Source organism: Erithacus rubecula (assembly GCF_903797595.1).
Source record: "Erithacus rubecula genome assembly, chromosome: 23".
NCBI classification, from domain to species: domain Eukaryota; kingdom Metazoa; phylum Chordata; class Aves; order Passeriformes; family Muscicapidae; genus Erithacus; species Erithacus rubecula.
This window is the reverse complement of record NC_136675.1, coordinates 4,883,503-4,951,296: the sequence shown is the minus strand read 5'-3', so window position 1 is coordinate 4,951,296 and position 67,794 is coordinate 4,883,503. Positions and strand designations below refer to the sequence as shown.

General features: G+C 59.0%; 5 protein-coding genes across 10 annotated transcripts; 3 read left to right on the top strand and 2 right to left on the bottom strand.

The window, feature by feature from the left end:
* The first annotated feature begins 17,919 nt into the window (after positions 1–17,919).
* LOC306811863 (gap junction beta-5 protein-like) lies at positions 17,920–20,608 on the top strand. 5 transcript variants are annotated; one of them, XM_079325912.1, is made up of 3 exons: positions 17,920–18,229; positions 19,008–19,072; positions 19,214–20,161. In XM_079325912.1, exon 3 carries the CDS (start codon positions 19,238–19,240, stop codon positions 20,060–20,062), a length of 825 nt encoding a protein of 274 aa, XP_079182038.1. In that variant the 5' UTR covers positions 17,920–18,229; positions 19,008–19,072; positions 19,214–19,237; the 3' UTR covers positions 20,063–20,161. The 5 variants fall into 5 exon arrangements, with proteins under 5 accessions (XP_079182038.1, XP_079182037.1, XP_079182039.1 ...); XM_079325913.1 differs by lacking the exon at positions 17,920–18,229 and adding an exon at positions 18,656–18,819; XM_079325914.1 differs by lacking the exon at positions 17,920–18,229 and adding an exon at positions 18,859–18,875.
* A 2,846-nt stretch (positions 20,609–23,454) lies between these two features.
* GJB3 (gap junction protein beta 3) lies at positions 23,455–28,128 on the top strand. Its single transcript, XM_079325616.1, has 4 exons — positions 23,455–24,044; positions 25,133–25,268; positions 26,008–26,792; positions 27,062–28,128. The coding sequence occupies exons 3-4, from the start codon at positions 26,038–26,040 to the stop codon at positions 27,075–27,077; spliced, it is 771 nt and encodes a 256-aa protein (XP_079181742.1). The 5' UTR covers positions 23,455–24,044; positions 25,133–25,268; positions 26,008–26,037; the 3' UTR covers positions 27,078–28,128.
* A 355-nt stretch (positions 28,129–28,483) lies between these two features.
* On the top strand, positions 28,484–32,146 carry GJA4 (gap junction protein alpha 4). Its single transcript, XM_079325565.1, has 2 exons — positions 28,484–29,215; positions 30,024–32,146. The coding sequence occupies exon 2, from the start codon at positions 30,044–30,046 to the stop codon at positions 31,073–31,075; it is 1,032 nt and encodes a 343-aa protein (XP_079181691.1). The 5' UTR covers positions 28,484–29,215; positions 30,024–30,043; the 3' UTR covers positions 31,076–32,146.
* Positions 32,147–37,392: 5,246 nt separating this feature from the next.
* Positions 37,393–38,495, bottom strand: SMIM12 (small integral membrane protein 12). Of its 2 annotated transcripts, none has more exons than XM_079325729.1 (3): positions 38,449–38,495; positions 37,840–38,279; positions 37,393–37,715 (listed from the first exon to the last, which is right to left on the bottom strand). In XM_079325729.1, the coding sequence occupies exon 2, from the start codon at positions 38,275–38,277 to the stop codon at positions 37,999–38,001; it is 279 nt and encodes a 92-aa protein (XP_079181855.1). In that variant the 5' UTR covers positions 38,278–38,279; positions 38,449–38,495; the 3' UTR covers positions 37,393–37,715; positions 37,840–37,998. The 2 variants fall into 2 exon arrangements, with proteins under 2 accessions (XP_079181855.1, XP_079181856.1); XM_079325730.1 differs by lacking the exon at positions 38,449–38,495 and adding an exon at positions 38,430–38,438.
* Positions 38,496–39,373: 878 nt separating this feature from the next.
* DLGAP3 (DLG associated protein 3) lies at positions 39,374–66,149 on the bottom strand. Its single transcript, XM_079325457.1, has 12 exons — positions 65,878–66,149; positions 50,701–50,783; positions 47,054–48,134; positions 45,939–46,141; positions 45,370–45,436; positions 45,032–45,266; positions 44,200–44,540; positions 44,005–44,090; positions 42,908–43,332; positions 42,589–42,680; positions 42,250–42,393; positions 39,374–41,877 (listed from the first exon to the last, which is right to left on the bottom strand). The coding sequence occupies exons 3-12, from the start codon at positions 48,077–48,079 to the stop codon at positions 41,659–41,661; spliced, it is 2,838 nt and encodes a 945-aa protein (XP_079181583.1). The 5' UTR covers positions 48,080–48,134; positions 50,701–50,783; positions 65,878–66,149; the 3' UTR covers positions 39,374–41,658.
* Positions 66,150–67,794: the final 1,645 nt, after the last annotated feature.

Genomic DNA, 67,794 nt, shown 5'->3' with positions numbered 1-67,794 from the left:
GAGAAGAGGCAGATTTTGCTTGGCTGGGGCTGAAGTCACAGCACCATGAGCCCAGTGCAGCCTGCTCAGAGCTCAGCTGTCCCATCCTCTGTCCCCTTCCCCTCCCACCCCAGGCAGCTGAGTGTGTGACACCCAGATTTGTCCCTATTCTTCTTCTGAGTGACCTTGGGTGGGGCCTTAAATCTTTTCCCAGCCCCAGGGTGTGGGGTCTGTATGGGACAAGTGTGGGGTGAGGTCCCAGCATCACCCAACCCTTGCTCTCATGCTGAAATTTAGATTTTTATTTTATAGTATTTAGCCTTTATACATAGCAAATATGTATATTTATACCCACACCCATTACATGTCCCCTTGGTGAGTTCAGGGCTCTTTTGAGAGGTCACTGCTGGACCCCAGGACAGGACAGGGCTCTGCTCTCCTGCCTAAAGCCTGGCTCATCCTGCACTGCACAGGCACCTCAGGGACAGCCCAAGGTCACCAGGATGTCACAGCAAACCTTGGAATTGAGATTTTATCTTGTGGAGCTGCTCAGTGCTTTGCTCTCAAAGCCATCCTTCATCCCTCCTAAGGGAAGGGACTGCCTGGCCCAGAGCTTTTCATACACAAGGTATCAATCTCTGAGAGGGAAGCACTTTTATATTGCAGATCTGATGGAGGAATAAATTCCCACAGAAGTAGAAAGCAGAAGCTAATAGGCTTTTTCACAATGAAAGAATAGATCTGCTGACAAAGGCATTTCCAGGGCATCAAAATAAACTGTATTTTCTGCGAAGACCATGGAGCTGCCTCCATCCCCTGCAGCCCAGCCCAGAGTGGCCATTCCTGGGATGCTCAGGGCTGGTTCCTGAGCCCTATCACGGTCACCTCACGTGTCACCCACACAGAGAAGTCCTTACATGGTGTGTTTTGGGTCAATGATGTCCCTCCTGTTCACCCACTGCTTGCCTGGGCACTGCTCTCCTCCTGAGCCAGCAGAAGGGCATTGACCCACCCTGCCAGACCCCTGCTCCTGGTGCCTTTTTCATCTCCCTTTTTGAAAAAAAATGTGCATTAATTTGTCTTTCCTATCAATTGATTTTCCAGTTAAAACCACTCTGTGCCTGCCCTTGCTTCCCACCCCACAGGAAAACCAACCCACTCAAGGAAATGGCTTAGGAGACCAAAATTTACTGAAGTCTTACGTGCTCCAATCCCCAAAGGGGCAGGGAGAGGAAATGATTTGTTCAATTAATTATAAATGTTTTAATTTAAATGGCTAATGTAGAAGATAGTCATATATAAACCAGCAAACTACTGAAGTGGTTTATGGGTCCTTAAAGAGCACTAAACGCTTGTTCTGATTCTGCTAAGATCACTCAAATGACTTTTTTCTGCCGAATTCAGGGTAGGGTGCAGTGGGAGGCGGAGAGGGGGAAGATTTCCTCTTATATTTCACATTCCCCCCAGGCAAGTTGTGATAAACGTTTAGCAATTCCTTTCTTTGGAGCCCGGGACTCGCCTTTGAAAAAACACAATGGTTGCCCCATGCTGCTGAGAGGCAGAACAGAAAAAAACAAAGAGGAAGAAGAAATCTTCTGGGTCAAGGTCACCTCTTGCTGTAGGATCGCTCCTACCCCTACCAGCCACATCCTTGTCATCCTCCTTGATATCCCAGCCAGCCCCAAAGCTCTGTGATTCCACGGTGAGGGATATTTCAGGTACACCTGCCTTTCTTCCCTGCCTGTTCCTTGTCTGCTGCACAGCACCTCTGTACACAGCATTAATGAGCTGATTTACACAGGGACAGCTCCAACCCGCCCTTCTTCTTGTCAAAAACGCAGAAATGCAGAGTTATGAGGATTATTGTACAGAGGAATGTTGCCTGCAAGGGAAGAGATGGTGAGTGGAAGTTTTTTGAGTGACTGAGGGAGAGGGAGCACATGGGTCTGTGAGTGGCTAGAGCAGAACAGACCAGACAATCATGGAATTGTGGAAAAGACCCACAAGGATCATCCAGTCCAGCTCCTGGCCCTGCACAGACACCCCAACAATCCCACCCTGTGCTCCAAAGCATTGTCCAAACACCCCTGGGGCTCTGACCACCATGCTGGGATAAATCTGCCTTGCTGCCACCAGGATTCTCCTGCTGATTTTTCTCACCCCTTCCTCTTGCAGCTTCTTGCATTTCAAATCCACTGTTGCCATCACCTTCCCTTGGCTCTGTTTTCCCTGTTTTCTGCTCTGTGGCTCCAGCAGCAGTGCCACTGCTCCTTTTCCCCCACTGTTCTTATTTGGTGGCTGAAATGGAGCAGACAGCCTGGGAGAGGGTAAATTGGACATCTAATAAATGCATTTTCTCAGCTCTTTTTTCCTCTCTTTTAGCCAGACTGGCCTGCCCTAAAAACTATTTTCCTGGAGTTCTTGTTGTTGACCCCTAGAGCTCCAGAGATGTTACCTAAACTAAATAGCTTTGCTTTTCATGCTCCAGCAAAATCTCTCTCACTTGCAGCACAACCCATCTCCTCACAGGCCACAAAGAAACATTTACAGCAGCAAAAGGCTTCTACACTCATAATTACAAGTCCTTGTGATGCACCAGTGGGTTGAGAGAGAGTCTGTGCAAAGAAATTTAGATTTGGGGATTATAGAGGGGTGTTTTTTTGTTTTTATTAATTTTTCTCAGCCTTTTCCCAAGTGGGAAAAAAAAAAAACAGAGGTGGTTTTGAAGTAGATTTCTCATTGGCAGGGGATTGTTATAGTGGTGTCAAAGCCCATCTGGCTCCATCAGGGTTGTCAGGAGGGATTGAGGGCTCCAGCTCCCCAGCACCATGCAGGGGAGGTTTTCTGGGAAGCTGAAACCTCATCTCTGGTTGAAAGCAGGAGCTGAGCAGCTGCCAGGGGAGAGCAGAGCCTGTGCAAGTGACTGGGTGTAGATGCTGGTGAGAGTCAGGGAAAACAGCAATTTGAGTTTTCCCAAGATACTCAAAAAAAAAAAAAAAAACAGGAAAGAAAAAATTAATAACAAAGCTTAGCACCTAGTATTATAAACAAGAAGAGTGAGTGAAAAATTTAATGTTTTAGTAAAAATATGTTTACAGAAAGTGTTACCTTCCTTAAACCAATAAACTTATTGTAACCTTGGTTCTGCAAACCACAGTAGTCTGCAAACTACTCCTATAATAAATCAGTTCTTCTGCTTTCTAAATGAAACCTGTATTACTATATTTTTTCAACACTCCCCAACTTTACAACCACAGCTGGGGACCTGGAGCCACCACTCCATGCTCCTCCAGGGCAGGCAGGAGCAGCAGAGAACGGGGCTGAGCTGTAACCTGCCTTGTTAGAAAGCAGAAAGTCTCTCACAAATGGATTTCCAATTTCCCGTCCACCTGCTTTAGCCGAGACAGATTTCTTGTTTTTATAATTACTTTTTGGGTAGTTACAGGATCTGGTATCCAGGCAACTTGATGTCTCTTAAATCCTCTTGTAAATCTGCTTTTTTTTTCTGTTGATTTCTAGATGTTGGGGAAACATCCACCAACCCTTTAAGGCAGACACAACTTTCCCCATGGCTGTTTCTCTTCCCCAAAATCAGCTGGGCAGGCACAATGCCCTGTCAGATTTTGAGGGTTCAGGTCCATGATGCAGCAGCTCCCACAGGCTCTGTGTGGCAGCTCTTGAATAAAATAGTGGTCAAAAAAAGCTGTAATGCATCTCAACAGCATCCCCAGGCAGCAATGTCTTCCCATGGCTTAGGTCTGTCCCTGCTCCGTGGGTCGTTCAGGGACATGCTCAGGACCTCTTCATTTTGGGGGTGTTTGTGCCCATCTGGGTCAGGGCAGGTTGGAGATGCTTTAATTAAGCACAGCCACAGTTAATCACTCTGGGCTGTCCATCAGGGGCTGGGGCAGGAGCGGGGCTGGTGGTCACATCTCCCAGCAGTGCAGGACTGCACAGGGACTGAGCTCTGGCTTTGCCCTCCTCCCACTCATCCCTCCCACACTTCCATGGACAGCTGAAGGAGGAGGGGAGCAGGGAAGGCACAGGCTGCTGCTCCAGCCCCCACCAGGCTCCTCATTACCATGCAGAGAGCACGGGGAAGTCAAGTCACCCTGCAAAGGTCACGCATCAACACGCGCTCCGAGGCTCTGACCTCTGGTGGGGGAAGTGTAATTTAATTAACTTCTGCTTTGCTGTTCACCTGCTGGAGTCATCTGCATGTGGGTCACATCCTGGGGGCTGCTGGTGCCTCTGTCCTGGCTCCAGCCCTGGCAGCACTGTCCCTCTGTCCCTCTCCTCCTTGGGCTGGGTGTCCTTCAGAACAGAGACAGCAGCGGTGCTTGGAGCTGTCGCTTGTGGTCGTGGTGGCAACAATTAGGCCATCAGTCAATAAACTAATACTCTCATTTACAGTCATTAGGGACTGCAGATCCAAGCATCTGCTTCTGCTAATGAGTTTAAAAGTTGGCTAAATATGGCAGACCTGCTCTCGTGGAGAAGGAAGCAACAGGAGTTCGATGCGGAATTGGGCTCTGGTGAACACGACATCAATTTTAATTAGCAGGCGTCCACAGCTTCCCAACCAAACCCAAATAAGTGGCAAAGGGAGGGTGCTGAGGCTGCTCAGGGCTTGTTTTGGGGTCCCAGGTGGCTCTGCCAGGGGGAGTGAGCCCCAAGGGTGCCCTCCAGGCACCAGCCCAGCTCGTGCTCAGCACTCCTTGGGCTGCGAGCGCAGCACTGCTCTGCTGTCACACAGATCTTTTAATCTAGTGAGGAATCATTCATTTCCACCTCCAGGCCTAACACAGGCTGCCAGGGGGATGCTGAAGTCTGAAAAGCCCTATCATAGATCTGTTGTAGCTCGGAGAGAAGGGAAAAAGCTTTTCCTCTAAATGACTGTAAACGTTTTTCGCTCGGAGATGCTGGCTCACAGGGGGCTGGCGATTTATGAGCTGGTGTTTGACCTCAGTGATAGAGACCTCCATCAGCTGTCACCTCCCAAGGCCACCATGGAATGGTCTGGGGGGGAAACAGCAACCTCCTCCCTCAAGGATGGTGGGATTGCTCCGTGTCCTGCCTGTGGAGCATTAAACCTGGGTTTGTTCTCTGGGATCTCACCAGGTAGGGGACAAAACACCCCACAGAGCCCAACTCATCACCTTCTCTGAGCAGCACTGCTATTTTCCTGATTGATCCACTCCTGCAGAACACCAGACATCATGTTTTTCAGGAATCTCATGTTCCCCAGTGCAGGTTAAAAGCAGCAGGTAAAAGGAACCATTTGAAAAGTCCTTTTCCCTATTCTTGCTCACTGTTCAGTGAGGCAGATTGAGGCATTACCAGCAGTCAGGGATGTTTTAAGGCATGGCCTGCTCAAGATAAAAGCAAGGTCCACACACAGAATTTCGCTTTCAGTGATGATTTTCTCTCCCTGGCTGCCCCATTGTGTTCCCACATCACTGCCTCATATTGCACCCACTCCCAGATGTGGGACTGGGACAAGGTTATGGACAGCCCAGTGCTGAGAACAGTTTAATTTTAGCTCCTCAGAGGGAGTTCTGATGAGTTTAAAGAGGAAAAAATTGGTCTGATTTTTAAGGTGGGGTTTTATTCAGTCTACAGGTGGGGATTTTTACGAGAATCTACAGGTCCAGAAATGTTCTTTCTGAGTGAGGGTAACTGGCACAGAGCAGTGCCTTTCCATGGCAGTGCTGTGCTGGATAAGCACAGCTGGTGGCTGTAGCAGCTGGAGGGATTTGTATGAATTGCTTGGAAAGGCCAGGTTTGGTGGCTTTCCAAGCAGGAACCCTCAAAGAACATCCTTGAAAGGGTGAATAACTGAGAACTTGTTCTTGGATGCTGCTGGGAACCAGGGGAAAAGCAGCCTTGAAGCCTTGGGTTTCTCAGCCTTTACAAAGATAATAAATTATAACAATGATTATGCACCTGCAGGGTGTGAGAGCCGTGTGAGTGTCTGGTGAGATTATGCAGAAAGCATGTTTTCAAAGAGGTGTTGCCTTCTTGGACCAATGAGTCTTTTCTATTTTGTTTTTCACTTACTACTCTATATAAGTCTAGTGTTTCTTTAAATAAAGCTCTCTTTTGCTTCTCCACTGCACGAGGAACTATGTTGCATTATCCTTTCCACCACTCACCTATAGCCTGAAATACAACAAGAACTGACTTAGGGAGGCTGGAAAAGGGGAAAACCTTTTACTCTGGGATAAGAGCTCAGCAGATACAGAGCATGGCAGAGTTCTGTGAGGAGGGGAGTGACCAAGAGGCTGCTCAGGCACTGCTGGGGACCCCAGTAAGAAGGTGGATATGCAGGAAGAAATGTCTGCTCCATCTGGGGCTGGAATTTTGGGGGGCTGTTGAGCCAGGGAATGCAGCAGCAGCAGCAGCAGTGGGAGCTGGGAAGCAGCAGCCCAGGCCCTGCAGCTTGCTGGAGGAAGATGGAATGCTGCTCCTGTAGCCAACGCTCTTGATGCTCTTTTTAATACATATATTAAAAGGGTGCTAATAAGCAAATCCGTCAGTTATGCAAATGAGTGGCAATTGCATCTTGAAGAGCATCCCACAGTTTAATTACATCATAATTGCAATGTAACACTTTAATTACCATATGCATCACGAAATCATGAGCACTGTTTCTAATCTCTTCACTAATATTTCAAATCAAACAGATTGCACAGGGCCCAGCATCGTGCTGCCATCCCTGCACAGGGAAACTGATGCCTTAGAGTGGCAACCAAAAACAGAGGCTAGGCAAGATTAAGAGAATAAAAGCAGGTATTTATTGAAGGCCTTCAATAGATACACCTTGGGTAGTCAGAACTCTCAGAGGGGCTACATCCAAAATGGAAGATGAGTTTTTCATACAATTATAAGTTTGATCCATTTAAATATGGGGGGTTAATCCTCCAATTATATTTAAGTAATGAAGTAATTTACTCCAAGTTTTTCCCCTCTAATTCACTGTTTATATCTCTTGGGGCCTGAGGCAGTAAGGTGTCCTTGAGTTTCAGGCCTAAATAAAAGCTAAATCCCAAGGCATCCAAACAACAGATTCATGGCATCCCCTGCAGGATGGAGGCTGGGAAGGGGCTCTGAGTGCCTGCCTGGCTGTGCTGGGAGCAGATGGCTGCAGGAGTGTTCTTGGCCAGCATCTCCAACCATGTCCCACTGTCAGGGCAGCAGAGAGAGAGTGGGGGCCACGCTGGGACTGCTCCAGGATTTTCCCTGGTTTAACCCTGGACCCTGAATCTCCACCCCTGCCCAGTTTGGGGTGATCACACCAGCCAGGTGAGGGAGCTGCTTGGATGAAGGGATGAAGATTTGCAAATGGCTCTTTTGGAAGAAGAGATTTGATGAAAAAGCTGCCTTCGATCCTCCCTTCCCCACCCAGCATAGAAAAATGAATTTCACATTCTCCCTCTCACCCCAGAGAGGGAAATAATAAAGCTTCCTGGGGCAGAGCTTTAGCTGGAGGCCTGGGAATTAGATTTAGACCAGTTGATTTCATAAATCTTCCCAGTTTGCATTCTTTACTTTTCCTTTCATCCAGCTTCTTTCCTTCCGCCATAAAGCCACATCTAATAAGTGACTTAAGAAAAGCAACAGATTGGCTTTAAAATGGACTAAAATCCTCATCTGGGGACTAAGAGAGGAATGTTTTTAAGCAGGTATGGTTGTGATGAAGTGCTGGATCAGGAGAGGAGGGTGCTGGGCAGGGCAATCCCTCCTGCCCATGGCAGAGCCCCAGCTCTGCTGGGAAGGGGCTGGGGGCTCCCTGCTGGCCCCATGCCCAGCTCTCCTGGCACACAGAGCAGGACCAGGGTCTCCCCCTGCCCTTCCCAGCACTGCTGCTCTTGCTGCAGGTTGCACGTTTGCTTTGCCATAAGCTGCAGTGATTTTAAATCATCCTGTGCTAATCCATATAAATTCTTTTAATCGCGGATTTAATCTTCTAAGCGTGCGGTAATTAAATTACACAAGTCAGAGGCACATCAAGGAAAGGTGTGAGTTTACAGACCCGTGGGCAGGGCTTCAGGACAGCCCATGGCCAGGACAAGCATTCATTTCATTACTCCACTGTTCCCTTGTCATTGGTTTTTCCCTTTCTGTCTCTTTTTCCCAAGTCATTTCGGCTGGAAAAGCATGGAGTCCAATCTGTGCCTGATCCTCACCTGAATGACCTTCCTTGGACATTTCCAGGGATGGGCACTCCAAACCTCCTGGAGCAGCTCCATGAAGAAATTCCTTTCCATGAAGAAACTCCTCCTGATGTCCAGCCTGACCTTCCCCTGGCACAGCTTGGGGCCATTTCCTCAAGGACAAACAGGAGAGCAGAAGAGGCAGTCCCCAAAGGGATGGCCAGGATAGGGCCTGGAGCAATCCAAGTGCTGGAATTTTCCTGGAGAGCAGGAGGAAAAGCTGGAGGAAAGCGCTCCCGAGCTCCCTGAGCAGAACTCTTTGATGGGCTGGTGTTAATGGAGGGAAACACCGTGACACCAGAAGCACATTAACAAATTAAACTTTGGTGCTGGGAAGGGGAAAGTCTCGGTGAACTGCGAGGTAGGGAGATGACTGACTTCGGGAACGTGACAATTACTGTACTTAACGTTTTTTTTTAACATTAAGAGCCAAATAGGAGCATATATTTAATTCATTAAACCAGTCTGAAGTGGCTCCCTCCATCCCAGAGCAGTTAATCGGTGCTCAGTGTCTCCTAATGAAGGGGTCCCTGTAAGGTCAGCCCGACACTCGTCAGCTAATCGGAGACTTATTTGTTTTGCAAATTGCTCTCCCATTTTGGAGCACAGCGCAGCAATTTCCGTGGCGGAGAAGCAGGGGAGAGTTCACGAGGCTGGGTTTTGAAGCCCTCAATCTGTCGTTGGGAGGAGGATAAAAATAGCCTTGGGAAGAGGAGAAGGATGCTCCTTCTGGGTTTGTTCCAGGCAGTGAAAACGTCGGGACTGGGGGTGGCTGGAGGGATGTGTGGGCAGTGGGACCACCCTGCACATGCCAGGGGACTGGGGACATTGTGTGACACTGCAAACTCCGCTGTCCTGCCCTTTCCATCCTCCTCTGAGGTCCGTGGGAGACCTTGTGTGGTCCATGGGCATCCTGCTGCCCTGCCCATGTCCTCTGCCCTGACACCTGCATCCTTAGATGCCCAGAAACAGGATGGGGTGTGCACAGAAAGATGTTCCCAGGGATGGCAGTGTCCGTGGTGGCTGTGGCAGAGGTGGCTCTGTGGAGCTGTTCTGGGCAGGGACACAGAGCACAGTGTGGGGATTTCTGGATAGAGGATGAGCGGTGGGGATGCCCACAAAGCCTGAGGAAAGCACAAAGCTTCAATGAACTGTTTAAACCCTTCTCCTTCTCTCCCCAAGGCAGCTGAAGGTCTGGCTGTTGTCCTGGAGCACAACGGGTCCACCTTGACTGAGTGTTCATGTTTATCCCTGAAGGAGGAATCATCTCCCACCCTTTCCATGGATGCAGACCCTCCTCCCTCCTCCATTCAGATTTGTTTTACAGACATGCCCGAGGGAACCAGCTGGCTGACAGTGTCCCTTTACATCCCAATCCAGCTCCATTCTTGTGACACCCGGGCCACAGCTCCTCATCCTCTCCTCTCCCTCCAGGGCTGGAGAGAGTGATGAGTGACCTGGGCTTTGCTTTTGGAAAACAGGGAAGAAAGCCTGCACTTTGTATTTCAGAGTGATGTGTGAATTGGGGCTGTCAGCCTTTCCTCCCCAATCCATCAGCCGGGAGCTGCTGCCTCCCCCTGTCCCACAGTGGGTGATTGAGAGCCCGGCAGCCTCCATTCCCAATTTCCCTCCTGTATGGGGAAATCAGGAGCCAGAGCAGCAGGCAGGAGCTCCCTGTGCTCGTGCTGGGGCTGCTGCCCTGGATCTGTGGTGACTGACCTTAAGCCTTGAACTCGTGGCAGGGATTTTCCCCTGGATTCAGAGCAGGATGACTGGGAGCACTGGGAGCAGACCCTGGCTGTCCTGGCTGCTCTGCTTGTTCTGCTTGGCAGTTGCTCGAACTTACAGCAGTGCAGGGGGAGAAAGAACCTTTATTTTCCAATATCACAAATTTTAAAAAAATACACACCACCTTTACTTTAATTTCCCCTTTAAAGTAATGACATCTATAGTGTAAAGAAAGCATTCCACTGAGGCACAATTTTTTTCCCAAATGTCATGGAAATGGAGGAATTGCAGCAACTGTATTTGTGTGCAAAAGAGGAGAGAAAGTAGATTAATTTTAAAAGGTTACATTGATTGCAGTCAGGCATGGAACTGCAGTGAGGAGGTGTGGGAATGAGCTGCTTTCCACTCCATGGGGCTGTTCCACCTCAGCATCTCCCCAGGATGCTGGGACACCCCCAGTGCCACAAGCCAAAAATCCTTAACTCCGAGAGGACTGAGTATGTGTGACCCTGGAGCTTGGGAGAGAGCAGCCCTGGCTCCTGAAACATGGGGCTTGAGTCCTCATTGAGCTTGGGGTTGGTGGTGAGAAGCTCCCTGGGAACAATGCAAAGAGTGAATTTTTACTGGACTTTTATTTCTCTGCGGGATCCCTGATATCTGGGAAGAGCTCCTGGTCCTTCCAGGTATTGAAGCTGATTTTCTGCAGCTCTGTTGAGAAGAGAAGGTGCTCAGAAACCTCTGCTTCCAGACAGGCTGGAGGAGAGCTGTGAGCCTGCCATGGTGGTGGAGCAGGTGGAGTTCAGTGGGGTCTCTCCAGCCCAGCCTGGGGTTGTTTGGGGGGTCAGTCCTGGCTTGGCTCTGCTCCTGAGGGCAGGGGGAGCTGCCTTTTGGAGACATGCCCTGTGCTCCTCTTCCAACATCTCCAGAAACCTTGGGTTTGGTTAATTCCTGGAGCAGTTTGTTAGAACCAGAGAGTGGCAAAGGCAGCCTGGAAGTGTCAGCAATGCCCATCTGCTGCACGAGGGAAATGTTCCTGTCACAGAGCTGTGAGCATCCCCAGGGCTCAGGGCTCTCCTGCTCAGAGGCTCCCAGACCCTGGGATAACTCTGCTGATGTGGCTTCACTATAGCAGAGATGGGCCCAGTTACCTTCTTCAGGCCCTGCTGCACTCGTGTTACACCATCCAGCCTGGCTGTCAGCTCTGCTGTGGGAATGGGATGGACACAGGCTCTTGGGGAAGTTTTGTCATCACCACCAAGGCACCATGGCTGGTGCTGATGGCAACTTCCATCCTCTTGCAGGGCAGTGGGACATAACCTCGAGGAAAAGAAGATCCCATGAGTTATGAGGGGTCATTGCCATCATGACTCATGGGGTTTTGTTTTCCTCACGAGGTCTAGAGCCGAGGACAAAGTCACCCAAGCAGAAAACAAGAACCTGAGTCCCTCTCGTGAAAGCACGAGGGGATTTTTAAACCCCAATGACCAAATTTCCCTCTGCTGCTCTTCCCTAAGGATCCAGGTCTGTGTGGCACCAACACAGCTGCAGGAGCCGCCCCTCCTCTGCCGCCTTCGCCTGAGCTCCGGCATTTCCCACATCAAGCGTGAACCAGGGCTGACCTTCCCCGGCGGGCGGGCGGCGCCGGAGCTTCACCTGCATCTCCACATCAATACCATCCCCACCAGCCGCTCTCTCAGCCTCAAACCCATCCTGGCAGGGTCGTGCCCCGCAGCGTGGGGAGCTCCATCCCGGTTCCAGCTCCAGCTTCAACGGCAGGAGGAGGGAACGCTTCGCCTTGATGAGGAGGGATAAGAATAGCCAGCGGCAGGTGGGTGTGGATGAAAGGCGGCTGGCTCTCATTCTTCCTGCGCCCGGGGCGATCTGCCCCTTCCATAATTGCGTGGCACGCCGCTGACGAGTCGCGATCCACCAAAGCCCCAGCGCTGCGGGGCACGGCTCCAGGCTGGCCGGCGATGAGCGGGGAGGCGGCCAGAGCGCTTTTGATGTCGTTCCTCTTCTTCTTCTTCTTCCTCCTCTGACGTCGCTTTTGATGCCGCTCCTCTTCTTCTTCCTCCGACGTGCTGAGGAATTAGCAGGCTCTGAGGAAGGATTGGGGATTTGCCTTGCCCTGCAGAGAACCACTGCTGCTCTGCCACGCCAAAAGGGCAGGGACAGTGCTGACCCGTCCCCCAGGAGGTGCTGGCCAAGGCCATGACAGGAATGTTGCATTTGGCTTTACAAACAAGTTGTGGATCGGCTAGTAGATAAAGTTAGCACCAAGAGATAAAAAAGGAGGCTGCGTCCTCCAAAATTTTGAGAGATTCCAGGGGAATGCCCCATGACCTCTCCCTTTATTCCAATAAAGCAAAAAGGACTCCTCTGTCTCCTTTTTGGACATTAACCTCAGGTGTTTGTGGATTCATTTTCCTTACAGCCAGACCCAAACCCAGCATCCCTGAGCCCTCCATAGCACCCAGCCATTGCAGTGGTGGACACGCCTGTCACCCTTCCTGACAGTGGTCCCTGGGTTTTGGTGGCTTCTGCTCTTAGAGACAGCCTGGTGTGGAGAGCAGAGCCCTTGGAGGTGTTGTGACACCTCAGCACTGTGATTCCCAAGCCCAACAGCTGTGGTGGGGCATTGTGGCATCCCACTTCCTGCTGTTTTTTCAGGTGTTTCCTCTGGATTTGCTTTCATTAATTTATCACACGCACACAGGGCATAAGTGGGCTCGAAACTCCATCTCCAGCAGCTCAAATCAAATAATTACCCAGTGTATCCCACCTGGAGAAGTGTTCTCGGCTGGTCAGCAAATTGTGAAGAAGTTCACTGCATCCTTTAGAGCAAGAAATTATCCTGGAGTGTGAGTTATGGCTCCAGCAGCCACACAGGTATGAAAAATAAAATGAAAAGAGTGTGTGATACGGAGATTTAAATGTTGCTGTGGAAAACACTAAACAGGGGACACCTTGATCTAATTGGGGGTTCCCTTTGGAAGAAGGGGGCCCAGCAGAAGTGTCTGAAGGAGATAAAAGGGACACAAGAAGCTGAGAACATCCCCTCAGCTCTCCTAGGACAGGCACCTCACAGCCGAAGTCCTTTTCCCTGCATTGGCGTGATGCTGCTCAACATCATCCCTACAGCTGGCTGGTACTTTCTGGGGGCTATTTTGTCCTATTTTTAGGAAATGCCAATATGAACTGGGGACTTATTTTGGGTCTGGGAGGGAAAAGGTCAGCCTGAGCAAATTTCTCAACCTGAACTGAAAGCAGAGAGGGGTGACAAACCCACTCGAGCTTCAGATGGAGCTAATTAAAGTGCTGACATTTTAAGACATGATGATGTGAAATCTCTTGCTTCAAGCCAAGTCTGGGCCCTTTTCAGAGTTCAGTTCTGCTGCCCAGAGTTTCCAAGAGAGGTGCAAGCCAACTGAGAGGGCTGATGGGTTGTTTTGAATGTGGTATTGTCCTTACAGTCCAAGCAAGATTTTGCCTTTGGAAGAATCCTGTAATGTCAGATTGCCTGGACAGAGATCCCAAAAAAAGTGGAGCTCAGGTGCCTGTGAGAGGATTTGAGTCTTGGGTCTGTTGTGTTTCACCCTGCAGGGAGAACAGGGGATGAGAGCCCAGCCCCACAACATGGGGATAAGCTGGGGTAGGTGCACACCCCAAAACCTGTAACACCACCTTGCATGAACAATGACATAAAATCAAACAATGTGCAGTTTTCCTGGGGATGGAGGCTTTTGGGGTGTCCCTGGGAGGGCAGGGGAGGGTGGGCTGTGGCAGAGCCGTGTGCCATGTGCTGCCAGCAGGGCTGACACACGAGGCCAGGGCTGGCTGGGAGGGAGGGAGGGAGGGAGGGAGCTGCAATCAGCAGCTCTATTGTGGCTCCAGGGCTGCCGACACAATGCAGCATTAAGAGACAAAGTCAGCTCGGCTCAGTGGGGTGCAGGAGGTGATTTGGGGGAAGGAGAGACTGACTCTGACAGGTAGAATGAGCCTGGAGTGATGGAGGGAAAGCCAGACTGATGCCAGCACCTGCAAATAGTTTCTGGCTCCCAGCCGAGCTGCAGGTCTGGGAGTGTGAGTGAGCTGTGCTGCTCCACTGAGAATATCCCGGGGTCCTGCCCAGGAGGGACCTGTCTGCACCAGCCCTGGGGACAGGGATGCACCCAGGCACGACACACAGAGGGGTGGGTGGATGGACAGACAGACAAACGGGTTGATCTCCAGGGAGAGATTGATCAGGGCAGGGCAAGCATGAGCCCAGGCTGCAGCAGGAAAACCTTTCCATGTGAAGGGAGCTGGAAGGATGCTGGGGTCAGGAGGGGGTGGATCGAGCAGCAGCATCATTTGGGGTTCAGGACTCACTTTAAAACCCCACTCCTCATCACCATCCCTTCTGCAGGTGCCCAGGTGCACCTACCCCTGCCAGGTAAGGGCACAACGAGTCCCAAAGGGCTGTGCTGGTGCTGGAGAGGACAGTCAGGCTCTGGGGAGCCACAAGTGCAACTTCTCATTGGGAAAAAAAAAGTTTGGGGACAATCTATTTTATTAGCTCAGAGAAGAGGTGGAATACCCTGAGCTCTGACACACCACCATGGTCTCAGTGTGGTTGAGATGCTGGAGGTGAAGTGGGAATGTGAGGATGGAGGTGAAATGGGGACTGTGAGGATGGAATTGAACTGGTGGATGTGAGGATGGAGGTGAAGTGGGGACTGTGAGGATGGAGGTGAGCTGGTGGGTTCAGGATGGACTTGAACTGGGGAATGTGAGGATGGAGGTGAGCTAGTATATGTGAGGATGGAGATGAACTGGTGGGTTCAGGATGAAGGTGGGCAGGTGGATGTGAGGATGGAGGTGAGCTGGTGGCTTCTCCCCGGCTGAGACATTTTCTGCTCCGTCATCCTGAGTTTTTTTGCCAGACTGTTCCGGGGAAGGCGGCTGTGCCGCGCCGCGCGTTCTCCCAATGCCATCTAGTGTCAGCTCCGGCGGCCCCGGAGTTATTTTAAGGCATCAGCGCTGATTTATTGCAGAAGGATCTTTGAGGGCCAACAGGCTGCCCGGGCTGGTTATTAACAGCAGCACGGATAACTAACGGGTGGGTGCGCAGGCTAGGCTGGATTATTTTTATTATCACTCCTGTTTCTCACTAAAAACCCACCCTGGCAGGATGGAGTGCGAGGATGCAGTGCCGTGTCCGAGGTGATTAAAGTCTTTCAGCTTTCAGCCACTTGTCTTGTAGCCCTGCCATCACCTGAGGCTTAATCACTCAGAAAAGTGCTGTCATGTCCTATTGTCGCCGTATTGGGAGCGCGACCTCTTTCCCGTTTAGCTGCCATCTGAAAAGAATGTAACTTGCCAGGAGACAGGCATGACTCAGGAGACTGGTAATGGGATATAAAGACTTTGACCTGCGGGCCGCCCATTTGGAGGCTGCCAAGGTCAGTGGCAAGGGCGATGATGTCTTTTGAACGGTGATTATTTGGCCAAACAACCCAAAACAGGCGGTAATGGATCTGTCAGTGACGGTCGGCGGGGCTGACTGGGTTGGATTCTGGGTTGGATTCTGCTCCTGCTGTGAGAGCATCAAGTCGCCCAAACCCTCCCTGCCTGGGATTTGGGGCTGTGTGACTGCCCACGGTCCCCTCCAGCTTAGGAATTTGTCCTCCACATCTTTCCCTTGCCACCGTTGCAGTGCCGTGGTCCTCACATGCTGAGAACACTCTCATTTCTGCCTTTTTAGGGGCAAAGACCCGCAGCAGCATCTCCCGTGTCCCATTCATCGGCCTCCCAGTGCAGAGGAAGATTCCACAGGACAGATGTGCCCTGTCCCCTGCTCTGCTCACCACCATCATCTGCCATGATTTAGGTCCCTGCTAACCTCATCCTCATCCTCAGCCACTGCTGACTGTGTCAATTTATCTCCTCGGCTGCAAACCACCGCATCGAGGCAGTTTGAGTCGCTGATTAATTAAGGTCTCCCTAGAAATGAGGTTACTCCCTGCGGCCTCACGTATAAATGTAAGATTAATGGGTGCTGGCCGTGTTAGACGGCCACGACCAGGCTGGGCCGGGAAGGGTTTGCCTGCTCTCATCCAGACAGTCCTTGAACACAGATTTTCCGTGGAAGAACTTCCAAACAGTCCCATGGGATGGGGAGGAAAGGGGGTCCCTGGGCTGAGCCAGGCACGGAGCAGCCGGGTTGGAAGCAGCAGCCAGCGATGCTCACACGACTCTCCCCGTGGCTGAGCCAACATCCAGCCTGCTCTGGGTGTTTAATTCTCACTAATCTGTTTGGGTTTTTTTTAATTATCTGCAAACAAGGTGCCTTCTTCATGGAATAACAATGGTGGGCGGCCGGGCTGTGCCCACACCCCTTCCGTGCCGCTCAGCACCGCTCCGGAACTTTGCCCAGGACTTGTTTGTGTGTCCTTATCCATCATCAATCACTGGATTCCGCCCTGCTAACCAGCATCTGCATGCAGCATCTCCGAGTCCTGCTGAGCTGGTGTGTAAAAGCCTTCGCAATCACCCTGTGCTACGGAGCTGGAGGAGGGTTTAAATACAAGGCTCTTTAATGAGATGAAAAGAGCCCTCTCTTTCCCCACTGGTTTTCTGCTTGCTCTTTCATGCTGCCGGAGCCCTCGGGTCGTGTCAGGGCCTGGCTCTCCGTGGGCTGACAGGTTTCCTAACTCCCCTCCCTGCACTGTCAGCACAGTATCACGAACAGCAAATACCAGTTGCAGCAGCTGGAGGAGGGGGAAGCTCAGGTCGGAGCAGTCCCTGGCCTCGTGTGTTTGGGGTTTTTTCCTCCAAAACATCCTCGGCGGCACCGGTGACCTGGAGAATACCCTGTGCCTCGGTGTGTGCAGCAGGAAAATGGGTCTAATCCCGTTTACCTGTCTCCTGCAGAGCTGGCTGCAGTGTTTGATTCATGTCAGCGGCTTGGCTGGTGACTGCGGGATGAATGACGCTATATAAATGCAAAGTGTTATTAATATTTCATGTTGTAGTGAAAATGTACTAATGGGGCTTGTTCCTGGAAGATAAAGTGCTGCCATTAATACACCTTTGTGTCCCCTGTGCTGGGGACTCACCTGTGGAGGGATGGAAGGGGCTCTGCCTGGAGCAGAAACTGCCTGTCACACCTGGCAGCTCCCCAGAAAAAGGGATTTTAACCCAGAAAGGCACAAAGAGCCACTTCTGACACTCGCAAAATTAGGGGTACCTGGGGCAGAATGTCCCCCCTTCACCACTGGGTGATGATGGATGGGTCCTGCTCTGGGTTCTCCCTGCCAGCCTGTGGGGGACACAGCCCCTGGGAACCCCCTTTCTGGTACAGCCACTACACAGGCATGTTAAAAAAAAAAAAAAAAATGGGCTTGTTTGATTTCAAACTGCAGAACTCTTCCCTGGAGCCATCCGCAAACACTGGTAATTTACTTTACAGCTGTTTAGATTTGTTTCTTTTCTTTTTTTTTAAACCCCAGCAGAATTGCAAATGAAACATGTGTTTGCTCCTCAAATGACTCCAGCTGTACCTGAACTCCTGCACCCCATACCTCCCTGGACCTCTTCCCCTCTGACCCCCATCCCCACAGCTGTGAGATGGGGGGTCAGACCTCTAAGAGTGGGTTCTCTGAGCTGGGGGGTTCATCCAGATTCTGGTATCATCCAGATCTTTGAGCTGGGAGGGCTCCAGATTCTGGTATCAAGGAGAGGTGATGGGGAAGAGACCTGTGCCAGCTTGCAGATGAGGGGAGCACAGGTAAGCACAGGTAATTGCTTGCCAGTGAAATTATCAACTGCCACAAACTTGTCAGAGGGTAGCGAGGGATAAAGGCTCTGCTAAATTATTGCCATGGTGTAAAGTTTCAATAAAAAGGGATTATAAAGGGCGGTGTTTGGCTGAGAGGCTCCCGGCGCTGTGGGCAGGGACTCCCACGGCTTGGCCACTTTGGAGCAAGGGGAGGTGGGTCCAGGGAAGGCATGGAGGGACCCTGGGTTGTACTGAACACCCCTTGCAGAAGCTGAGGACAGACAGCCCTGAGCTCCCACCCTCCCCAGGGCGGCTCAGCCCTTCCCCGCACGGCAGCGCTGCGGGGCCGCCCTCCGCCTCGGGAAATCTGGCATTCCACGGGACACGTGGGGATCCGCCTGGAGCCTCATCCCTTCCCGCGGGAATCTCCTCCTCGCTCCCAGGAGCTCGGGGGTGACTCATGTGCTGCCTCTCCTGCCGGGCGATGCGCTCCTGCCCTGGGCAGGTGCCGACCCGCAGCAGCGCCGCGGAGCGACACCCGCAGGTGAGCGGGCTGGGGACCCCCTCTGCCGCGACCCCCGGCCCCGAGGAGGTGGGGAGGGCGCTGGGGAAGTGCAGCCTGACACCAGGGAGATGGGCACAGCCTGCGCTGCTGCCGGGAAGGAGGAATCTGGGGTTTGCGTGTTCCTGCAAGGAGCCACGGTGAGACGGGAGCGACGAGAACCGGGAGCGCCCAGCCCTGCGGGTGGGTGCATTGGCCGAGCTGTGCAGAGCAGGGGGGGTGTTCACCCCTGAGAGCCCCTCGGAGAGGGGGAATCTTCTTATTCCACTGGTAGGCAAAATATTTCAGGAGAACCAGTGCCCAACGCAGTCCTGCTTTGCTGCAGCTGCACGGCGCATGGGGCGCGTTTATTTGGCACGATGCAAGTCGGGGTTAAATCGCAGGGGCCTGGGGCTGGTGACTTTTGGTTGTTTTGGCTCCTCGGCCGTGCAGGGGCTGTGCACGGCCGCTGCCGCTGCCTTTGCCCTGCCGTGGGCTCCCCGGTGCGTGGGGACATGGAGCAGTGGCACAGGGCTGCCAGGGGGAGCACGGAGGCGACGGCAGATTCCAGCGATGGGAGAGGACGCGTCCGAGTGAGTCACGCCCCGGCTGCCCCGATTTGTTCTCTGCCTTGGCCAGGCCTGGCAATGTAAGGAAAATGAATAACAAATACCTGGGCAACGAGGCGGGAGCTGGGGCGGGATGGGGGCTGAGCCGCGCACCGGAGGTGGCGGTGGCTGGAGGACGCTGTGGCTGTGGCAGAAACCTCGAGTGTTGGCAGATCCCCGTGTTCCCAGAGTGGAGGAACAGAGTGGGTGCTTGGAGGAGACATGCCAGTCAGAGCAGGTCTGTGCTGTCAGTGCTGTCCCTGCATGCCAGCACAGGGCAGAGACAGTCCCAGGAGCGTGGCTCAGCTTTAGGGCACACAGGAGCTCCAGTGGGGACCTCCTGCTTCTTCTTCAGTTTCAGTGTCTTCTCCCTTCCCAGGCTGGCTAACAGCATCGGGGAGCCATGAACTGGGGGGTGTTCGAGGGGCTGCTCAGCGGTGTCAACAAGTACTCCACAGCCTTCGGCCGTGTCTGGCTCTCCCTCGTCTTCATCTTCCGCCTGCTGGTTTACCTGGTGGCGGCCGAGCGTGTCTGGAGCGATGACCACAAGGACTTCGACTGCAACACGCGGCAGCCGGGCTGCACCAACGTCTGCTTCGACCACTTCTTCCCCATCTCCCACATCCGCCTCTGGGCCCTGCAGCTCATCCTGGTGACGTGTCCGTCCCTCCTGGTCATCATGCACGTGGCCTACAGGGAGGCCAAGGAGCAGAGGCTGCGTGAGATCCAAGGGGACAACTATCGCTGCATCTACCCCAACCCCGGCAAGAAGCGGGGCGGGCTGTGGTGGACGTACCTGCTCAGCCTCATCTTCAAGGCCTGTGTGGATGTGGTTTTCCTCTACATCTTCTACCGCTTCTACAGGAACTACACCCTGCCCCGGCTGGTGAAGTGCGAGCTGCCGCCCTGCCCCAACGTGGTGGACTGCTTCATCTCCCGGCCCACCGAGAAGAACATCTTCACCCTCTTCATGGTGGCCACCACGTGTGTCTGCGTGGTGCTGAACCTCATTGAGGCCACCTACCTGATTGGGAAGCGGTGCCACGAGTGCCTGGAGCCCAGAGAAGGGGACAGCCGGCGGCACAGCCATTCCTCTGTCTCCCACACTGACCCCGTGGGCACGGGCATGCAGGTGTTCCATGGGGCAGACTACAAACCCCCCACAGCCACCATCCCACTCCCAGCCTCCTGCCCCAGCACGCTGTCCGAGGATGAGGCTCATTCCTAGAGCTGCCAGGAGGAAGCAGGAGTTGCTCACCTGGCCTGCAACTTTTCAGCTGCTCTTTCTCCTCTGTGCCCCAGTGCAGCTGCACTGAGTTGGACTGTGCCTGAGAAAGGCACTTCCCATCATCCTGCTGGATTTGGGGTAAAGCAGGGGCTGTAGAGCACATGGCAGTGACAGGGAGCAGCAGCTCCATGGCAGCTGTGAACTGACAGTGGTGCCCAGATCTGAGCCTGTACCAGCCAGGACAGACACCCTGACCCCCCCAGGAAACCCCTCTCCTTATCTCATCATGCATCAGCCACTCAGTGGGTGTCAGGGCCACCTCAGACTGATGCAATTGTCATTAATAACACTCATTAGTGGAGTGGGGACAAGAACAGGTCCCTGGTGCCACAGCCACCACAGAGAAGGATCCGGCCAGGCAGGCAGCACCAGCTGTGGGCTGCTGGATCATCCTGCTTGGCCAGGGCAAAACACCTGAGCAAAACAGCCAAACATGGGAGAGGAAAAACACCTCGACCATTGATTAAACAATAACATTAAATGTCAGAATCTGATCTCGTTTATTGTTGCAATACATCGCGTTCGGCTGTGACACGGGCAGTGCTGCCATTTCTGAGGCCATCAGAGGGAGCTGAGCTTTAGCTGGTATGAATAATTAACAATAATTTCATGGCAAATGCACTCACAAGTAACATTAACATTGAACATGCAGCTCGATCTGTTACTGGTTTTGCTTTACTCAGAGGGTGTGATAATTCTTTTTTCCATGAGCAGTGACAGTGCCAGCACTCCCTGGCTCTGTCCCAAAGGAAGTGGCACAGGGACACCATCGCTGTGTCCTTTATGTGACTGAAGCCATTCTCAGTGACAGATCACTGCAGTGATCCAGCTGAGACCCTCCATGGGTGAAACTGAGCTCATTCCCACAGCCCATCCTGGGGAAAGGACCAGCTGGATGTGCTGGGCTGGAGTTGAGGGGCTGCTGTGGGCAGGGGAACACCAGGGACAGGCAGGGCTGAAGGGAAGCCAAGAGCAGCTGGGGCTGCAGCACTGCTGGGTGGGAGGGCAGGGACTGAAGCAGCCACTGATGGGGGTGAGGATGGTGGAGAAGCTCTGGGGGGATCCCAGCCACCAGCACAGCTCCTTGTGCTGACACCAGCGAGCCTGGAGACCTTTGGGTTCAGAGACAGTGCAATACAGAAGGAATTATTTCCACTTCTGCTCAGGGGAAGCTGTGCTGGCACTGCCTTCCTCCCATGCACTCCTGTTGCTGGATTATCCACCTGAAAGTTTTCTTTATGAAGCCCATAACGTCAGAGGACACAAGTTGTTCTTTGTGTGCGAGCCACTGCTCTGATTTAAAGAGCATGGGCTGGGCTGTTTGTTTTCCAGCAAGGCTGGCCACTCCTGCTCCAGGCTGGAGAGTGAAACCCCGAGGTGTTCCCCTCTCCAAGTGATAATGGGGACAGAGATGAGCCCCAGAAAAACCACCCTGTCCCACTTCCACACATCAAAGCACAGCTGGAGCTGCTGCCCATTACGAGACACATGAAGATCCTGTTGCTGTGTTGTCGTGCTTAGAGCAAATATTGCAGAGTTCTGGGTGTCTTGCACCATCCAGGCTTGGGATAAGCAGTGGTCAGCCAGAAAAAAGTGAGCATTTGGCTGCTTCTTTTGATATTGGTGCTGCAAAAACAGGGGTCTGGATACTGGGATATCCTGAAATGCAGAGGCACAACCAGGGTCAGCAAACCAGGGGGTGTGTCCCAATAAAAACTGAATATTTCCCAGATTTTGCATTCTCACACAGGAAATTCCCTGTATTTGCTTGTGGGGTCCCAGAAGACCTCCTAAATTTTGGAGTGAGAGGATTTTAAAGAAACTCACCACTAACTCCAGTCCAGGCAGGGATGTGGAGGGGATTGCATGCACAGGTCAGGGGTAACTTGGCCTTCCCAGCTTGGGCTTGTTTCTGCCCTGGCCAAAACCCACCTGTTTGCTGGGAATTAAGGAGAAACTCTGATTTATGTCTGGCCCTGGCTGCTGGCTCCCAGGATCCCATGACTCCTCTGCTCCATTCTTGCGGGGGAGTCTCGTCCCTGGGGATGTGGCCCTGGAGGGGACAGCTGTTGGCAGGAAGAATCCTGCCATGCCCCATTTAAGACCCTCCTAAAGAGGGTTTTAGGTTTGAGCTTTTCCTGCTGGTTTGGCATCTGCCTGCTCCACTGTTGGAGTTTTTTCCCTTTATGGAGGAGCCAAGGTTGGGCCTCCCTAAGTGACTGGGGGTTTTGGTGGCACTGAGGCCTTTCAGCTGTCACCCTGCTGTGCATGGTGGCAGGGTGACATGTCCTGGGCATCTTCCTGAAGCTGCCAGGTGCTGAGATCAGCAGAACCACGCTGGCACCTCATCCCTGCGCCCACACTGGCAGAGGGATGGTAGCAGGGGGTGCAGGGATGTGCCCCTTGATGGATTTATGGATTTAGCCAAACACCCAGCTCAGCATTTCAAAACTCTGCAAAGCACCGGGTGTTTCCGCTCCCCACCCTACTGCCCGAGGGAAATCTTCTGTTCGTGCCAAATGCACCTGAACTTTCTCACCGTGGCCACATGGCCACTCCTGAAATTCCAAAACTGCAGGCCAGAGGCTGCCCAGGGGTGATCTGGCCCCTCTTCACCTGGCCCTTACAGGGTTTGGCCGTGGGGCAGGGAGCAGCTGCCTCTGCAAGGATTCAGAGCTGCCAATGCTCCTGGCAACTTCCCCCTCTCTTCAGGGTTTTTCACCTCCCAGGCCACAGCCCCCAGATTCCTGCTGAACTCCTGCCACACCAGCTCTCTGCAACAACATAGCTCAAATTCCTGATCCAGGCAGCTCCGGGGTGAAGGAAGGCTCCAGAGCCCCTGCTTGGCTCTCACCCGGGATTGGGGTGCCCCTGTCTGTCCCCTCCTCCAGGTTCACCCCATCCTGCACCCCCAGGCTCCCACCAGGGTTTGCTTTGGGGCTCCTGGGCTCCCATTCCTGTGTGTCCCCAGCCTGGCAGACCCTCACTGGCTTTATTTGATCTCCTGAAGACAAAAAGCCTCGGGGCAAGTGGCTCCTATCTGCCAGGAAAGCAGGCAGCAAATCTCCCCGGGCACCAAGCAGAGCACCCCGGGGCTCCTCAGACGTGTCCCCATGGGAGGGGTGGCCCTGGCGAGGTGCCGAGGCTCCAGCAGGGCTGATCAGCCCCAGGGTGTGCCGGAGGATTCCAGGGAAACCTCGGGGCACTCTAGAAACCAGGCGAGAGGAGGGAAGCGCATTCCTGCTCGGCTACGTCGGCACAGGCATCCATGGGGCTGATCCATCCGGTGGGATGGGGCTGGCTCAGCCTCCTGGGGAGAGGGACACCCACCTAGGGACACCTGGCAGGTCCCATGGGGTAGCCAAGAGCAGGGTCCGGCTGCACGGGGACCCTGCTCTTTGGGAAAGGTCCCATCTGGCCGCACCAGCCCTGCCAGGGCGGTGCCTGCAAGTTCCTGTAGGTTGGAGATACCGATGAGCTGTTGCAAAACTATTACTAAGGCAAAATCATTTAAAAAGTGGGTTACAATTGCGTCATCTGGGACTCTCAGCTGGGCCCACGGCTGGGGGACGGTGCGAGGTCTCTGCTGGGTCTGCAGTGCCCAGACCATCCCTGCGGGAATGGGACATCACCTGGAAGGAGCTGCTGGCGTTTCCCGTGAAGGAATCCGTCTGTGCTGATCTCCCTGCGGCGTTTGACCTGCCTTTTGTTGTTCAAGCCGAGCGTGTGTGTGCATGTGAGCAGCAAGAGCCTCTCCAGGAGCTGTTTGCCAGACTCACCCAGTTACTGGGAGCCAAACCAACCACCCTTCCCCTCCCCTCGCACGCTCAGACAAATCCCGGGTGTGCAGGAGGGCTGCGGCTCGGAAGGAGCTTCCCCGCTCGGATCCAGACACCTTCCTCTGGCTTCCCCACCTGGACAGGTAATCCCGGGGCACTGGGAACTCTGGGGCTGCCAGGGCTGAGGGGGGACAGCCACGCTGTGTAACGGGGTGCAGGGGGGACTTGGGGGTCAGAGATGGGGATCCCAACATCACACGGCGCCACATCGGGACCCAACACACCCCACAGGCGGTGTTGGGGTGCCCATCCCATGGGTGATACAGGGAGATGGCACAGCATGGCACCCCGACGAGCAGCAATGGCCACCCCAGGCCTCGCCCCTCTGTCCCACTCCCAAAAGAGGCAGAGCCCCTCTGAGAGAAGCAGTTGTGCTGAGTTTGCAGCCCAGGGGGGAGCAGGGCGCTGCCGGGTCCCCCGCCCTGCGCCCACGCGGGGCAGGAGGCGGCCGTGACGCAGCAGGCTGGCATCCCGGGGCTGGCCGGGCTCTGCGGGAGCAAAGCGGCGCTGCCCGCACGGCTGAGCACGGCTCAGCCCGGCTCTGCCTGGGGGGCTCACGCAGCGCTGCACACTGCCCCTGCCGCGGGGATTGGCACGGAGCTGGGCACGGAGAGCACACCCCCTTCCTGCCCCGCTGCGGGTCCGTGACCGGAGCCAGCGCTGGGCTGAACCGGGCACACGGGTGCTGGGCAGGTGGGTTATGGGCAGGTGGGCGCTGGGTTGGTCTCACTGGCACCAGAAGTGGGGTCATGGGTGAATTGGGAGGCTGGTGAGGGGGGTACAGGCTCTGGGGGCTGTTCCATCAGCACCAGCTTTTGGAGGCAAAACTGTAGCTCCCCTCTGCCAGTTTTAAATCCAAGGGTTGGGTGGGAACACAATGATTGCTCCCCACCCTGACTCCCGGCCAAGGGTTTGCCAGGGAAGGGAGGAAGATCTGGTTTCAGACAGGGCAGTGAATGAAGGAACGGGCACGGGCAGAGGCACAGCCCTGGCACTTGGCACACGCTGCCAGGGACCCCAGCCTGGGGTTCCCAGCTCAGCCACACTTCCTGGTGTGACCCTGGGCCAGAAGTGTGGGAGCACAGCCACAGGTTTGGGGCTTGCTGTGGGTTGGTCCTGGCCAAGGACAGGCTCCCAGACTGCTCCATGGGATTCTGTTGTGTCCCCACAGCCCTGGGACACCGCGGTGCACTGGATGAGAGGACCCTGATCACCAGTTTGCCATCGCACCCTGGCTATGCCCCGTGCTGGACACTTCCCACCTCACAGCCCCCCGTGAGCGGGGAAGGATCCTGTGCCTCCTCCAGGTATGTCTCAGAAGGCTCTGCCTGGGCAGCTGCTAATTCCTTAGAAGTGGGAGTGACCCAGCATTCTGTGAATCCCTTTGCCAGGGCAGACATATTCACAGCCCAGAGGGTTGCAAAAATCACCTGGGTTTGTAAATCCAGGTGTAGTAAAGCTCTGGGTCAGGCTTAGCGTGTCACCCATCCCACACAGAGCAGCCCCAGGCTGAGCTGCAGAGCCGGTTTGGCCGTCGGGACCTCCAGCATTGCTGCTGGAGCAGGAGCAGAGTGCTGGCCAGGGTGACATGCTGGTGACACACACACGGACTGTGACTCTCACTTTCTGCAGCCCCGCTGTCACCTGTGTTTGGGCTGCCTCAGGTATTGCCTGTGAGACAGAAAACTGGCATGTCCCAGCACCCCAGCCCTGCAGGAGCAGCCATTTCCCCTCTGGCTGTTGATCCTGCTCCAGCAGATTGTGCTGCCAGGTCGCAGCAGCACGCAGGGACTTGGCCGGGTGGCTCATCCCTTACAGTAAAGGCTCTATCAAAAGGAAGTGCAGAGAGATTGAGTCACCTCTGTCACCAGGAGTGTGTGGGGACCGGATTTACTGTCTGCAAGGGTGAAGAGCCCCCATCCTGGATGAGTGTAATGTGGTGGGGAAGAGGGTTCAGCGCTCAATGAGATTTAGTGCAGCCAGAGATGTGCAGCCCCAGTGGTGTCTCCCATTGCTCCTCGCCCAGCGCTCCTCCTGCCTCCCCAGGTTGGGTGACTCCGGTCTCCCTCTGCTGCCATGGATTGGAAAACGCTGCAGACGCTGCTCAGTGGGGTCAACAAGTACTCCACAGCCTTCAGCCGCATCTGGCTCTCCGTGGTCTTTGTCTTCCGTGTGCTGGTCTACGTGGTGGCAGCTGAGCGGGTCTGGGGTGACGAGCAGAAGGACTTTGATTGCAACACGCGGCAGCCGGGCTGCACCAACGTGTGCTATGACCACTTCTTCCCCATCTCCCACATCCGCCTCTGGGCCCTGCAGCTCATCTTTGTCACTTGTCCTTCCCTCCTGGTCACCATGCACGTGGCTTACCGGGAGGACCGCGAGAGGAAGAACCGGGAGAAGAATGGAGAGAATTGCCCCAAGCTCTACAGCAACACGGGCAAGAAGCACGGCGGGCTGTGGTGGACCTACCTGTTCAGCCTCATCTTCAAGCTTATCATAGAGATCCTGTTCCTCTACCTCCTCCACAAGATGTGGGACAGCTTTGATTTGCCACGGCTGGTCAAGTGCTCCAACGTGGATCCCTGTCCCAACACCGTGGACTGCTACATAGCTCGGCCAACCGAGAAAAGAGTCTTCACCTATTTCATGGTTGGAGCCTCCTCCATCTGCATCATCCTCACCGTCTGTGAGATCTTCTACCTCATCTTCAAGCGAGTTGTCCAGAGGACAAGGAAGTGGAGGAAATCCAAGCGCTCTGTCAGCTACAGCAAGGCCTCCACCTGCCACTGCCACGTCAAGTCAGAGGAGAAGGACAGCAAGTCCCAGCCTAGGTGTGTGGCTGCCCTGACTGCTATCTGAGGGGTGCTGGGAAGGGTGGTGGGGGTAGAAATGTCCTGGTATGTGCCAGGGATGGTTGGCACCACCAGACTCTTCAGCCAGGACCTCAGGGGCTGTAAGGGGAGGGGGACACATCCATGGGAATTCTCCTGCTTGGGACCATGGGCTCAGCCCTGGGTGTCCCAGTGGTGTGGACGTGCTTGGTGGCAGGTGGGTGCTGGCTGCCCATGGCCATGCCTGAGGGTGTCTGTTCTTCCCACAGAGGAGAAGAGCCGTGAGCTCACCCGTCCCAGCTGGTTCACATTCCCCCCAACTTGGCTTTTCCAGCCTGCCAAATCCCCAAATCATCAAGAATCAACCTGTGTGAAAAATGACTAAACCCAACAAAATAATGTCCCTGGAGAGAGACCCATGGGTGCCTGAGCAGACACAGGTAAGGAAGGGTAGCCCTGGAGCTCTGCAGGCAGCGGTGCCATGAGCATGGACTTCACAGCAGCACACAGATCTGAGTCCAGCAGCTTCTATTGGGTCCTGCAGCTCTGTGAGTGCACCTAGCTGGTGCCCAGCCAGGGCTGGTGTCACCCAATGTGTGCCAGTCCTCTCAGCTCCCTGTGCCTCACACACACACACAGTGCCAAGCACTGCTTCCTTTTGTACCAAGAAACCAAAGGAATCCTGGGCTCTATGGCCAGAGCTCTCTTCATGCACCCAAAGTAATGACAGAGGACTAGGGCTCCAGGCTATTGGCAACTGTTCTGCTGGCCCAATTTGCCATTCCTGGAGCAGGGGAGCTTCTCCCCCTTGGCTCACACAAGCACCAAGCAATGTCCTGCCCAAATGCCTTTGCTGGCTTTGCTGCTTCCCTTGGTGCCTCTGTGCCCCTCCTCAGATCAGATGCACATCACACATGGAACAAGCTACTGATCCAAAAGATCAATAAATGTCACATTTGGAGACACCAAAATCTGCTCTGCATGGTGGAAATCGGGGGACTGGTGAGGGCAGAAGATTTGCAAAGGTTCCTCAGAGCCTGTAGCCAGGTCATTCTCCTCTGCCTGAGCTCACAGCCTCTGGTCAAGCCCACAGCCGAGCTCACGTCTGCCCGTTCCGCCTCTCCCAGCTTCTCACGCGTCGTTAAACTTTAATTCAGTACAACCGAACGCTGGCCCCCAAGGAAATCAAGGAGGGATGAGCATCAATTATTTACTAAACCTTGATAAATATTACAATAAATAGAAATTATTTCCGTTTAATCTCTCCTTAAGTAGCACTAGTGGAGGGTCTGCTGTTCCCAGCTCCACTCAGTCTGCCGGCGTTTCACAGCCAAGACAGCAAAGGCAAAGCTCGGTCTGGAACCTGCGGGGAGTTCCCGACAGGGAACTGTGGGGCTGATCCCGGGAACCGGCAGGATGAGGGATGGGGACCAGGCTCCGGTGCGGTTCATCCCGGGAACCGGCGGGATGCGGTACGGGGACCAGGCTCCGGTGCGGTTAATCCCGGGAGCAGTGGGATGCGGGATGGGGACCAGGCTCCGGTGCGGTTAATCCCGGGAGCAGTGGGATGCGGGATGGGGACCAGGCTCCGGTGCGGTTAATCCCGGGAGCAGTGGGATGCGGGATGGGGACCAGGCTCCGGTGCGGTTAATCCCGGGAGCAGTGGGATGCGGGATGGGGACCAGGCGCCGGTGCGGTTCATCCCGGGAGCAGTGGAATGCGGGATGGGCACCAGGCGCCGGTGCGGTTCATCCCGGGAACCGGCGGGATGCGGGATGGGGACCAGGCTCCGGTGCGGTTCATCCCGGGAACCGGCGGGATGCGGGACCGCAGCCGAGCTCCGGTGGGGCTCCAGCACCACCCAGCGCTCGCCGCGCCGCACGGACCCTCGGGGGCAAACCACGAGCGCAGCAGCCGCGGTCCGGCCGGCGCGGGCAAGGATAGAACATCCCCGGGACACCGGGCGGGTGATGGAGCGTCCCCGGGACACTCCGCCGTGCAGAGGACGGAGGATCCCGGGGACACCCTGCCTGGCAGGGAACTAAACACCCCCAGCACACCGGACAGGGGACGGAGCATCCCGCGGTCTCCGGCTCGGCAAGTTTTCCCGGTGGCGGAGCAGCAGCCGGAGACGAGAGTACGGGAGCACCCGAGCTTCCCACCGCTCCCCCCCCAGCTTCGGCCCCCACGGTCCGGCCGCCCCCGCCCCGCCCGCCGGGGCCGCCCCCTGCTCCGGGGGCCGCGGGAGGGGGCGGCCCCGCACACCTGCGGCTCGGCCCGGCCCGGTACTAAGCCCCGGCCCCCAGTTTCCTGCCCGTGCTCCTCCTCCGGCTTCCCCAGGCCCCGAACAACTGAAGGCACCCGGTCCGAGCCCTCTCAGTCAGCGCGGCCCGAGCCCGCGGGACGTGCCCGGAGCGGCGGAGGTGAGTGCGGGCACCGGGACCGCTCGGGGACACCGCGCTGGGGACGGGGCACCCCCCCACCCCACTGCTGCCAGGGGCTCCTTTAACGGCACAGCCGCCACTTCTGTGCTTAATTAGCAGCGGTTAATGAGGAGTTGGGGCTGCGGCTGCCCTGTCTCTCCCTCACAGCCGGGCTGAGCGTCCGCGGGGTGCGGGCTTGGCTCCCCAGGATCCCGGGAATAGCAGCGGGGTGGTGAGCGGTGCCGGGATCCCCTGGCGAGGGGAGGGGGCTGGGGCTGGGGCTGGGAGTCCATCGCCCCGCAGCAAGAGATGGTGGGAGACTGTCAGCTCAGTTTGGGGTGAGCCCTGAATAGGCGTCGGGGTGGCAGTTGTACCCCAAGGGCTTGTGCTTCCCCTCTAGACCCTCCTGCTCTCTGCTTTTTGGGGAAGCCGGGGCAGCAGCAGGAAATTTGTGAGCCGGAGTCTCCTCTCCAGGTGCCCTGAGCTCCCTGGGCAGCCCCAAAAGAGCCTCTAGCTTCGGGCTGTCCCCAGAGCCAGGACAGCCACGGGCTGTGGGTGCTGCTGGGAGGGGAGAATCCCTGTCTCTCTCCGTTTCTGCACTGTGTAGGAGGAGCCCTCTGGGGCTCCTAAACGCTCCTGGAACCCTCCCTCCCTCAGAAGCGGGATGTTCCTCTGAGGGTTTGCTGGGGCACTCCGCAGAGCAGCTATATCCTGAAAAAGCACGGGGTTTAGGTGGTCACATCTGCCCTGTGCTCCCGAGCACGGAAACAGGGAACTGATGTGGCTGCTCTCTTCTCTCTGCTGGCAGAGGCAAAGGGCTCCTAGAAGATGGGTGACTGGGAATTTCTGCAGAAACTGCTGGACCAAGTCCAGGAGCATTCGACTGTGATCGGGAAGATCTGGCTCACCGTGCTCTTCATCTTCCGCATCCTCATCCTGGGTCTGGCCGGGGAGTCCGTGTGGGGGGACGAGCAGTCGGATTTCGTGTGTAACACCAAGCAGCCAGGCTGCACCAACGTCTGCTATGACAAAGCCTTCCCCATCTCCCACATCCGCTACTGGGTGCTCCAGTTCCTCTTTGTCAGCACCCCGACCCTGCTTTACCTGGGCCACGTTGTCTATCTCTCCCGCAAGGAGGAGAAGCTGAAGAAGCAGGAGAGCGAGCTTCGGGCTGTCCACAGCAAGGACCCAAAGATCGAGCAGGCCCTGGCAGCCCTGGAGAAGAAGATGTCCAAGATCTACATGTCAGAGAGCGGGCGGCTCAAGATCCGAGGGGCGCTGATGTGGACGTACATCACCAGTGTCATCTGCAAGAGCATCTTTGAGGCTGGTTTCCTCGTGGGTCAGTGGTACCTGTATGGTTTCTCCATGGTGCCCCGCTACGTGTGCAAGAGGGACCCCTGCCCCCATCAGGTGGACTGCTTCATCTCCCGCCCCACCGAGAAGAGCATTTTCATCATTTTCATGCTGGTGATGGGCCTGATCTCCTTAATCCTGAACCTCCTGGAGCTCTTCCACCTCTGCTGTAAGAACCTCCTTAGCAACATCAAGAAGGTGTCGGGGCCAGCTGGACCGAGCCAGGACGCCTTTGTGGATGACATGGTCTCCAGTCCCTACACACCCAAGCACTATCCCTTCCTGCCCATGGCCGAGAGCCACGTGCCCTCCTACCAGACCTACAACAAGCTCTCCAGCGAGCAGAACTGGGCCAACTACCGCAACGAGGAGAACCTGGCACTGGGCAGTGGCAGCAGGCCCCTGTCGGACCCCTACAGCCCCCGAGCTGCTGAAGCCTCTGCCCCGGAGGAGAAGCCGGGCAGCCGGCCCGGGAGCTCAGCATCCAAAAAGCAATATGTGTAGTGCTGGGCTGGCCCCGGCTGGCATTCCTCAGTCCCTTGTGCCTGCAGAGGTGCTGGCTGTGGGCAGGCAGTGCCTCCTGCCTGGTGCTGTGCCACACACATTCCCCTCTCCAGAGACCTGCCCACCCCGGGATGGGATACTGTGGAGCACAGCCACTGCTCTCACTGGTTTTCCCCACAGACCCTGCAAGGAAGGAAACTGCACAGAGTTCCCCGGGACGCCGTGTCCTGTGTGCCTTGCCATGGGAAAGGGAGAAAGCCCTGGAGCCACGCCGTGGAACAGGCTGTCCCCGAGGCTGTGGCTGCAGCCTGCTGGTCATTGGGAGCAGCAGTTCAGCCAGACCCCAGAGCCAGAGTGCAGCTGTGGGAAGCTGCTCATCTCCAGCCTCCACACGGGGCAGGCTGAGCTGGGAACTGCTGGGAAAAGCTGGGCTGGGGCAGTGCTGCCTGATGCTGGCCACCAGCCCCACACTGCCCAGGGTTTGCTGCAGAAGCTGCCCCCTCCCCATGGGACACAGAGGGGTTAAGCCAGCTCTGTTGTGACCAGCAGATCCCAATGGCTGCAGGGTCACTGGGGGTGACCCAGGAGTGTGAGTTCCTCCCCTCCCAGCCCTGGGCTCTTTCCCATGGGATGTGTGCCTTTAAGTTATTTTTAACCTGCTGGCCTGAGCGTGGAGTTTCTGCCTTAAAGGTGCAGTTTGCAGGGACTTTGGGGAGATGTGTCCAACCTGGCCATGTGCCTTGGAGCCCCGTGGGGTTTAGGGGGGAATCAGCCCAGCACCTGATAGTTTGGGGGGTTTTATTACTTTGCACTAGTCATCTCCTGCTGTGGGCTGAGGGGCTGGAGGGGATAGAAGAACCAACTGTTGTCACAGGAGCTGTCACCCTGGCTTCCCCAGCCCACTGATGCTGTGAGAGGAGATTGTCCTGCTGTGACCAAGGGGCTGCAGGTCCTGTGTGACCCAGGTGTGAGAGTGGGGTGTGGGCACTGCCCTCAGCACTGTTTCCCTTCCCCTGGCAGACTCCATGATGCATCTTTTTGAATAAAGTTGGATGAATGAGAAAAGGTGAAGGTGTTGTGATTCCTGCAGCCTCCAGCTGCCTCCAGGAGGGCAGGTGAGGGTTTGGGGCTGAGGGAAATGCTGTCCTGGGGGGGTGATGGGTCTGGGGTGAAAGGGAAAGCGAACACACCTTTGTGCTGTGGGTGCCACTCACTCACTGCAAGCACAACCCTCCCTGCTGTGACCTCCTGTCCCCTTGAGCCCAGCCTTAACTCAGGGTTTTGACAGAACTGTCATGTCCCAGGCTCATGGTCTCCCAAAGCAGAGCTCAGCCCTTCTCCCTCCACTGCAGATAAACCCAGCAGAGGCCATGGAGCTGCTCGTGGCTGCATAATAGGTGGAAATGAGCCACAGATAAAGGCACACAATGTGACTGGGGCTGTTGTTTAGTTCCCCAGCCAAGCCAGGCCAGAGCAGAGCCTGCTCTCTGTCGAGGGCCTCTCCAGTGAGGGTGGGACAGGCTAAAAATACCCTGGAGAAAAAGAAATATGGGTGATATGGGGCAGTATCACTGCTATCGGCCACTGGAGGAAATGAGGAGGGAGGCACCCAGCTGAGCTGCCCTTGGGCTGGTGGCCAAGCCCACCCTTGGCTTCCTCCCTGCTGGGGATGAGGGGGGTGAAACCCCCTGGGGTGGGGGTCTGGGCACACCACCAGCTCCCAGCTCTTCCCTCTGGAGGATGTTGGGGTAGATGTGCTGTGGAAGGACCCTGCTCTGCTCCCACTGTTGCTCAATTGGGGTCTCCACATCCCAGTGCTCCCCAGGTATCAGCAGAGCCCTGCAGCTCTGGGGGGAGCAGCCCAGTGTGCTGGGCCAGGAGGAAATTCCCAAGTGCAAGGGAATGGAGCAGCCCCAGCATGTTTACCCACCACAGTGTCCCCGGGTCACCTCCCCTCTCCTGCACTCCTATTTTTGTTGGCACCAGGGGAGCATCACACTTTTCCGAGCGACCCTGCAAGGTGGAAAACAAGACAGCTGAGACCCCCCCTGGGCTGGATACAGTGCCCAGGCTCTGCACAAACACAGCTCCCTGTCCCACTATTGTTCCCATGTTGTGACAAAGTGCCTCGGGGCAGCTGCAGTGACCCCACGCCGCCGGGACCTGCTGCCAACAACAACAGCCAGGGGCTCACCTGAGGGCCAGGCTGGGGAGGGGGCAGCAGCAGGGCTGGGGTTGGCAGCAGCCCCCCAGAAGGTGGGAGGGCAGCCCTTAGGCAAATAAAAGTTTGGAGCTGATAAGAGCCCAGGTTGGCCCAGCAGAGCCCTTTGGCACAGCCTGGGGACAGATAGTGGCCAGACAGGCCTTTCTCACACCTCCATTCTCCCTCCTGAGTAAACAGGTCCCTCCAGGATAGGCCTTTCTCACACCTCCACACTCCTTCCTGAATAAACAGGTCCCTCCAGTCCCCTGTGGGAACAGCACTCACTCCCTCTACACCCAGCCCTGGATGATGATGCTGAGCCCCATCCTGGCACAATCAGGGGCTCTGACACCCTCAGACTTAGGAAACACTTTGAGGCAGCTCTGCCAGTTCTAGAGGGACCACACACTCCCCAGAACCCCAGCTCCTGCTGGGAGTGCTGGTCTAACACCAGTCACAGTCCTCAGGAACCCTGGGTCTCCTCTGCAGGGAGGTTTCTGCCCTCCTCCCAGTTAGGACCAGTCTGTGCTGGGCACCCTGCTCAGCTCTGCCATGGCCTGGGACAGAGGGCTGTCCTGCCTGAAAGGCTCTGCCTGCAGTGCTGGCCAAGCATCAAGGAGTTTATTTTTAAGCTTTCCCAGCATACAGCAAACCACAAGTGACTAAATCTGACCTAGTCAGGAAGAGCCGAGGTGGGAGCAGAATCACAGCTCAGGGGGAAGAAGGGCAGAGAGCTGGGCAGGAGGGAGCCAGGCAGAGCCACAGCATGGCCACACCTGTCCAGAGCACCCTGTGAATGCCCAGGTGTGCCCTCCAGGAGCAGACAGGAGCATCCTCCTGGGCCAGGCACAGAGCCCTGACCCCAGCACTCTGTGCCCACAGCACCCACCACTGGGGCAACCCCAAACCAGGAGCAATCCTGCCCTTTCCAGCCACTGCCAATGGTGCACAGTGAAGGAAAAGCAAACCCCACAGAGCTGCCTTCCTCCCCAGGGTTATATTTAGCCCTCCACTAGGGTCCCTCCATGCAGGGCATGGCAGACAATGTGGCCCTGTGAGAACTGCAGGAGGGAGGAAGCACACTCAATAGCTGCATCCTGACATTGTCACCCACCCCCGGCCATTTCCTCGTATGGAGGCACCAAGACTGCAGTGCCCAGCACCCTGTGCCCACCTTGGCACAGCTCCTAACCCTGCCAGCAGCTCAGGGCAGCATCCTGATGCAACACTGGGCAAGCAGGGGATGCTGTCTCCAGAGCCAGGAGCTTTTTATGGCATGGGAAGATCCATGTGGCCTAAAAACAAGGACCCACAGTGGTCCTGGAGTGCTGGGGATAGGGAATTGACCCTGAGCTGTGCCTCATGTTCCACTGTAGCTGTCTCCAGCTATGGCTCCAGGGATGTGACTTGGTAAAGCAGAGCTGCTTCTCTCCCACGGCACTTCAGGGCTTTTGCTGGCCACAGAAGGAGCTCCCAAGCACAGCATGGAGGGAGCCATGGCAGGAAGCGAGACGTGCAGGCTGGGAAAGACTTGGCTGCTCTCAGGAAAAGGGCAAAACCAGAGCCTGGGAAAAGCCTCTGCTGGGAGGGAGCAGAATTCTCCAGGGGCTGTGGGGGACACGCTGAGGGGATGTTCTGTTTGCTCTCCAGTGCAGCAGGGTGAGCACCCATCATGTCCCTGGGGCTGTGGGAAGGGCTGGGTGTCCCGGGGTCACCCCACTGTGGGCAGGTCTGGCTGTCCTGAGGTCACTGCACTGCACCAGGACAGGACACCAGAGTGTGAGTCCCTGCAGGCCCCTGCTCCCTCTGCCAGCTCCCACCCTGCTCCTCTCCTCCCAAAGCATCATCACTCCAGGCCTTGCAGGAAGGGAGCACAGGGTCACTCATCCCCAGCCCTGCTCAGCTGGAGCAGCCCTGCTCTGACCTAACCGGACATCCACAGCCATCCAGGTGTGCCGGATGGCCGGGGGGGGGTCTCACTGTCCCCCCACACAGCAGCTGTCCCAGTCCCCTGAGCCACCCTGAGAGCTGGGGCACAGCTCCCTCCCGGCATCCTGCCTGCAGAAACCAGCACCTGCTCCTCTCACAAGCTGCTCATGATGGATCCCGGGAGTAAAGCAGGACCTGGGCAGGGCAGAGGGTCCATCAGGAAGCTGCAGCTGCCCTCAGGCCATGCAGGAGCACTGGAGTTAGCCTGACCCCTCATGAGCCTGGGGCATGGCCACCACCATGGGCTAGGACTGGGAGTACTTGTGGCAGCTGAATTCAACCCCTGATCCATGGCACCGTGCAGTCACAGCCAGCCCCACATGCAGGGACATCCCTGAAGCTGGACAAGCCTTGGAGGATGCTCTCACACCCAACACTGGCCTCCTGGCCAGGCCTGGGACTCCTTGCTCAGGCAGGGCTTCCACAGCAGCACCCAGCTGTGCTGTGCTGGGAACAGCTGGATCACAAACACCCTGGAGCAGACCGAGCATTTGCACATGAGTGGTTGAGTGCAGCTTCGAGGAGGGCAGGGTTTTACCATAATGGTAAATAATGGCTCTTCGAGAGCCGCCGTGGCTGCTCGCCCCAGCCCTGAGAGCTGCCCGCTCCTATTCTTGTCCCGCCGGCACTTCCCAAGCGGCGCATTGTTGGGATTCAATGGGAGGAAGGGTGGGTTTACAGCACTGAAGCCTTAGGAGAAAGGCGACGGGTCTGGGAAGCAGCTTCACCCCTGTCCCAGCGCCTGCGGGAATGCACAGAGCTGCAGCAATGCCGGCGGACGGACGGGAGTCCCCAGACACACGGAAAAGAGCTGCAAGTGCCACAGGCAGGGGATGGCAGCCGCCAGCCAGGTGCCATCAATGCCCAGTGTCACCATCAGGGCTCAGTCCCTCCCCAGTGCAGCCTCCCCGACCGACACTGCATGGGCCCGGGGCAGGAAATGGGGCAGCAGGGCCCCCCCAAAGTTCGATTGTGCCCGGCAGCCCTGGGAACGAGGGGATCAATGGGCTGTAAACAGCCGGGGGAGCCGCTCCGGCGCGGGGTGAACAAAGGCATTTCAGAGACAGCTTCCGAGCTGGTCCCAGCTGGGAGAAGGAACGGGAGCATTCCCACCCCAGCACACAATAGGGAGCAGCCCTCACCCCACAGCCCGGCTGGGAAAGCAGGAGATGAAGGGGAAGGGGCTATTTCAGGGGACAGTGCCAGCCTGCCAGGGGTAAAACGTGGCCGGTGTCCCCTCCAGGCTCAGGCATTGCTGGCACAGCAGGGACAAGCCCCAGTCAGAGCTGTGAGCCCCAGTGCAGGAGGTGGCAGTGGGACAGGGCTGGGACAGGCTCTAAACCACACCAGGCTCCTCCTGCACCTTCTCCCAGGGCTCAGCTGCCCTCGCAGCACAAGTCAGAGTGCTCCCGGCAGTGCTGGGCCATGAGCCCAGCTGAGAGCAGCAGTCCAGCCCAGGACAGCAGCTCCAGAGGCAAACAGAGCCAGGAGCACGGCAGTAAAGCTGTCAGCAGGGCAGGAATGGCCCTGGCCCAGGCAGGACAGCCCGGTGTGAATGCTGACTGGCTGCTGAGCTCGGCACTCGCACCAGGCACAGCAGATTTATGGTCCCCAGGAGGGGAAGGCCAGGCCGGGGCAGAGCCAGGGCCTCGCTCAGGCACCACGGGAAAAAACAAGGCGGGAGGCAGAGATAACCCTGGCCTGGCCCTGCTCAGGCAGCTCTGGCTGGGGCTTGTCCCTGCTGTGCCAGCAGTGCCTGAGCCTGGAGGGAACACCGGCCACTGGCCCCCAGTGCCTGCTGCCAGCCTCTCCCTGCTCAGCACCCCAGTGGGACCCCCGTCCCCTGGGACCCACCCTCTGCTGTCACAGCCCTTCTCCTCCACAAAAGAGGTCAAAGGGAAGCAGGTGACGCAGCTGGGAGGGAGGCACAGCCACAGCACAGGCTGGGAATTTGGTGCCTCCTCCTCCTTGCTGCTCATCACCCAGCTGCCAGGCCTGGTGGCCAGTGCCCGGCCAGGGACAGCAGTGGCATTTGTAGCAGCTGCTTCTTGCACACGCAGGGAGCACAGACATGCTATGAGAGAAGGCTGGGGCTGTGCTGGTGCAGAAGACACAGAGGCCCAAGGACTGACAGAAGTTTATTGTGCAGAGGGCAGAAATCTCCCCATTCCCAACACACTGCCACGCTCAGAGCACCATAGAGCAGGACTAAGACTTTCACCTTCCCCTGTCACCGCTCCTGGGAGGGATAATGCAGGGAGAGGGGTCTCAGAGAGCTCCATGGCTGCTGGAGTAACACTGTGGCATGGGGCTGTTTGGGGTTCATCAAGAGCCACAGGGGATCTGGAAGCAGGGCAGCAGCTCTTCCTGTCACTGGCGGTCAGCCTGACCCCATCCCATGGCACTCAGCTCCAAACTTCTATCTCCACATCATGGAAGAAATCAAACCTGAGGAGACACAGATGGAACCAGGCTGAGGGTGTTCTGTGTTCCGGGAGCCAGGCCTGGCGGGATCTGAGGAGTTCCAGACTCTCTCCACCTCCACGCACGGCTCCCTGCCCGCTCTGGGTACCTGGAGCAAATCCACGGGGCAAACCTGACCCTGCGGAGGGCCCGGGAGGGCGAGTGAGGAGCAGCAGGTGCAGGGGGACGCTGGTGGAAGCAGTGCAGAGTCAGGGGGTCCCCAGCAGCCGCTCCGGGGCACCGCCTTTGTCCCAATCACCCTTTATTATCAACTCTTCTCGGGGCGGTTCCTGTTGAGCACGGCCCGAGGGGCGAACTCCAGCTTGTCCTTCAGGCTCACCACCTTGGTCACGTCCTCGCCCACGATCTCCTGCAGCTTGCGGTCCTCCCGCTGCTCCGAGATGCTCTTCTCCTCCTGGGCCGTGGCCGGGGGGTCTCCGCGCAGGAACCGCTCCAGCTGGGAGCCCACCAGCCCCACCACGAAGGCCACCGGGAAGGTGACGTACGGGGCCTTGGAGCGCACGGCCGCCCACAGCACGGACCACATGCCTGCCGAGGGCGGGACACGGCGGTCACCGGCCGGGCCCGCCCGCACCGGGGCCTCAGCGCCAGCCGCAGGTAACGGGGACTCGCGTGGGCCGCGCCGGGACCCCCGCCCGGGTCCGCAGGGACCCCCGCCCTGCCCCGGCCCGGCCCGGCCCGGCCCGGCCCCGCTCACCCGGCCCGGCCCCGCCCGTTCCGGTCACGGCGTGAGGGCCCGGCGGGAACGCGCCGCCCCCTGGCGGACAGAGCGGGAACTGCGGCGCTGGAGGAGCGACACGGGGGGACACGGGGGGACACGGGGGGAGATACAGGGGACACGGGGGGACACGGGGGGACACGGGGGGAGATACAGGGGACACGGGGAGAGACACGGGGGGAGATACAGGGGACACGGGGGGACACGGGAAGAGATACAGGAGACACGGGGGGACATGGGGGGACACGGGGAGACACGGGGGGGACACGGGGGGACACGGGGAGACACGGGGGGACAGGGGGGGGACACGGGGGGGACACGGGGAGAGACACGGGGGGAGATACAGGGGACACGGGGGGACACGGGGGGACACGGGGAGAGACACGGGGGGGACACGGGCGTGACACGGGGAGACATGGGGGGATACTGGGGAGGGAAACTGAGGGGGACACGGGGGGACACGAGGGAGACACGGGGGGACACGGAGGAGACACGGGGGGGACACTGGGGGGACACGGGGGGACACGAGGGAGAATCATGGGGGACACTAGGGGGACACGGGAGGGACACTAAGGGAGACACCAAGGGGGGACACTGGGGGACAATGAGGGGGACACTAAGGTAGACACCAAGGGGAACTCTGGGGGAACATGGTGGGGACACCAAGGGGAATCATGGGGCACACGGGGGGCACACCAAGGGGCAGTCATGGGGGACACTGGGGGGACACGAACGGGAGTCATGGGTAGGACACGGGGGAGACAGGAGGGGGAATCATGGGGGACACTGGAGAGGAAAAAGATTGGGGGACACGTAGGGCACGAGAAGGAGTGATGGTGGACATGGGGGGGGACACCGAGGGAGAGTCATGGGGGGACATGGGGAGAAATACACAGGGTAGGACACGGGGGAGACATGGACTGGAGTCCTGCAGGGGACAAGGGGGTGTCACGGGGGGAGCCACGGGGAGACACCCACAGGGCGAGACCCCTGGGGAGAGTCACAGGGTGTCACCCACCGGGAGACACACAGGGACAGTCACAGGAGGAGCCCCAGGGGAGAATCCAGGGACGAGTCAGAGCCAGCAGCAGTCACAGGGGATATCTTGACAGGGAGAGCCACGGGGAGACGTCATGCGGGAGTCACGAGGAGTGTCACAGAGAGACACCCACGGGGATGTCACAGCGAGTGTCACGGTGGGAGACTCACGTGGGGAGTCACAGGGGGAGTCACGGGGAGAGATAGATCCACAGGGAGACGTCCACAGAAGGACGTCCATGGGGAGACAGGCAGAGACTCCACTGGAAGAGACCCATGGGGAGACCCGTGCGAGATCTCCATGGGGAGATCCACGAGGAGACCTGCAAAAACCCCTCTCCCACCCCACGGTCACCAATTTCCCAACCCACAGACACGCATTTCCCACCCCCCGGACACAAAAGGATGGGAGACAGGTGAAAGGCGAGCCCGGTGCCGGCCATGTCCCCGCAGGGAGGTGGCCGCTGGCCCGGAGTAACCAAAGTCATCTTTATTAATTGCGGCGGTTCGTTACAATAAAAAGGGAGCCACGTGTCACGGTCACTGCACGGCGCTGGCCGGGGCGGGGGCCAGGGGCCCTTCCCAGGCACATCCCAAAATTGGGGGTGCAGGGGGAGTGGGGAAGGGCTTCGGGTGGCTGAGTGGGTGGGTGCTGCCGTCACGGAGGTGTTTAGCACCGACGGACCCCCAGGAGCGAGGCGTTCCCCCCGCTGCCTCTGATCCCACCGCCCTGCCTGAGGGCCTGGGCGAGGTTTGGCCCCAGATTTCGGGAGCTCCCTGGCACCCACTGGCCCTGCCCTGGGGGGTGGCTGGTGATGCTGCGTGGGGCTGCTGGCGTGGCAGAGTGAGGGACTGGGGTGGGGTCTTCGCCCCTGTGCCACCAAAAGGGACACCGAGGGGGACAGGATGCTTGGATAACGGGGTTGAGGACAGGGATGAGGCAGATGCAGCCTCTTGCCCCTCCACACTGCTCTGCACCTGGAGGGGACTCTCCACCCTGATCCTGGCTCTGTGCACAGTGATGGGGGAGCTGGGAACAGCCACATCCCAGGGTGTCCTTTGGCCCTGAGAGACATCAGGTACGTGACAGCCCTATCCTGGGGTGTCCCATCCCGCAGGGCTCCGGGAGCTCAGGGGGAAGGGGTGACCCCCTGAGGGGGTCTCTAGCTCCACACTCAAGGGACAGCTGCCGGCCACGTCCACACTCCCATCCCACCCACTGGTGCCAAGCCCAGGTGTGGTCCTTGTCACTGCAGGTTGGGAACAGGCTCACTGGGGAAGCATCTCCCACCTGCAGCAAGGCACGGGGGGGACTATTGCCTGTCCCAGGCTAGTGCCACATTGCAGAGGTGCTCCTGGACTCCAGGCTGGCAGGAGGGAAGGACGGACAGATGAGGGATGGACTGAGGGGAAGGAGGGCTGAGCAGGAAGGGGAGAAGCGCGTGGCGATGCTCCGTGCGAGGGAAGCGGGGCGGCTCGCCGTGACCGGAGGCTTCTGCTGCTCTGGCCCGTCCCACCAGGCAGGACACAGCGCTGGTCACGTGTAGTTTCTGGTTTATTCCTTGGGTTATATTTATATATGTATATAAGGGAGGGAGCCCTGGGTCCCCACGGCACCTGAGCCGCAGGCGGGGAGAGCAGCGAGGGGACCCCTTTGTCCCCAGCACGTCCCAAAGCCTCGTGCCAGCTGGGCAGGGGCTGGGGGCCTGTCCCCGCCACACACCAGGGGATTGCACTGAGTACAGAGAGGCGGGGGGGCCTGCCTGCAGCCCCCTCCCCTCCAGCCCGGCGGCGCCGGCTGCTGAAGGTCACCTCTCTTTGGGTTGGGATGCAGGGGCGGGTGTGCAGAAGGGCTGGGGAGTGGGAAAGGGACAGAAAGCTGGGACACAGCCCCAGGGAGGGCAGAGGGAGGGAGAGCCCCGGACCCCAGGAGAGGCTGGCAGGGGCATGCGGGCGGCTGGGAGGGAGCAAGGGGACGGGGCAGAACCGGACTTTGCGGTCACCCGCCGTCGGATCCACGAAAAGGGCTAAGATAGAAAAGAGAGAAGCTGTGAGTGGGGCCAAGAGCTGCCCCAGGGTGTCCCCGCGGCCCCCCATCACAGTGAGCTACGGCCGCGCCGTCCAGTCCGGGTAGAAAAGCGGAGGCTGCGGTCACAGCCGGGTCTGCGCCTCGGGGATGTAGATCTCGATGCTGTCCGCGCTCTCGGTGGCCGAGCTCTGGCGGAAGGAGGCGGCTCGCTTGGCTGCCAGGAGTCGCTTGCGGGCCTCCTGCCGCTGCCGGTCCACCGAGTCCAGGGAGCGCTCCTTCACCGGGTGCACCTTGGAGCGCGGCGGCTTCTTTGGTATCGGGGGAGGCACCTTCTTCTCCTCCTGCGCACACAACAGGGGCTTCAGGCTGGGACCTCCCGGCAATGGGCCACCCAGCGGGCTCGCCACAGCCTCTGCTAAAGCCAAAGCTGTGCTGAGAGGCTCCACAGACCCTCCCACAGGCTGCAAGGCAGGGCTGCACGTCCCTTTATCCATCCCGCGCCAGGACCCTGCCCGGCCCTTTGCAGGCAGCTGGGATACATCACTGGGAGAACAGCTTTTCTCTAGCCTCATTTTTTCCCACCTCTATTTTTCAAAGGTTTGCTAAAAGCAGTCCTCATTGTGAGCCCAGCAGTGGCTTGGGTGCAGATGTGCTTGGGGATTCTAAGTGAGAGGTGACAGGTTCAAGTGCCAGTGGCAGAGCCCTGCCCTTACCTTGGGCTCCATGATCTTCCACCCATTGGCCTTGAGCTGCTGGAGCTCCCCAAACTTCATGCTGACATCCTCAATGGAGAGCTGCAGGAGGTCCCAGAAGCCAGCCAGGTCTTGGAAAGTGGGCACAGGGAATGCGTTGGGATCCTGTGGGGACAGAGGGACAGAGTGTCATCCTCGTTCATCGGTGGGACATTGGCTCTGCTGGCCATGGGGCCACCCCGACCCCCTGTGCTGGTGGCTCTGTGTCCAGCTCTCCTCCATGGTGGTCCATAGTGACTGGTTGAGAGTATGAGACCCTCCCCACCACAGCTGACCAGTGGCACAGCTGCCCACACTCACCATGTTCTGCTGGCAGAGGCGGTAGAACTGCTGCACCTTCTGGGACATGAGGAGCTGGGCACTGCCCACCGCGCTCCGGATCTTCTCCAGGACTGGGGGGAGAGCAGACAGTCACGAGCAGCTCAGAGCCCTCCAACACATCATGTTCTCTCTTTTATATCCCTCTAGCACCAGAGGTGTTTCTTGCCTTCACCTAACCTCTGTAGCCTTGACAGCAAAGATGCTCCAAGGTGGGAGCACTGCAGGATAATAACCGTGCCTCCCCAGCTCTGCAGGACCCCCAGCCTCCCCCTTTGCTGCCACACCCCATCCGACTCACTCTCCTCGGGCAGGTCATAGTCCTCCGCCTCCCTCTCCATCTGCTGGCACCAGCCCTCCATCTTCTCCACCTCCGCCTGCAGCAGTTTGATGAACCACTCCCCGTCGCGGTGGCACGGGGAGGCGCGGCCGGAGTCGGGGAGGCTGCGGGAGCCCCTCTCGATCCAGGCATCCCGCCGGGGCACCTCCACCGTGTCGTACTGCAGCTGGTAATCCTCGCGGTACGCCCACTGCCCCTGCGTGTGCACCGTCTTGTACACGGCGTACTGCCGGCCCGACTCGGGCTCCGAGGAGTGCCGCTGGAAGGGCCGCCCGAACTGCAGGGCTTTGTCCTCGGTGGCCACGGCCAAGCCGGTGAAGCCCTCGAGCTCCAGGTCTGCCTGCACGCCCGCTGTCACGCTGTTGGAGCGCTTGAAGCGCGCTCGCCTGCGGGGACAGGGAGAGCGTGGGGACCCTGGCGGCCAGCAGGGACTGTCCTGTCCCCGCGCCAGGTACCGCAGCGGCGGGGGCAGGGTGCGGGCTGCCCGCAGGTAGGATGGGGCTGGGGATGCCGGGGTGGATCCCGGAGCATTCAGGGCCACAGGGACAACCCTGAGCAGCTGCGATCTGCCAGTCCCTCATCTCCTCTGCTCTCAGCCTGTTTCCATGGCTACCAGCACTGGACCAAGGATGGAGAGCAGCGTGCACCAGGCTGCACGGGCACAATGCCGGAGCTCCCCTCCCGCGGGCCACGCAGGTTCTGGCACACCTGGCATTCCCATCCCAGCCAAAATGTCATAGTTAGCTGCAAAAATGCCCGAAGGTTCGTCTGCACCCAGCGTGGGCTCAAAGCTAAGGGCTGAGCCCAGCAGAGGAGACTCAGCACAGGGCAGGAATAGGGCAGCCCCTTCCTGGGGCAACAGCAAGGATAAAGGAAAGGCCAAATCCTGCCCCAGCTTAGGGCAGCTAGCCTGGGATGGGAATGGTGCTGAGCTCTGGGGTTTCAGCCAGAGGGGAGAGGGTGGGGTGGGGGTGGTGTGCAGAGCTCAGGAAGCCCCCGGGAACCCAATGCCTCAGTGCAGGAACTGTGGCAGGTCTCAACCCAGTCCTTTGTTGTACCTTTTGTCCTCCTCCACCTGCACCCCGATGGAGTGGAACTCCCTCTGGCTCCGGCTCTCCGTATCCGAGTCAGAGACGGCCTCAACCTGCCAAGGGGCAGAGGGACAGCGCTGGAGGGCAGCCCCAAAATGCAGTGTGGTAGCTCAGCATGGGCCCACACCACTCGAGGAGCTCACAGGGAGCTGCAGAGCCCACCTGGACGCCGATGGATGGACGCCACTTGCGCTGCCGAGCCAAGCTCCGCAGCTCCTCCCGGCCTGGGATGGCCTTGATGATGAGCGTGGAGGGCTTGGGAGCAGCACGGGGCTGGACCGGGGGCAGGTCGAGGGCCACGGCCGGCACCTTGGAGCTCTCCAGGCTCTCGGCCGAGTTGCAGCGCGCCGCTGCGTCTTTGGACCAGGCCGGGCTGCGGGCGACCTCGCTGGGCAGGTAGCTCTCGTGGGTGGACTCGGTGCTGCTCTGCGCCGTGACAGAGATGAGAGGTTTGGCTTTGGTTCCTGGAGGGATGGGAGGTGGAGCTTTTCTGTAACTGAAGGCTGTTGTGGGAGAGGCGCAGGATGAAAAGGCACGTGAAAACACAGACATTTGTTCATTTCCCGCCACGAACAGGGGCCCCGGGGAGTGCTGCCCATCTCCTCCCACAGCACGGGGACCATGGCCCCACAGGGTTTGCCCCTAAGCTGGGTTAGATACTGGCCAGAGTTCAGAGAGGCTGTTGGACCAGGTTTTGGGATTAGGGAACACCCCAAACCCACACTGGCTGCATTGCTGCAGCACCCAGCAAGGGGCAGAGATGGGGATGGGAGTGGAGGGAAGGAGGGGATGGCAAATGGGTGCTGGGGACACAGAGCAGCCCCCTGACTGTAACTGGGTGACGAGCAGGACGCTCACACCCCATCCTGGGCACTACAGAGGTTGAGGGCCAGGATAAGGGCAGCAGCAGCCCTTGGCAGGTGCCCAGGTGTGCAGGCAGGGAGATGTGGGGTTCCCTCACGCGGCCAAGCCCTCACCACCCCCCAGGACTCACAAGTGCTGGGCTTCAGGATGCTGCTGGTGATGGGTGGCCCAGGAGGGGCCGACATGGAGAAGAGTGAGAGACAGTCGTCGTCCTGGGAGCAGCCTGCCTGGATGGCCCGCAGGTAGCTGTGGCTCCGCATGCGGAAGCAGCCGGGCAGGTCCAGTGCCTCCACGGCCTGCGACTCCACCTCGCCGAAAACCGACTCGCAAACGGCCTCAAACTGGTGGTTGAGCTCGTCATTGATCTGGGGAGAGCGGTGGGTGAGGCTGAGCCAAGGCAAGGGATGCTCAGAGCAATGTCCAGCACATCCCTGCCCCAGGCTGTGAATCCTGTGCCACGGGACGTACCTGGCCGGTGGTGAAGGAGCGGCCGTAGCTCTGTCCCCGCGGGAGCATTCGCGGTGGCGTGCAGCAGCTGGGACAGTTACAGATATATGAATCAGAATAGTGCCTACTTGCAAACCTAATGAGAGACAGTGGGAATAGAAGGGATCGCACCAAAAGCAACACATTCCAGCAGAGCATTTGGAAACTCAGCCACAGCGATTCTCCCGCCAGCCACTGCTGCAGTCCCCACTCCTCGCTGCCCCCAAAACTGTCACCCACTGGGACTGGAGCACATCTCAGTCACCTCCCTTTGAACATGCCTCCTCTCCCCACAGTCTGCATGTGGCTGCAGCAGCAGATCCCCCCAGAAAGCCCAGCATAGCCATGTCCCCCCCCAGTGCCCTGGCGCAGAGCAGGGACAGGGCTCGGTGCTGCTGCACTGGAGAGTGCAGCTGTGAGCAGGGACAGTGCTGTGAGTGGCGACAATGCCATGAGCAGGGACATGCCACTTGTCCTCCCAGGGAGCCCTGGCCCGTGGCCCCGCTGCTGCCTGCAGTGCTGGGACGGGGCTGGGAGGCAGCAGCCCTTACTTGGTCCTGGCCTGGTCGGCGCTGGAGGAGCGGCGGTAGCTGTCCCGCCGCGTGGCCGCCCTGGGCAGCACTTTGGAGCTGATGTCCGAGTCGGCGCTGTCCTCGTCGCCCATGGCCTTGATGTAGCTGCCGCTGCGCATCCGCCGGCACGGGATCTCCCCGTCCTTGCCCGCCGGGTACCCGCTCCACTCGTCCTGCGGCACCTGGAGCGGGAGGCAAGCGTGGCAGGGTGCGGTGGCCAGGGTCGCACAGGTGGGATGCAGAGCCAAGCCGCTTGCCAGCCCAAGTCCAGCCCAAACTCAGCACGTGTGCCCAGCTCCCCTGTCCTCCCCATGCATCCCAGAGCTTCAGGGATAGACCCTGGGGGCTCTGACCCCTTTGCAAAGTCCCAAAATCCAGGAGAGCTGATCCCTCCTAACAGCCACAGCTCCCCATTCCCACAGTGTGAGGCGGTGCAGCAGCTCCCACCTCACGGCCCCCCTGGCAGGAGCGTCTGGGCCAAATCCCACCCATGGCAGCACAGCACCCGCCTGACGTATCGGGCACCAGTCCCACGTGCTGCTGACGCCAGCACCACGGGGTCCTTATAGGGCAGGGGGATGGTGTTCCCTGGGGCCCATGGCCAGGGCGGTGGGGCCAGCACCCTGCCCCGATGGCCCCGCTGCTGGTGGAGATGGGGCCCAGCCACCCCCACCCCCAGCCAGCACGGCATTGCTGCTCCCTGTCTCCTTCCCCCAGGACAGGGAGAGAAGAGTTAATTAGCTTTTAATTGGAAGGGGGGTGACCTAGAAGGGAGCTCAGTGATGAGACAGGCAGTGGCACCCAGCCAGGCACACAGGCAGGATAAAAGCAGTGAGAAGGGAGCAAGCACAGGGCTGCTAGTGGCCCTCAGCTGACAGAGCTGGTCTGACCCCCAAATCCAGCACAGGGCAGGAGGCAGCAGATGAGCTTTGAGGGGACAGCAGGGACTGGCACAGGACCAGGGAATGAGGCACAGGCGCTGGGGACACGGAGCAGAGCTGGAGCATCCCCACAGGCTGCTGGATGGAAGGTTGCAGCCCTGGCTCACCCCACAGCAGTCAGCCCCAGTTCCCTCACCCTGCCCAGCCCCTCACCTGCAGGTACTGGTACGCCCTGTCTTTGGCCTTTGCTTCCTGAAGCATCAAGGTCTTCTCGGTGCCGCCGGCGCTGGGATAGGCTTCACGGGCCTGGCTGACGGTCATGGTGTGCCAGGCGCTCCTCTTGAGCGTCTGGCCGTCCAGAGACATGGACATGCCGGCACAGGCCAGGCATTTTCCTTCCCCGCCGCCCTTTAGACTCTTCAAGGTCAAGTCTCTGAAGGCACTTTCGGGAGCGTCCACGCAGTACTGGGTGCCCTGGTCGGTGGCGTGCCGGCCGGACACCATGTAGCTGCTGTCGCTGTCCAGGTTGTCGTCGGAGCTCCACCAGCCCAACATCTTGGACCGGTGCCGGGAGTCCACCTTACGGTCCTTGCTCTTGCTGCGCTTGCCGTGGCGGGACTGGTGGTGGTGGTGGTGATGGTGGTGGTGGTGGTGGTGGTGGTAGCCGTCCCCGCGGCCGTCCATCTTGGCACCGTTGTAGTCCCGCTTGGCCGGCGCCTCCAGGGAGTGGGACTTGGCAAAGAGCTTCTGGACGGAGTGGACGAGGTGGCGGATGCGGCTGGGGCTCTCGCTGCGGGGCTCGGCGCCGCCGGCCCGGGGGTACTGCAGCGTGTGGAAGCCGTCGTGGTGCAGCGGCAGCTGCTTCTCGAACTGGTCCAGCAGCGTGGGGGGCAGGCGGTTGATCTTGCTGGCGGGGTGGGCGGTCGCCATGCACTCGTCGCAGGAGTCGTAGGGCTGCTGCGCGTGATGCATCCTCGGGAAGGTGCTGCTGGCGCTGGCGGAGTGCGGCTCGCTCAGGGGCCCGCCCGGGCACTCGCTGGCCGCGCCGGGGCTCCGCGCCGGGCAGTGGGGATGCTCCAGGGAACACGGCTCGCTGGGGCTGGGCAGGTACGGCGGCCGGCCCCCTGGGCCGTGCGGGATGCAGTCGGCAGGGTGCTCGCAATCCTCTGGGATGCAGCGGCAGCGGTGGCCGGAGGAGGGCTGTGTCTGGCTACGCTCCCCATGGTAGCCCTTCATCATTTCAGCACCCGCCCCATAGCCTCGGCATCTTGCAGGGATGCCCCTGCGGGCTCATCTGTGGGGACAGGGACAGGCACAGTGTTAAGATCCCCTCTGCACCCCCACCACCAACAGAATATTGGGACTACCTCACATAAACCAGCTGAGAAGGCTGGGAAGTTTCTAGGGCAAGATGATTCAGCCTTGGGTGAGGCCCTGTGAAGCACCAGAATCCTGGCTTTCCATGTGGTGACAGAAGCACAGTGCCTGGACCAGGCAACCGGGGTTACCCCCAGCTCAGATGCTCAGAGAGGGCAGTGGGAAGGAGAAGGTGCTGCCAGCAGCAATGCAGGCAGCAGGGCCTGCAGACGGTGAGGGAGGACACACTGCCACCAGCAGATCCTTGTTTTCTTCTCCAACACCAAATATTATGAAGTGTTTCTCCATCAGAAAGCAGCTCTGGCTGAGTTTTTCAGCCGTTGCAATTCACAGCGCCACTAATGAGCTGCCGCGGGGCGAGGGGGGGCTCACTCTGATGTCTCCATCCAGCCCCACACAGACCCACGATCCAGGGCTCTCCTGCCCTGCAAGCCCTCTGGATGAGGAGCCAGGAGCAGAGGTGACTGTGCTGTGTGAGGGGCAGGAGGACGGACGGTGTTGAGCCAGACTGAGCCTTTGTCAGCAGACAGAGCCGCCTGTACCCATGGAAGTTTGGGTGCCTTACAGCCCCTCAAAGGCTCTGCCTTTGGTGTGACTGTAAATGAGGAAATTACTTATTCTCCAGAGTATCTCAGCTAATTAACAGGCATCGTTAACGCTCTCGTTGTCGTATTTGTGCAGGGTGCTGCAGGCAGCACATCTCCCAGACTGGCTGCAGGGAAAGGTGACCGTGGGACGTTTCCTGTGGCACATGGGGATTCGACCACAGAGATGGAAACGAGGGAGGGCCAGGGCTGTGTGGGAGGGGGTTGTGCCCCTGAGCAGCACTGGAGGAGAGAGCAACTGGAGGTACCCAAGGGATGTAGGGGCAGGCAGGGATGGTGTTTTGGCTCTGAGCAGCAGACAGGGCCCTGGGAACAGATCTGCCCTAAGCCACCACCACCTTCCTTCCCAGCTTTGAGGTTGAATGGCTCCATCCTGCGCCGCTCCCCATCCTCAGATCCCGCTCCTGCTCTAACAAAGCTCCCTGATTGCTGAACGGAAGGCGCAGCTGGTACAGAAGACGCTTCTCCCCCTCCCCAGAGAGTTGCTGCGAGGAGCAGGAGCAGCAGTGTGTGTTGAGCTGCCTCCCTGCCCTGGGACCGAGCAGCAGGATGGAAGGACGGACAGCCAGACAGGCTCCCAGCCCAGCTCTGCCTCTGCGGGCTGAGCTATCATCTCCTGCTCGGGGCGGGAAGCTCTCGGCTGATCCAAATATTGCTGCCGCGGCGGCAAGAAAGAGTCAAAATATCTGCGGAGCCCGTCAGCACGAGCCCGCCGGGCTTTTGTGCGCCGCAGGTGCAGGAATTCAACAAAGCCGGAACCGCGGGCGAGGCAGCGCCGCAGCTCCCCCGCACCCGCGGAGCGCCGGCAGCGGGTGGGGACGTGTGGTGGTGGAGGATCCGTGTCCCAGCTCGCCAAGGCGACACAGGAGTCTGCACCCTGCCCAGGGACCAGCCTGGATCCCTAAGGGCGTCCTCGGGATGGAGAAGGGTTGGGAGGGAGCCTGTGGGGCTCAGCACAGGCAGCGCAGCTCAGGGTCTCCCTGCTCATGTGCCAAAAGGAATGGCCAAGTGATGGGAGAGGCCACTGAGACCACTCCTCTCCCTGTCCCAGTGGGCAGGCTGGCACATGGGACTGGGGCAGCGAGCCAGAGCGTGGCTCATGGGCAGATGGCCGAGAGCTGGAGCTGAGTCTCTCCAAAGGCCAATCCACTGAGCAGCCCTTGGGATGGAGGGATTTGTGCCACCAAAGCACAGATTTAAGTCAGGGGGAAAAACTCAGCCCAGCTGAATTTTGTGCCATTTAACACCAGGGTAATTACCACCAGTGGGAACCTACCGCCCACACAATTATGTGCTAGGATAAACTGGAAGAGCATAATTACCATTACAAATAACTCACTCCTTGCCTTTATTGCATCCAGTGCCTGGAGAAACTCCCACCAGTGGCTCCCCACCACCACCTCTCTCTGATGTCTCTCCCCACGGTGAGGGTCAGCATAGGGAGGAGAGGGGCTTGTAGCTCCTGGTGCTCCAGGCCATCCTGAAATTCCTGCCTGATTTCCCATAGGAGCACTTGGCAGAGGCAGTTCCACTTCCCAGCAGCTGCCCCATGAGATCCCTGCCTTGGAGGCAGCGCCGTGCCAAAACCCAGGGCTACAGGGATTCAGGACAGACCCACCAGGAGCCTGAGCTTCCCTGGGACCCCATAGCAGCCAGGATCCTCCCATCTTTACTCCAGCTCCAGGAACACCAGTGGGGAAGTGAGAGGACATCAAAACCCCACCACAACGTCTGGATCTTGCAAACTACCCTGACACACAGGGCAGGACTGGGTTTTTGAACACTTCCAGGTCTAACCCCAAGAGCTGGGGGTGATGGCCCTGCACTCAGGGGGTCCTGTCCTTCTCCAGCCCAGTGGAGCCTGCTGGTGGCACTCACCGCCCAGCGCTCAGGGGGATGCTGTCCTCATGGTCCCGCCAGCAGCAGCTCCTCCACGCTGGGAATCCCTGGGGCAGAAGGCTCTGCGGGAGGAACAGGAGTGGGATGAAGCCAGAGCAAGGGTGTTCCTCCCCAAAACCAGCCTGAGCCACCTCCCTGTGTATTTTTCATCAGCCCAGCCTTCCATCGTCCCCTGAGGCCACGCTACACCAGCACAGCAATGGGGACAGCTCCTCACAGCCACGGCCACGTGTTTCACCCAGTTTAGCCCCAAAACCATCCCCAGTCCCATCCTGTTATGCAATTCCCTGCCAGCGGGTGCCAGAGCCAGCCCAGCGGCCACCTCGCCATCGACTTTCATTTGCTCCTGATCCGGCCACTTGCTCCACAAAGCCTCCTCCTGCCACCCCAGCTTTCCAGCATCACCAAAGGGACTTTTTTCCTGCTTCCAGCTCTGCAAATTAATGCGAGGTTCTGCTGGTTTGGGTCCTGCTGGGGACCTTTATGGCTTGGGATGAAAGCGGGAGAGAACAAACACGCAGCGTGAGCGCCCGAGCTGGAGCCGGGGAAAAAAATAAAATAAAGTGTTTTTCCCACTTAGGGGCTGAACAAATTTGATCTACGGTCGTCGGAAGAAAATAAATATGGAATACCGCCAGGTCGTTTCCACCATGCTTTTAATCTATTTACTCTTTCCCAGCTCATTGTAAGCGAGAAGGATTGTGGAAAGCAAACATTTTATTTTATTACTAATTGCTCTGTTATTTTATGAGGTTGAATTAGTAAAATTTACTCAGCCTGGAGGAAAGAAAAGAAGGGCTTAGTAAGAGATCACCTAATTTAGCACAGAAAGGGGAAAGGGAAAGGGGAAATGTGAAGAAAGGGAAAGGGAGTAAGAAAGGAAAGAGGGGGAAAGAGAGGAAAAGGAAAGGGAAAAGGAGGAAGGGGGAAAAGGGAAAGAGGAAAACAGTGTGAGCAGGTTGCAAAGATCACAGAAAACACACTGGTTGCAATCAGGAAATCAAAACCAATTACTGTTAATAAAAGAGAACAGAGCAGCTGCAGGCAGGCACTGCCTGCAGAGGGCTGTGAGGGGCAGGATCCAACCAGGCACCGCTGGAAAAAAGGGATGAAGCAAGATTTTTAAAAAGTCATGAAAGATGAACACAAGCTGAGGAATTGCAAACGTGAGTGGATCAGAAGGTGTTTATTGAGGCTGCTGAGAAGGCCACAGAAGCCAGCACAGCTGGCTGGGACCCCAGCAGGGCTGAGGGGCTCTGACACCCCAACAAATCTGGGGGATCCTGACATCCCAACATGTCTGGGGGGCTCTGTCACTCCGAGGCTGGGGGCATCTCCCCTGGCTCAGCCCTGCCCTGACTCATCCCTTCTCCCTGAGCACAGCCACTTTCCAGCACCAACCCCAAATCCACAGTGCCCCAGGGCTCCAGCCCGGTGCAGCCGCCCCGCTCCCCACGCCAGGAGGCTGAGGACAGGCCGTTCAACGGGCTGGGCACGTTATTAAGCACATGATTAATTTTGGCACCAGCCCCAGCTGCCTGACAGCTCCTTCTCCAGGGCTGGAAGAGCGAGCGCGAGAGGTGCTGCCTCTGCTGATGCAGCGGTTGGTGGGATGAAAAATCCTGCAATGCAGCACTGCTTCTTAATGAGCCATTTGTCTTTGACTCTTCTTCACTCATTACCACGCCGGGAGAGGGATGGGAGTTGCCCCACGTCCCCATCTGAGCAATTACTCCTGGAGCAGAGCGAGGAAATACGGCCACGACGCGCCCGGCTGCCAGGGATCCCTGCACGGCCGCCAGCGCCGGGACTCCCGCCACAGCACCACTGACTCCGGCTGCTGCCACCACGGGGGAACAGGAACCCCCTCCCTGCACAGCACACACCCCAGCCCCAGACCTGATCATCTGGGGGCAAGAGCCATGCTTCTGTGCTGGGTGTGCAAAGGAGATGGAGCTCCATCCCAAACCAGACCTTGGTGGAAGAGCCACATCTTCAAAAGATCTTTAGGATGGGGAACACCGATAAGCAGCCAGATCCCAAGAAGCTGGCTGAGAAGGACAGAGGGGGCACAGGGAATGTGCTGTGGCAGCATCCCTGTGTAGGTGCAGGCAGAGGAAGGGCTGGCAGGGATGAGAAGTCAGGAGCCCCATGGCACAGGCACCTCCAGCCCCCTCGGCCCCACAGCAATGCTCATCCTGCCCACAGGAGCCAGGACACGGCACGTGGGGCACGGGCTGCCAGAGGAGCACAGCCAAGTGAGTTGGGAAACCACCATGGAGGGACCCTCAGGGCAGGCAGGGCTCCAGGGACCCCAGCCCGTGCCAGCTGGCACAAGGACTGTGGGCACTGAGCCGTATGGATGAGCACCCATCAGCGGTGATGCCCACGGACAGCTCCCTTCCCATGGACACGCTCGACATCTGCCTGTGCTGCCCGGGGCCAGAGGCAGCCAGAACACTCCTGCCGTGCCTGCCAGGGCTTGGTGGGAAAAGGGGACATGCAGGTGACACTGGGGATGGAGTGACCACAGCCTGATGTCCACCTGCAGTGAAGGGAAGGGACAAGCAAGGACTGTGCTGCTCTCACCCTGGGGGCTCTGCCCACATTCCCGTGGGCATTTGCTCCAGCCATCAGCAGTGTCCCAGATGGGTGGGGGGCTCCAGCATCCCCCAGCAGCTAGATCTGCCTGTGCCAGAGGGGCTGGGGGCCATGGCAGCCCCCTCAGGCCCTGCAGCTGTGCCAGGGGCTGGTAGCAGTGCTGGGTGAACCCCATTTTCCCATCACCCCCATTTTCCTCTCCCACCCACATGGTGCCACCAGCTAGGCCATGCTGCCGAGGTTTAAGGAGCCACTTACTCCCCAGCCATGCTGTGTAATGACTTAAGCCAGGGATCACTCCAAAGCCTCTTTGGTGAGCTCGGGGCAGCACAGCCTTAGCACTGAGGGTGGCAGCAGTGACAGCTCTGGCCATCTCCTGTCCATTCCCTCCAAACCCCTGGGCAGGCTGACCCTTCCTCCCCCAGCTTCAGTCCCACCGAGTCCCCAGCAGGCTGGCACTGCCACCCCTGCTCTGCTCCTGCCAGGCTGAGCCAGGGCTCTCACCTGTGACCAGCACTGCTCCTCATCCTACTTTCCCTGGCACGCGGCACTCTCTGCTCCAACCCCAAATAAAACCAACCCCAACCGGTTCCCTCCACAGCACCATCCCCTCCCAAGGGGCCGCAGGGGCTGGAGTTTCCAGGAACAGGAGAGTGCAGAGCCCTTGTCCCTGTGCCAGCAGGGATGCTCCGGGCCATCACGTCCCATTCCCAGGCTGCATCCCCTGGGGCCAGGGCTGGGATGAGCACACGAGCCTGAGGCACGGCACAGCCCAGCTCGCCAGCAGAGGACCCAAACTGCCGCTTTAATGGATGGGCTTAATTTGCAAAGCTGATGAAAACCTAAATATTTAAATACATAATTCTGCACAATGCTCTTAGCGCGGGGATAGAGCAAGGGGAGGGGGGGCATGGCTGATGAGTGAGGACAGTGTAAGTGTGGGGGATGCTCTGGTGGAACCACCTGGATCACCTGGGCCAAGAGCACCTCCATCACAATTTTGGGACCATGCACACCCTTGTCCCTAAAGCCAGCAGCACCCACAGAATGGTGCCATGGGTCACTCTGCTGTTGGCACTGGAGACCTGCTTCTCCACCAGAAGCATCCCAGAGAGAAATGTGGGGAAAAAGGAGCGTGGTCCAAGCCAGGAAGCTGTGAAGGGCAGAGGGACGAGCCCCCATGGAGATTACACCACTGATATTCCTGCTACAACAGCTTAGAGATGAAAGAGATTTGCAGGATTTACCAGCAATACAAATTGAATATTTAATTTTAGATGCAGGGGAGGAGCGGGGGCTCATCCCAGGGGTGCACAGAGGTGTGCAGATGGTGGGCTCAAAGAGGTGTTTCCAGCTCTTGGGGGAAAACTGGTGTAGGGCCATCCCCACGAGCCAGAGGGGCTGGGCATTGTCACAGCAGTGGGACTGGGCATCCTCTGCCCAACCTGCCCCTCATCCCACCAGCTGCTCACTGGCTGCCAAGTGCACAGCACAGCCTCTGCCAGCACGTGGGATCTCCTGTGGGATCATCCTTGGGGGAACCACGTGTGTGGGCCCAGCACCAGGGATGCTCTGGGGGTGCTCAGGAGGGGTCCTGGCCCCACATGCTGTCCCTAGACCAGCCCTGAGCCAAAGTGTGGCTGCTGTGCTGTGCTCCCCTCTCCCTGACTAGGATGTACCTGGGTGAGGATGTCTCTGGATGAGGCTGTTTGCCACCCAGGGCATGGACTTTGCTGGGAATGGGGCTGGAGGCAGCAGGGAGGGACACTGATCCCAGTATCCTGTGGGATGGGGTGGAGAAAGCCCCAAGGGGACCCAGGCACTTTCTACAACATCAGAGCAGGGACAGAGGACAGGCAGCAACAGCCCCCTGCCAGCTGTGAGAACGGGGCTGCTGGCTGGCCCCAAGCCCAGCACGGGGTCCCCGAGGTGCCACCGTGCCAGGTGCCCATCCTGGCTCACCACTCCACGGCTGGTGAGCGGTGCTGGCGCGGGTGCCACTGCAGGGCAGGCTGGGGGAGGATGGCAGAAGATGAATGAGGGAGTCGGGAGGCTAATGGCATTGTCTGGAAAGTAGGTCGTGTGCTGAGCAAAAAGATATTTATATCAAAGCTCGTTCCCCCGCAGAAGCTCCTGAGTCGGGTACAGGCAGCACCACGAGCCCATGGCCGCTGCTCCACACCCCCGTGACACCCGTGACACCCTCATGGCACTGCACACCCCCACGGCACCCCCTGCCCCACCCCACGCCCAGCCCTGTCACCCTGGGCACCCCTCAGGGGTGGGAGTGCCAGAGGTGAAGTAATCCTGCTGGAATGGAAGCCATGGCAGCTTTGTCTTTTGCTGGCCTGGCTGCAGGCACTGGGCACTGAATGGCTCCGGGTTATTTTTGTTTTAATGCAGCCTTTGCCAAGGTGTGATACTGCCCTGGACACTCCCCAAATGGGCACAGTCAGCCCAGGATGGCCACGGCGGGTCCTGCCCAGCCCAGGCTCAGCCCAGCTGCACCATCCTGGCCTCTCCCAGCACCCAGCTCTGCCCATGCTCCTCACACCCTGCATCACCCCTGACCTGAGCCTGGGCCAGGTCTCAGCCTTGTTGCAAAGCTCAGTCACCTCCTTTCCCACTGGGAGGAGACCCGTGCTCCAGGATCCCTCCCTCACACCTCCAGCCATCCCAGAAAAGACAAGAAATCATCCCAGAGAGCCCAGATGTGTTCTTGCCCCCTCTGGCCAGCTGCCCCAGCTGTGGACAGGACAGCAAGCAGCCATGGGGCCATCCAGCCCTGCTCTCCTGTGCCCATCCCCATCCCACACCTGGCAGCCTGTGATCCAGCACGGGAGCAGGTTCATTTCCCGTAATAGCTGTGTCGGCTGAATTTACAGCCTTGCTCCGAGTTATTAATAATAATGGCCTCACTCTTAAGTAGGGCTTTTCATCTGCCTCAGAGCCCTTTCCAGAGGACGTCTGCAGCATTATCACCATTTTATTCTCATTTCAGTGGGCACAAGAGTGAGATGGAGAAGGGGCAGCTGATCTGTGGTGTGGGACACACGGTCCTGCAGGGAGCCTGGCCACAGGGATGCCAAGGGATGCTGCCACATGCAAGGGCTGCCTGCCGGGATGCAGGCACAGCACTGAGGCTCCTGCCAGCCGTGCCGTGGTGATTTACACCGGCAGCGAGCCCGGGCCCTGCCGCACGGATAAATCCACTCCAGGCAGCAATAAACCAGCGTCACCACATCGGGAATCCGCAGCACTCCCACCGCCCTGAGGAATCCAGGGGCAACGCACGTGTGCCGATAAATCCCGGACTCGTCTCAGCAGGGAGGTCCCTGGGGTGGAAATCCCCGCTGGAGCCGCGGCTGGAGGGGTGGGTGCAGCCGGGCTGTCATGGGAAATGGCAGCAAGGGAGACCCTGGGGATGGATCCAGCACATGGAACTCGCAGCGGCCACGTGGGAGCGGGGACATCCCCGAAACGCCCCCCGCGTGTCCCCCCGCGATGCCCACCCACCCCGGGTGTCTCCCCGCCGTGCGCCGCAGCGGGGCTCGATGGGCAGATTTATCCCCCTGTAAGAGAGCTTTGATCTGAAGTTATTTTTTGTTTACTAGCAACAAGGTATTGTAAATACATCCTTGCTGATAATTATAGAGTCTGGGTGCACACCTTAATCTCCATAAAATATCAGATGCTACAATTTGCCTGATTTAATGAGATTGGAGGCTGATAAGCCGCTGAGGTAAGCTGTAAACTTGGGGGGGAGGAGGGAAATGATTGCAAATGTGCTAAACCGCCTTCGTCCTCCTCCTCCTCCTGCCGCTGCCACGTGCCCAGCCCGGGAGCGTGTGGCCAGCCCCGTAGCCCCCTGCCCAGCTCCCAGGGTGTGCCCGGGCTGTGCCGCAGCAGCTTCACGCAGGGATGGACATTTAGGGCAAACAGAGCTTTTTATACAATTTACCTCATTAAAACTCCAAGAGATGAGCGTGGCACCGGGCTGTGGCCGGGGGGCTCTGCCTCGGCACACTCTGCTCCCCGTGGCCCCCGTGCTTTGCCAGGGGGGAGGCAGCACAGCCCCGGTGCCAGGCCGGGTCCATGTGCCAGCCAAGGTGCAAGGACAGGGTCCCCAGGGGCATGGGGGCACGGCTGGGCAGGTCAGGATGCCCAGATGTGTCCATGTGGGTCCAGGCGTGCCCAGGTATGTCCAGGCATGCCCAGCCCTGCCTGGCACCACCAGCCATGCCAAGGGCAAGCTGGGCTGAGGGGTTTGTGCCACAGGGGACTGCACACCCAAGGCCACCAAGGCACGTGTACAGCCATGCCCTCTCCGTGCCTCTCCACAGATTCGGGCGCCTGTGCAGTCCCAGGTGCCCGGGGTGGGGGTCCCCTCCCGCAGGGATGGGGGGGCCCTGCCTGGAAAGCAGGATGCTCCTCCTGGTAACGAGCAGCCCCGTTTCCACAGCAACCTTAAAGGCCCACAGGTGCCTCCTCACCAGCGGACTGGCTGTGGCATTTCTGGAGGACACCCAGCCCATCCTCCTGCCCAGTACCCCAGTCCCCCAGCCAGCAGCCCCCAGGCCACCTCCCCCAGGTGGCACTTGGGGTTACCCACAGCCCCCTCCCAGCACTGAGATTCCCAAAAGGTGCAGACCCCCCTCACCAAGAGAGATGGGACCCCCCCAAACCACCCCTGTGCCCACCCCGACATCATGAGGAGCTGGTGGTGACCTACAAATGTCAGGCTGACAGGTTAATTACTTTCCCTCTTCCCCAAGCCGTTATCAGATGGAATCAGGCGTCACCTGAGACTGTTAATTGGGCTAATTATTCCAGTTTCAGATTTTAAATAATTAGTTACTGTTGACTCCATCTTGACTTCCGCGATTTTCTAAAAAAAGGTCAGATGGTTCCTGGATCCCAAAAGCCAAGAGATGGGGTGAGGGGCTGCAGCAGAGGCCAGGAACACCAAGACCCCTGGGCTGGCTGGGCACACTGGGGACAGTGTGGCTGCCACCAGTGACTTGTGCTCACACTGGAGCTGGCAGGAGAGGGATATCCTCTGCCTCAATGGCAACGGAGGGAAAGGTAGCACCTTCCTCCCTCCCTACCCCAGCATGGTGACAGCTGCCCCAGCCTGAGCTCCCTGCCCAGGCTGAGCCACAGGAACCCCCTCGCAGAGCCCAGGTCCCCCTGGGCACCTCATCCCTCCTGGTTTGGCTCCCCAGGGCTGAAATCTCAATCCAGGTTTTTCAGCTGTTTCCCTGTGGACACTGGGCTGTGAGCACACGGGCAGCACCTGCCCTGCAAAGGGTGATGGTGGCCAAAGCAATATCTGGTGCCCACGGGCTCCCTGCAGGGACACCTGTCACTGCCCAGGGCATTGCACAGAGGGACACGTTGGGCAGAGGGACAAGTGGAACCAGCTCATCCCCAGGCTCATTCCCTCAGGAGCACCACGCTTTCTCCCAGCCTCATCCCCGCTATTAATAGCCTTCACTAGCCTCCTCGGGAGCCATTTGCATATTTGATTGCAACTCCGGGGCGGGGCAGGGCCCTTCAATCAGCCGCTCCCGCAGTCTCATTTGCATGGGTTGACATTTTGTTCTGGGAGCAGTGACACCGGCACTGCGGTTGGGGACACGGTTCTGGGGGGCCGAGGTGAGCACAGTGTCACCAACCAGCAGCGCTGCCCCAGACACTTCACATCAGCCAACCTGTGCCAGCACCGAGCAGGGCCGGCAGCCCCTCCCTGGCTGTCCCAAACCCGTCAGGCAGTGATGGAGCCTTGGTGGCCCGTGTCCCCACGTGCCCTGCCCTGCCCGCTCTCCAGCCCGACTCACAACACCCCGTCCCTGTCCGACCTGCCCGGCGGGACGATCAGAAGAGCCCGGTGGAGGGAAGGCTGTGCCCAGCCCGGCGGGCAGGGCGTGGGGTGGCAAGCACACAGCTCTGCTGGTTTCCCGTCCCATCAGCCCTGTCTGGAGCTGCCGCACATCAAAGGTCAGGGGCAGGGCGGGACGTCCCCAGGCAAGCGGGGGGACTCCGAGCCCCGGCGCTCCCGTGGGGACCCCCAGGGGGAGCGAGGGTCGGGTTAGGGTTCGTTGGCCGGTTCGTTCTGCGGTTCGGACCCGCAGCGTGGGGCCGGGCAAAGGCGGAGGGGGATCAGCACCGCGGACAGCGCTCGCCTCCAGCCACCATGGCCAGCGCCACCACCGCCACCGGGGCCACCACCATGGCCAGCACTGTCACTGTGACCACCACTGCCATTGCCGTGGCACCACCGCCACCATGGCCACCACTACAAAGTCCCACCACGATAAACTCCCACCACTGCCACCACTGCCACCACGGCCACCATTACCACCAGTGTCACCACACCGCCCAACATGTGCCACAGCCATGCCCCGCCACCAGCCCTGTCACAGCCCCAGGCCAGGGATGTGCCAGACAGGGCAGGAGGAGCTGGGCAGCTCCAGGGCCCCGGGCAGACACAGCCCGGAGCTGAGTTCCAGGACGCCCTCGCTTCCCCCCGGCTCTTGGCATCACTTGGCAGGGAAAAACAAGCCAGGTGAGGCGTGGGATCAAGCCTCAGGATGACAGGGATCTGGAGAGGGCTCTGCTGCTTCCCTCCCTGCTGCCTCAGTTTCCCCTCCAAGAAAACACACCAGAGATACAGGTTCGTGTCACGGAGAGGCAGGGCGGTGGGGGAAACCATGGAGAGGTACGGAGGGACCCAACTGCCACTGTGACTGTGCCAAGGAGCGAACTGAAGACAGGCAGGGCTCGAAGCACAGATGTCGGCACCGGCTGTGCCTCTCCCCGGCAGCGGGGCCGTCTGGCAGGCAGAGCTGGGGCTCCCCGGCTCCATCCACGGACCGACACACAGACACACAGACACACAGAGGGGACCCTGCACACACGGAGGCGCAGCCCTGCCCTGCTCCCCACACCCCCAGTGAACAGTCCCTGCTCAGCACACCTCCTCCCCCAATGCTCACGGCTCCCAGCCCCCAGCCCCAGCACACACTCCCCTGCAGCACACACAGCCCCCAGCCCCAGCACACACCCCCCTGCAGCACACACAGCCCCCAGCCCTGGTGCACCCCCGCAGCACGCACAGCTCCCGGCCCAGCGCACACAGCCCCCAGCCCAGCTCCGCAGGGAACGGGAGCTGGGATCTCCCCATCCCGGTCGGGTGAGTTCCCGGCTGTGCCGAGGCTCATCTGAGCGAGGGTTGCCCGGGAGCCACAAGCTGCACATCGAGGCGAGAACGTGGCTGCCAGGAAGGAGGACTCGGCCGTGAAAGGGTTACGGCTGTGGGTCTCCGCTCTTTTCGGGCCGGGGGGGCTCGCTGGACTGGCACAGCTGGGCACAAAGCAGGGATCTCCCAGAACCGGAGCTCTGAGAGGCACGGAGCCTCCTGCACGCAGCCAGGCCCTCTCCCCTCCCACCCACCACCCCACTCACCGCCGCCGCTGCTAAGCCATGAAGTTGCCGGCCTGGGCTCGGCAGGAGTCGGAGGATGGCAGCGGCACAGCGGCTGGATTCCCTCTGATCCTGCAAATTCCCTGCGGGCTGCCCATGCCGCGGCCAGGCCGCGCAGCGAGGCCGGAGGCGTCCCCGGGGTCACGGCCACCCACGGCAGCGCAGCGGCGGCGGCCACGCTCCGGGTGCCGACACCGGCACCGGCACCGTGCAGCCGGAGAGAGGCGAGAGGCGGTGGCGGAGCCGTCGCCCCCGCGCGCTGGGGACACACCCACGCGCGCTCCCCGGCGCGCTCGGCCACCCCCGCGCACCGACACGCACCCCCGGGAAAGGGCTGCCCACGCCCGCAGCGCCGCACGCCCACGCACCGCCCCGCACGGGCAGGCGGACACGCAGCCACACTGATGGACGGACGGACACCCGGCCCCGCACGGCCAGACGGACACACGGCCCCGCACGGCCAGACGGACACACAGCCCCTCACACTGATGAACAGACAGACACCCGGCCCCGCACGGCCAGACGGACACACAGCCCCGCACGGCCAGACGGACACACGGCCCCGCACGGCCAGATGGACACACAGCCCCTCACACTGATGAACAGACAGACACACGGCCCCGCACGGCCAGACGGACACCCGGCCCTGCAAGGCCAGATGGACATGCAGCCCTGCACACTGATGGATGGACAGACACCTGGCCCTGCTCACACACTGGATCAGCATCACTGTACCTGGACGACTCCATGGCCACGTGCACCTGGCTGCTCCCACTCACAGTCTCACGCGCCCCACACCCACACACTCCTCTGCACCCCACAGGCACCTGAGTGCAGTCCTTGCCTCCAACCAGCTCCCCACACACACTGTATGGGAGCCATGTGGTTCCCCTACCATGGGGCTGTCCCCACCCAGAGAGGGCCCAGGGGATCCTGAGGCAGATGGGTGTCATGACACAAAACATCAAACCTGAGGCCATCCCTCAGCTCAGCTGCACAGATGGCACAGACCTGGGGTGCATCAAATCACCATGGGGTCTCACCCCAACACCACGTCTGGGGACACCAACCACAGCAGGGACAGCCACTTCCAAGGCTTACAGTGTTTCCCCAGTACCAACGAGCTCACCCTACCCAAAGAAGTGCCTCAGCACCTGCTGTGCCACCACAGTGCCTGCATCCCTTTGGGAAGATGAGAGATTCCCCAAGAATGGGAAATCAGCAGGTACTGTAACAATGGAACTCCATACCTTCAGCTTTTGTAGTCCGCTCACTCCAACACAGCACCCCCACATGCCCAGAGACAGGCTGCTCTCCCCCTTACCTCTGCCCACCAAAAACTTCAGCTAATTCCCAGCCCAAGCAGCTCCTGATCCTCCTGCAGGAGAAGGCCAGGCAGACAACGAGGGCCCATCACTGCCCAGAGCTGCCGATTTAGGGCCAACCAGACTCCTGGTGAAACACCGAGCGCTGGCAACCACGCTGCAAACATCTGCTCTTCCAACAGCATCGTGATTCACAGGCTATTAATTGGGGCATGGCAGCGCTGGGAACTGTTTGCATCCCCTGGCTTTGCTCAGAGCCACAACTCGCTGCTGACAAGGTCTAGAGGCCGGAGGCAGAGCCAAACCTGGCAAGGCACTGGCTGCAGTGGAGCTGCACCGGGAGCAGCCGTGGGGCACAGTGCCCAGCTCCCACACCAGCTGCACGGACACGCGGGAGCGATGCAGAATGGACCCCAGGAAAGCAGCAGCACTGTGCCCAGTGCTTGGCAGGAGCAGCCAGAGCCACAGTGCCCATCAGAGCCAGCTGGCAGCGGGCAGGCTGCCTCGCTGACAGGGTGGGTTGGCGGGTGCTGGGGGTGCTCTTCAAGTTGCTGTCACCAAACATCAGCGTGTTTCCATAGTGTGTCCCAGCTGCCGAGCCACTCGCTCCCAGGGGTGCTGAGGGGACACACAGGGCAGACCCTGCTCAGGCAGCACCAAACAAAGGCTGTGGGGAGCCTCCAACGACAGCCAAGAGGAATCTGAATTCAGAAGCTGATTAGAAACCATGTCATGACTTCCTCCTGCTCCAGCATTTTGGGGAGGAGTGAGCTGGGGGGCGACGTGGAAAATCTAATTAAGATTGAGGGCAGGTTGCAGAGGCACTGACACAGGCACTGCAGGAGCACAGCTGCCTGTGGGAGGGGGACACCGGGTGCTGCAGCACCCCTGGCCCCACAGAAATGAGGAAGGTACAAATTAATTCTCCTTAATCCAATGGGCACTTGCTCTGTTGCCATGTGCTGCAGCAGCTGACAGAGAGCAGCCCAGCCTCCCCACAGCTCAGCTTTTGGACCCGTGGTGGCCAGACCCTCTCTGTCCCCCTGCCAGTGACACTTTACAGCTCTGGGAATGAGCTGCTAAGCAGGACAAGGGCGAGCAGAAGGAGCTCAATCCTGCCTGGTTTGCAGGAGGTGAGTGCTGAGCTGTCTGCCCTGTCCATGGCTCTCCAGGTGTCCCCCCCGTGCTGCTGCTTGTAGAAAGGACCAGGCATCACAGGGCCATTGAGATGGCCGCAATCTGAAAGCCACCTTGTCAGAGCAGGCTTTACACCTGATTCTTGGGGATAGCAAAGCCCAGAGGCCAGGCTCAAGGGGCACTACACAGGGTCTGCAGCACCAGGCACCTCTCCACATCCCTCTCCCCTTGCCCTCCGCAGACCTGCCATGCCCTGTGCCACTTGTACCACAGGAATGTCCTCCCTGCTGCAAGGAGCTGCCACCCCACACCGGGGTGTCCCTGGGGACAGGTCCAGCTGCAGCCCCCGGCCCCCGCCCGCCCCGTGAGTCCCCTGCTGCTGGCACGTCTCTCCTGCTATTCTTAGCTCTCCTGCGCTGCTCTCCCAGCAATGGCACCGTATTTTACTATTATTGCTGGCTGCCAACGTCTTGAAGCAGGCAGCCAGGATCGTGATGGGGCTTCCACACCCCTGGTGACCTGTCATTCGGTTCCTTGCTGGGCTCTGGTCTTCAACAGGCTATTTCAGGAAATCCAATTTGATGGCCAGAAGGAGCACAAGCCACACATTCAGCCCCTGCGCTGGATCCAGGCTCCTCCTGTTTCTGCTCAGATCCAGATTTTAGCTTTGTCCATGTTGGCAATAAGGGCCAAGAGTCACCTTTGGCTCCAGATCCAAATTTCTGGCTGGGTGGGATCCAGGGTTTCGGCTCAGCTTGTTGGAGAGATGCGAGCGTCTGCAAAACCTGGATCTGGAGCCCCAGCCCCCACCGCAGCAGCACCACCTGGGCACGAGACCCCAGCTCAGGGCCTGATCCTACCCTGAGGGTGGGCAGAGCTGGGGAGACCCACACCAGCACAGCCCCCAGCCACCCACACAGAGTCTGTGCCCCACAGGTGCTGGCAGGGCTCTGCCTCTGAGCTACTGATGGGGAGGCTGAAGGAAGGGCCCCTCCAAGCACCCCCCAGCCTGGGCTTCCAACACCCTCCACTCCTCCCGTGTCTTGCCCCAGCTGCTGGGAGCCAGGCCCAGCAGGAGGACTGAGAAGGCTGGGGGCTGCTCCTCCATGCCCACGTGGCACAAGCCTTGGCACTCAGGAGGGAGATTTGGGCACCGAGCTCAGCACCATCTCACCCAGGCTTGAAGGGGGGACACCACGGTTTTGTCACCCCCTTCCCCAGAGCAGGGATGCCTGGAGCTGGTCCTGGTGACCTGGCTCAGTGGGGTAACAACATCCAGAGCAGCCCCAAGATTGGCTCACACCAACGTCTTCCCACATCAAAGCTCCCACCACCCCAACAGCCAAAAGGGCCCCCTCCAGGCTCGGATGTTCCATGGTCACTTTGATGGCTATTTTTGCATTCCCAGCCCTGCCAGCACTGTAATAATGCTTGAAAGGGCTGACATGCTCCTTCCAGCCATGCCCATCTCCCTGTGGCCTTCCCCCTGCCCCATCTCTGCTCAGAGAAGAGTCTTCAAGGGCTGGGAGCCATGAATGCTTTTGGGGGGGTCAGTGGGAGCACAAGGATGAGAAACCTAGAAAGACCAAAAAATTGCATCCATCTCCTAACAGAGAATCTGCACTGCTGACTGGATCCTGCTCCAATTTACACTAAGGAAGGCTGCCTGCTCCCAGCCTGGATCCTCACAGGGATAACCAGCACACACCAACCGGGCTCTGTCCCCCCTTCCTGGCCAGGGGACAGGCAGGGATCGGCTGTGGACCCCACGAGGGAGGTGACAAGCAGGGCTGGATGTCACAGGATGGACAGAGACCAGCGGTCCCAGCGCCAACTTGCTCTGCAGGTTTGGCACAGCACGGAGGGACCAGACCGATTCCTCCAAGAAAACCCAAAGGTCTGGGGGAAGGAAGGCAGCAGGAGGAAGGAGCACCCAGACAGGGGTCCCCGAAGCTCTGCTTGCCTCCCAGGCTGGGTTGGACCATGGAGCTTGGACCACGGTGATGGGCACGGCTCGGCTGGCTCCCCACGCCAGCTCCCGGCACCCGGCCGGGCATGGTCCTCACTGCCAGCGCAGCCCCCCCCGGCAGGATGGGGAGGGGGAGCCCACCGGACTGGGGAGGGGTCCTGGGCCTGCCCCGAGATCTCCGCAGCAGGAGAAAGCAGGATGGCTGGCGTCGCCATCCAGGAAAGGCTGGAGGGGCTGCGGGCTGTGCCTCCCTCCCCAGTGCCTCGGGCAGCAGGAGATGGGGATGCCGCTGGCACCCCTTCTCCCCCACCCACCGGGGAACCCTGGCGGAGCTGAGCACCACGGTACCGGTGAGACGCCCCCGGCCATCCCCCGGCTCCCTCCTCCACCATCCCCCCCAGCACACCCCGCTCGGAGCTGGATGGGTCCGCAGGTGACACGTCCCGTTCCCGCGGGGCCGGTTCCGCACGGCTCCGGTGCTCTGTTGGTGAGAGCCCCCCTCCTCACCGAGCACCGCGGACCCCCGGGACCGCTTCCCCCCCACCCCAGGCTGAGCACCGCGGCCATCGGGGACCGTCCCCCACTCTGCGCTGGGCACCGCGGTACCCCCGGCACCGGGGCCGCCCCCGCCGCTCTTACCCCGCTCCCGCCTCCTACATCCTCCGGCGGCTCCCGGGCGGTTCCCCGACGGCCCGGCGCGGCCGCCCCCGGCCCGGCTGCTCCCGGCCCGGCTCGGTTGGGCTCGGCTGGTCCCGGCTCGGCCCGGGCCGGCGCCCCGCGCGTGGGAGCGCGGCGGGCGGCAGCATGCGAGTGGCGGCGGCCCCGCAGTGCAGCGCGGGCGGGCGCGGAGCGGCGGGAGCGGAGCGGGGCCGCCGCGGCGCCGCCAAGACACGGCGGTGGATTTTCCCCGGGAGCCAGAGCGGGCGGCGGCGGCGCAAATGGCTCCGGTGCGGCTCTGCCGCCGCCTCCCGGCGCCCCGGGACCCCCGGAGCGGGAGGGAGAGCGGGGGCGGCCGCACGTGGGGCCGGGGAGATGCTGCAGGCGCGGGATCTGCCGGGATGAGTGGTACCCACCCGTGGGGATCCCCTGAGGCACCCTGCGGGGCTGGACTGGCATCGAGACAAGGGGTACCCACCCGTGGGCATCCCCCTGGATCACCCAGGGAGCCGAGGGCACTTTGGGACTGTCACCCACACCTGTCCGGGGGGACACTGCCTGCCAGGGAGGGGGCAGAGTGCAGGGACAGGGTACTGAGACAGCAGCGGGGTGTCGGGATAGTCCCTGAATAGCCCTGGGGTGCCAGGACAGCCCCAAAGTGCCAGGATAGCCTTGGGATGTCAGGATAGCCCTGGGGGGCCAGGATAGCTTTGGGGTGCCAGAACAGCCTTGGGATGCCAGAATAGCCCTGGGGTGTCAGGATAGCCCTGGGGTGTCAGGATAGCCCTGGGGTGCCAGGATAGCCCTGGGCAGGGAGTGGCCCCACAGGCCCAGCCTTCCCCCAGCAGACCCAGGGCCACCCGCTGCCTCCTGCCCGCTGAGCCACTCACACCACACCCTGTAATTTGATAATAATTATAATAATAATAATTACAGCGTGCGCGGGCTGGAAGTGCAGGAACAATAACCTGGGTAACGCCCTGCAGGGTGGCAGGAGCAGTGTGGGGGCACATGCCCCATCCTGGTGCTAAGCTGAGCCCAGAACAGCCCACCAGGCCCTGCCCAATGTGTGGGGGGGTCATGGCCAGAACAGATGCCCTAAGTGTGTTTTTAAGCAGTCATGTCCATGTCCCAGTGCTGTGGTTTGAGTCCCCAGGGTTTCCCACTGAGCCAGAGCCAGAACTGGGGCTGCCCCCACTCCTGGTGTGCAGAGAGCCCCCCAAAAGTCCTGTGGCCCCCAGGCAGAGATCTCCAGCCCCAGAGCCCACCAGGCCCTGCAGCATCCTGCATTGCCGACACAGCTGCTCCTGATGCATGCGGGGAGCAGAGCTCTGCCCCCTCCTTCAGCAGTTATATAAAAGGATTAAAATTTAATATGAACTTCAAAAGGGGAAGAACTGGGTGGTCGAAGGCAGCTGGCCCGGGGCCGGGTGCAGAGCAGAGGTACCTTGGGACATGTCCCAGCTCTGCTGAGCAGCAGCACTGCGGCACATGGAGACAGCATCCAGCCCCATCCAAAATGTCCAGGCACCATGGGCAGCACGGGCATCCCATGAACCCACACTGGCTTTACTGAGCCATGGTCTCCCTGGGTCAGAGTGGTGCACAGCTTCCATGGCACATGGAGACCCCATTCCCCAGGGTCAGGCCTTGCCCCACACTTTCATCTCTCTGCTGGCATCCAGACAGCCCTCAATAATCCCACAGTCACAGTCACAGCATCACCCACCCGTCCTGGTGCCCACTGCCACCCTGCCCATCCCGTGCCAGCAGTCCCCAGGCATCCCATCTCCTCCTGCCTGATGCCTCACGTTTCCTTCCATGCACGTGGGTTGGAGTGTGCTGGAGAGCAACCCTGTGCTAGGGGAGCAAGACCCCAAGTTGAGGGGGCAGCTGATG

Bases quoted from the DNA above. Each gene is read 5' to 3' on its own strand.
- SMIM12 (XM_079325729.1), bottom strand. From the start codon at position 38,277: ATGTGGTCCGTGCTGTGGGCGGCCGTGCGCTCCAAGGCCCCGTACGTC.
- GJB3 (XM_079325616.1), top strand. From the start codon at position 26,038: ATGGATTGGAAAACGCTGCAGACGCTGCTCAGTGGGGTCAACAAGTAC.
- LOC306811863 (XM_079325911.1), top strand. From the start codon at position 19,238: ATGAACTGGGGGGTGTTCGAGGGGCTGCTCAGCGGTGTCAACAAGTAC.
- DLGAP3 (XM_079325457.1), bottom strand. From the start codon at position 48,079: ATGATGAAGGGCTACCATGGGGAGCGTAGCCAGACACAGCCCTCCTCC. The intron at 45,267-45,369 runs GTACGTCCCGTG...CGCTCTCCCCAG, and splicing joins GCTCCTTCACCACCGGCCAG to ATCAATGACGAGCTCAACCA. The intron at 41,878-42,249 runs GTAAGGGCAGGG...TTGTGTGCGCAG, and splicing joins GGAAGATCATGGAGCCCAAG to GAGGAGAAGAAGGTGCCTCC.
- GJA4 (XM_079325565.1), top strand. From the start codon at position 30,044: ATGGGTGACTGGGAATTTCTGCAGAAACTGCTGGACCAAGTCCAGGAG.